The sequence below is a fragment of the Anastrepha ludens genome, chromosome 3 (assembly GCF_028408465.1).
Source record: "Anastrepha ludens isolate Willacy chromosome 3, idAnaLude1.1, whole genome shotgun sequence".
In the NCBI taxonomy this organism is placed as follows: Eukaryota; Metazoa; Arthropoda; class Insecta; order Diptera; family Tephritidae; genus Anastrepha; species Anastrepha ludens.
The window spans coordinates 22,611,621-22,683,331 of record NC_071499.1 but is presented as its reverse complement, the minus strand read 5'-3'; the positions used below and the strand labels follow the sequence as shown (position 1 = coordinate 22,683,331).

The following is a 71,711-nucleotide window of genomic DNA, read 5'->3' as shown; positions in this document are numbered from 1 at the left end:
CAGCCGGTATTAAATGAGTTGTTAAAAAAATTTTTTTTGACACGTTTCGCAGCATCCCACGCACGTACCCACCGCTACTGGACCAGGTGACGGTTGGTTTCGTCATCAATTGGATGGCGTCTGCCTTCAGTATTAAAATCAGGCGGCATGAAATGATGAGGTCAAAATGACCCCTGGCTCCCGGACTATCTGGGAAAAGTGTTCATCGCGCGCTTAGGGCAACTTATGGCGATCAGCAATGAGACCCGTTTTCGGCTTAGTACCTACATCAATAAGCAAAATTGTCGTATTTGGGCTGAAGAGCAACTCGAAGCCATTCAATAATAGTCAATACCACCATTGAAAGCAACCATTTAGTGCGGCCTATGGGCTGGAGGAATCATCGGCCCATATTTCTTCAAAGACGAGGCTAACGCCAATGTAACAGTAAATAGCGCGAACGCAATCGCCCATGATAAACGACTTTTTGATGTCGGAAATTGAAGCTTGTGATCTCCATAACATTTGGTTCCAACAAGACGGCGCTACTCGCCATACACCCCGTGAGACAATAGATTTACTGCATCGGCGTTTCGGTGAGGAATTTATCTCTAGTCTCGGACTAGTGGATTGGGCACCAAGATCGTGTGATATCACACCTGTAGACTTTTATTTGTGGGGGTATGTAAAGTCCAAATGCTTTGTGTGTAAACCAGCTTTGATTGAGGTATTGGAAGCCAACATTGCTGAAGTTACTCTCGAGATAACGGCCGAAGTCCTCCAGCGAGTCATTCAAAATTGGTGTTTGCGGATAGCCGAACTACGGCCAATGACGGGAATATACCATAAAAGCGAGCAGCTTAAAAATGAAAAACAACAACAACAAAAGGGGTTAGTTTCAGGAATTTGAATTTGTCTATACCCTTCAACCAAGGGCTAAGGGAAAGATGAACTTAAAGGGAAAGATGTACCTTCTTCATAAATCTCAAATATTCGATCTTCTGAAGACCAATAAAGGTTGGTTAAAAAATGAACAATATTTAAAAAAACCAAACCAAAAAAAATAAAAAAAATAAAAAAAATTCTAACCCGAAAACCATTGTAAATAGTAAAACAAATCATCACTGAGCTATGATCGCCACTGCATCTACGTGTGTATGTATGTATGTACTATATACATAAGTACATATGCAGGTCGTCTAAATGGGTTTTCAATCTCATATATATTAAAACATTTTAATAAATATCAATATATTCAGTCAGTCCACAATGTGTTGTGTTGCAATACTTGCCTGCAATCGCTGTCGGTTAATTCTTAAAAATTTAGGGTACGTGTACATATCGATGGTTTTCGAGAAAAAAGACATAATTCAAAAATACAAGTTTTGTAGAAAATCAATTTTAAAATTACGCAAATAGATAATTTAAGTTTTTGATTACAATTATGCATATTTTCCAATTCTACTGGTTTTGTGCAATCATAATACAACAGTGCTTTGTGGAAATAACATATTATATTTTACATTCTTAGCTTACTTTAAAAAAAAATATTGTAAGTTTTTCCCAAATGTGTCATTTTTCCTGAAAAGATTTAAAAAATGTATATTATATTTTTTTCAAATTTTGAGATACGTTTCGAAGAGTAGTAGGGTCAAAAGCAAAAAAGCAATTTATTTTTGATTATTTTTTATTACAAAATAGAAATTGTAACACAACATTTACAAACTTCCTCTGAATAAACTAGTAAAACAAAAACAAAAACAATTAAATTCTTTGGTAATAGAATGGTAGAACATAAAAAGTACTTTTTTTAAGGCATAATGGTAAGAAAAATCCTATATGTTATTGTAGAACTGAGAGTAATACTTTGGAATGATATTCTTCTCCATCAGTTTTAATAAACCTTCCTTGTTTTATCCTTAACTTTCTGTTTAGCCTTGTAGGCGCGATTGAGCGCAGGTAGAGTTGTTAATTCGCTATTACTGCTAGTACTAGTGGATTGGGTAGACGATGTTCGGGCTTTTTTTACTTCAAATTTCATAAAATCAGTCTTGGAAAATGATGTTTTATAAAACACTGTAAAAGGGGACACTTTTTCCACTCTGAAAATACTAATATCATTTATTTTTACAAGTTCTCCATCTAAGCTTTTAAGGACTTTAAAGCCGGATTTTTTGAGTTGGGTCAGTTTTCTAAATAAGTGACGCGTCAATTCGATCACCTGACAAAACGATACTAACGCCATCTCTCATAATTGATTCAAGATTCGCTTATGACGTTTTTCCAGATAAAAATATATAAACTCTGTAGTTGATTTTTGCTTTTAACGGCAAAACTCCGAATTTTGAGTTGTGTCGCTTTTCTCGAAAGCCATCGATATGTATGTGTGTGTGTATGCTTAAGAATCTTGTCGCTGAATTTTTACGATTTATTTAGCACACAGTCCCTTGGGATGCGGCATTTGCATTCAGCACGCAATGTCTCTTTGCGTATTTGTTCTAAATATTTTTCTGCAGTTTTATTTTTACTTTCGAAAACTCAAAAATGTCTAAAAGCAAATGAAACTACATGAAATGGGAATTTAAATAATGTTAAAAATAAAAATTAGGTAAAAAATATGTAATAATAGATTATAATAGGCAAAAATGGAAAATAAAATATTTCTATTTCATATAAGTAAACAAAAAAAAAAAAAAATAGATCTAAATAAAACAAAACTAAAATAGTGAAAATATCATAGTAAATATGGAATAGAGTAAACCATAATACATCAAGCCAAAAACAAAAAATTCAGTATTGCTGATATCTAAACAACATTTTTCAGCTTTTTGTTACCATCTCTTCTAACAAAATCATTGAATGGACTATGACACTAAATCAATAGATTCTACCAACAAAAAAATGCAATATCGTCCTAAATACCTTCTGCTCAAATATGAACGAGACGTTATCAATAAAACGGTCCGCGGATGACATATGGCAAAAATAAATTTTTTGTTTTTTGGTAGGACTGTTATAAGCTTACATGGCAAATTTCAGCGTGATATGTCACATAGTTTGTTTTCTGTGCTACTGTAAACAAGTCAAGCTCGAGTGTGTTTTTCGAATTCTCTTTTATGACTTCAATTGTCTCAAAATGTTTTCCACGGAGCGGCAACTTGAGCTTGGGAAACAGGAACAAGTCACATGGATCCATATCAGGCGAATACGGTGCTTGCGGAACGATATTAACATTATTTTTGTTCAAATAATCGCGAACAAGACGTGATGTGTGAGCTGGTGCATTAGCGTGATGCAAGAACCATGACTTGTTGTCCCACAATTCCTTCCTTTTAAGACGAATGTTCTCGCGCAAACGCTTTAAAACGTCTAAATATTTAATATTCAGCGTTAACCGATCGGCCTTGCGGAAGGATTTTCAAGCACAATTTCCTTTACTTTTCCGATGTTTTCGTCGTTTACTGATGTTGCTGGACGACGTTCATGAGGCAAGTTTTCAACCGATGTACGGCCCTCTTTGAACGATTTGTACCACTGGAAAACACGTGCACGCGATAGAGCAGAGTCCCCATAGGTTGTCTGCAACATTTTTTAAGGCGTTTGAAGCCGAAATTTTGTTGGAATAACAAAATTTCAAACAAATTCTTTGTTCAACTTGAATTTCCATCGTTAAATTCGAAGAACACACTCGAGCTTGACTTGTTTACAGTAGCACAGAAAACAAACTATGTGACATTTCACGCTGAAATTTGCCATGTAAGCTTATAACAATCCTACTAAAAAACAAAAAATTAATTTTTGCCATATGTCATCCGCGGACCGTTTTATTGATAACGTGTCGTTCATATTTGAGCAGAAGGTGCATATCAGGCACTCAAATGCCGCACTGCAACACTGAGAAGTACTTAGGAATGACGCTTGATGCCAAATTAGTGCTGGAAAGAGCACATTAAAATAAAAATTGCTTCACACTTTATGTACGGACAAATTGGATAACAGATTGCACCTTAACCGGCCCGATACTGTAATGTTCATACACTTTCTTGTCTTTAATGATATATTTAATATTTTTTCTATTTGAGAATGATATATGTTTGATTGGCTAACCATATACTCAAGTAAATCTTCTCCAATAAACAACTCTAGAACATGTGCTACGCATACTTGCGTTTTTGGCATAACTTTTATTCCGCAGTTTCCCTCAAAAGGTGCCAAATTAATTGGTTTATCAGTCGTTGACCAACTTTTATCACATGTCACATTAACATCATCTTCTGAAGCGCTGTATTGTAGTGGCAATCAAGAATGCTTTTGATAACTTATCATACCGCTATCATCACTGAAATCACTGCTCACAGAACATTCAGACAAAGAATCAACAAATACTTCTTCGTTTTCGCGAGTTAAATCCATTTTAAAGGATTAAAATTTGAAAGTACGTAAATGCACCGTAAAACACAATCTATTTTAAATGAGACACCGATAACGAGTCTCTTCAATAACTACTTTTCTTTTCACGAATTCCTCTAGGACACTATTACACTAACGACAAGCAATTCACCACTGGTTGTTTATACCCTACAGTTTGCCACATATTACTTAACAGGTAATTAGGATGCATTTCGTTATCGGCATTTCATAATCTAACGAAAACATTCCCTTCGGCCACTCATCATCGCGGCACCTTTATCCTATCATACCAATGGTACGGTTTAATTATTTTGTTTGCTCTACCGCACTCAGCTGGTAGGATCTTAAAGACGCCTGATAGTTAAGTTTCCTGTTTATAACAGGCCGAACCAAAGATCGATGTTGAGTTCCGAGATTCTTATTCAAAATTTTAAGTAAAGGGTTTTCCAATAAGAGGTGTTATTTTGATATTCAAAGGAAAATGCAATTTTTTAATACTCGTATAAGATAGCCGGGTGTGACGGGTTCAAAAAATCGATTTTTTATTTTTACATTTTTCGGAAGAAAAACATCTCAAAAATATACTATAAAAATGTCAGACAGAAATTTTAATTATTTTTAAAGTTATAGCTAAAATAAGAGAGCGCGCCGTAGTGGGTATGAAAGCGTGTGACACTTCAGCAGCAGCTGCTCTGACCGTCTTTAAACGCGTTTTTCTCAAAACCATGTTTTAGAAATTTCTGGGAATCACTGATTCAAAACTGTTCAACCCATTTGGCTAAAAATTTAACGCGTTATTCTAGACACACATATCTAGATCCCTTACCTTTAAAACATTTAATTTTTTAATAATAAATTATTTAATTTAAACAATTTATGAAGAAAAAAAATTAGATTTTGAGAACTTTTTCACAAGTCCACCATTTTATTTTTGTTTCTTTTTTTTATGTATATTTTAGGTTCGGGACCAAAAATAAAGCCTACAGAATAAAAATCTCTTTGAATATTTTATTTCAGATGACTTTGGAAGGCTGTGTGTTTCCCCGAACCAACTGATGTTTTTTTAAGTACTCCACTTTGACGTCAAAAATTTTAAACGAATTAATATAAAATTAACTTTAAAAAAAAAATTGTACATACTTCAAAACACCAATAAAAACATGTAAAAACTTTAAAACGATCGCATTTTATTTAAAAAAGATTCATAAAAAAACGTCGAAATTTTGGTCGTTACACCGGACTACTACCATAAATGATCGGATGTTTATTTCATTATAAAGAGGAAGATATGCCGTTGATGTGGAAAATAACAGCAGGCAAATGACCACCACGACCACGCCTACAGGAAAATATCCTTTTCATGAAATTTTCCATAACCGAATTGCAAAGTGGCTGCCCTATGTCCTCGATAGCCTCACGGCATTCATCATCAACCATTTCAGCTACAGAAGATATCTATGTACATTCGGTACAACATCAACAGCCTGCGGGCTCGCCGTCGCATAACTGATCTGGTGTTCTTCTATAAAGTAGTAAATGGTATTATTGAGGCCCCGGAAATACGCAGCTCCTTCGAGCTTGCCCCGGCTGGTCTCAATCTTAGAAATAGTCGTCTACTGAAAACTGTCGCTACCTACAAAAGCTACGTCTATTACGGCCCGAGCAGGAGAATAGCCATCAGCGTCAACTCACTTCATGGTGTTCTCGATTTCTATGGTGGAACCTACGATACTTTTCTGCGAACTGCCAAAAATATCATCCTATAATAATACCCTGATTTTTCTCAAGAACCTTCTGTCCCATAATCTTTATCATTGTATTTCTTACCAACCCTCTATAAATTCTGTACTCCCTTTTTTATTTGTATGTATATTGCCGATTGGCGTTTGTTTAATAATAATAATAAATTCCATCTTTGCGGTCTTTAATCGACCCTGTTGGCGTAGACCTTCTCTTTCACGCGGGCCCAAAGAAAAAAAGTCACAAGATGTTAAATCACAAGATCTCGGCGGCCAATTTTGATCACCTCTTCGAGAGATAGCACGGTCCGGAAACTTTTCCCGTAAAATATCAACGGTTTCGTTGCTTGTGTACCACGTAGCACCGTTTTGTTGAAAATAAACGTTGTTCAGATCAATACCATCTAGTTCCGGCAATAAAAAATCGTTTATCATCTCTCCTATTTAACACCTAACACCTGTTATTGGAAACCCCTATTATTATTTGCTAGCGCGCCGGCTTAGGGCGCAAATTGTCGGTGCAAATAAATTCCATTGCGACTGATTTCTAACTTTTAGCTTTATTTGCGGCCATGTCAGCGAGTCGTCAGTTGTCGTGAATTCATCGTAAATGGTTTCCCTCCAAGATCCTTTGCTGCTGAAGTGACAGTCCTTGACCAGATATAAATCCGGGTCGTTCCGGTTACGTAAAACCGACTGTCATGGGAACGAGATTCTTTGGGTCGACCTCTACGGCGTGAGTCTTGCGGATTGCTATCTATGGACATTCTGTTGATGTTAGCCGCAAATTTTTGCAAATTGATCTCTATTTATGCTCGCGAATCTCAATTTCAACTGACCTTTGCCTACCTCGGGTGAGAAGCTGATCATTTGTCACCCAGTTATCGGCGCACCCTATGACATGCAGGATGACTCTAAGGCGGCGATTTATAAAGGTCTGAAGTTTTTGTAGTTGCAACGGCCACAGGTCATGACCAGATCACCAGACTCTTTATATTATCATTCCCATAGCAGCCAGTTCTACATTACTCGGGGTTTTCTCGACCAAGAGCTGCTACCCTAGTAATCTAGCACTGCCTGGTGTACCGCACCTTACCTTACTCTTGATTGTATGTTATATAATATTTAAATATATACATATTTATTTTCTCACTTTTTTTGCATTACGTACAATTAAAAATGATTTGAAAACCCAAAAATGTGTATTTTTTGTATTTATAAGGTTTTTATAAACCTATAATAAATTCTAAAATATACAAATTTGTGTATATTTCGTAATTGGTACAATTAAATATTTTCCAATTTTTGTTAGTGAAAATACTTAATTAACAGTTTGTATTTATAAATGGTTACAGCCAGTCGTAGAAGTTTATATCATTGATATACAGTCACTCACACCTTATTTGATACAGATGCGATTTTTTAATTGGTTTTATATTTCATAATATTACAATGTACAATTTTTTTTATTTTTTTTTTTTTATTTTTTTTTTAAACATAGAATATAAAAAAGTGCAAACAAAACAAAAAATAAAAAAATTAAAAAAAGAGCAGCAGCCTAAATGATACAGTTAAAAGTACCGCTATTCCCGGCGCAAGTTTCAGCAAACTAAATTGTCACATACATATAAATACTTTAATCTATCTAACTAAGACGTTAATTTTAAGTAAAGTCGTTAATAGACTTTATTTCTATGGGAAATCCCCACAGTCAACGATAACAGCCTTTAGCCCGGTTTACCATCAAGCCGCCAAGGAGTGCATACGTGTCTTCAGAACTACGTGCGTAAAAAACATTTTGGCAGAAGCGGGTCTACCAACACTATAGGAAAAAATACGCGTAATCCACACTCACTTGGTACCTAAAATAACATCTTCATCCTTTTAACCCACCCACCATGGATTATTAAAAAGACATCATTGTGACCACAGTCTTTCAAGACTCAAAAAATTCAATGTTTCTGCTGATGCTTTTCGTCAGTTATTCCTGGAACGTAAAGCTCGCTACAGGGTTTGATTGAAAAGTAATGAGCCTTATTTTTGTTTAAGCAGTTTTATTAAACCTTTTTGCTTATACAACTAATACTCTTCAAAATAGGACCCTTGAGCGTCAATACACCGCTGTTAGCGTTCCTGCCACTGCAGGAAACATTTTTTAAACTCATCCGCCGGAATCGCATTCAATTCGGCTGTCACAGTTTTTTTTATCGCCTCGATGGAGTCGAAACGCCTCCCCTTCAGCTTTCTTTTCAGGCGCGGAAACAAGAAGAAGTCCGGATAGGACAAGTCTGGGCTGTAGGGAGGGTGGGAAACACCGGAACCCCCATCTTGGCCAATGCAGAGGTGCAGAGTAAGGCGGTGTGCGCCGGCGCATTGTCGTGATGAAGGTTCCAATTGTTGACGAGGTCGGCCGAACCCGGCCGACGCGGTTTTTTAGCCGAAGGAGCACTTCTTTGTAAAATGCCGCGTTTACAGTGCTTCCTGGGGGTACAAACTGTTAAGCTTTACGCAAAATTTGATCGAGTAACGTTGCTCCAACGATCGCTGCATTTTCGCCACTACAAAATCCTAACACACTTTTAACACGCAGCTAAACAGCTTTCACGCGCGGAGCGATGTTGACTGCACGGCTGTTGCCAGCGAACTGGGACCGGTTTCTAGTGGAAGGGGAAGGTCCAACGATCATTTTTCCCCACCAGCCGGTTCGGTTGATCGCTTGGCAGACGTTCCACGCGGGAAGGCTCATTACTTTGCAATCAAATCCTGTATGAAGCGGAAAAATGGGTGTTATGGTACACAGATGGCTCCAAATCTAAAGACTCGTCCCGCGGATACGCAGTTGTCGACACAATTGGTCACGCCCTAAAAATGCAAATACTATCAGACATTGCATCTGCGTTCACCGCAGAAGCGACCGCCATCCGCAGCGCAATCATCATAGTGTTAAAGACCGCTTCCAAAGTCCTCATATAGTCCAACAGTTTGTCAGTCCTGAAAGCAGTCCAAAATCCAACTCATGCCTCGATTACAGTCAATTCAATTAGAGATATGCTCATCGAAAACGATCAAAAGATTAAATTGCTATGGATACCTGGACACATTGGTATCATGGACAACGAAGCAGCAGATCGTGTTGCAAAGTCGACTAACTCAACACCTGTAGCAATAAAGAACACAGTCGAAAAAGTAGATGTCAGGCAATTTACATTAAACCACATTCGAAACGTAAGAGTATAGAATTGGCTTAATTTCAACCACCATTACACAGCGATAAATCGAGAACTCACGTCGGCTACTTATCCCACAAATGTTTCAAAAAAGCACTTTCAAACGTTCATAAGACTCCGGCTAGGTCACACTCTTTGCACTCATCAACACCTTGTAACAGGCAATCCACCACCAACTTGACCGCTCTGTCCACATGTTTTGACTCTGAAGCACATTTTTTCCGAATGCACTGCTCTCGAAGAAACTAGAAACCGTCTTCTTAAACACAATTGGATTGAACTCCTAAAGATTCCCGATGAAGTGAACATAATTTCAATCAACAACTTTATGAAAGCAACAATCTAAAATTAGTAGAAAAAAAAATTATAGCAATATATTCGTACAAGAAGAGTTAATAGCAGCTAATTCTCATTAGAACATTTTTAACAAGTTAATTTATTTAATTTTGTTAATAAATTATAATAATAATAAAATATATTTAGTATTGGTTACAGTGGTTAGAGCGCCAAATGAAAAAAAAAAATCCAGCAACGAGCGCTCCAAAGTAAATTGAAATGGCCAAAAAGTATTAAGGTAAGACTTGCGATCCAGAAACCGTTCAAAAAATATTAAGGAAATCAAATTTAGATGATGGAACACATCTTTTCAAGTGCAAGGGATAGAAGTACGAGATTGCAGTTTGCGCATGGCCATCTAAATAAGACCACAGCATTTTGGAGGACAGTACTTTTTGCAGACGCAGCAAAAATAAACTTATGTGGATGGCAGACCTTTTATATGGTGCGAAGGCAATATGGAGCACAAACCTCAAAATTTGCGAGCTACCACGGCGGCGACGTTATGGTTTCGACATGCAAGTCATCAAATAGAGTTGGAAATTTGACCTTTCGGGAAGAAACAATGAACAAATATGTTTATTTAAAACTTCTCCAAGAAAATTTAGTTCAAAACGCAAGAAAATTACAAATTGAAGATGACTTTCGCTTTTATCAAGAGAACTACCCTAAGCATAAGTCACAAATAATACAAACTTTCGAAAATTTCTGGTCGGTTTTAAAGACAAATATGGGAATATATGACATCCATAACAAATCTGATCGTAAAAAGGCGATACTTGAAATGTGGAACCAAATTAGTCCAGAATACACAAAAAAATTGGTTGACTCCATGCCACGTAGATCTCAAGCTGTAGTTGATAATAAAGAATACTCAACAAAGAACTTCTTCTTAATTGGCGCAATAGTAGCGCCAGTTGGGCACACCAATTGAAGCCAAGTCCTTCTCCACCTGATCTTGCCAACGCAGATGACGCCTCCCTCTTCCTCTACTACCACGAGCTGGTACCGCATCGAATACTTTCAGAGCTGGAGCGTCTGTATCCAAGCGGACGACATGACTCAGCCAACATAGCCGCTGTGCTATGTCTCGGACGTCGTAAAGCTCATGCATCTCTTTTTTCCATCGTGTGCGATATTCGCCGTCACCAACGTGCAAAAAATCTTCCGCAGAATCTTTTTCTTGAACACTTCAAGCGACGCTTCATCGGATATTGTCCCAAACAAAGAACTGAATGCATTAAAATTTAAAAGATTCGAAATGAATCATTGCTCATTTTTAAGTTGCACCATTTAAGCAATCAGGCAAATTCTCTGAATGATTTTTTTTTGCATTACACTGAAATGAGTGAACACTTTTTTGTATTTTTTATTGGAAAATGAAATAAAATAAAATAAATAAAATATCTGCATACTCCGTTTTTCCATTTTCGCAAAATATTTTGTAATATTTTGATTTTTTACAAAAAAATCATATCTGTATCAAATAAGGTGTGAGTGACTATATGCACATTCATTTAATTTATGCATTTATATATGTATATATTATTTTTGTTGTTTTTTTGATATCGTAAAACTTAAGTAATTATTATTTGCAAGTGAATGTAAAAAGTTGAATTGCGCTAAGCTATTTGCATTTTTATTTCGTTTTGTAAATAATTGATAACGGTAAAGGTGTGAAAAGTGATTTAACATACAACATTGCAACGTCTCATATAAAACATCAGGGGCCAGCTAACAGCTATTTAAGTGATAAATTTGTATTAAATATTCGAAAATCGCCTTCGTAGCATAAAGTTCGCTTCAAATGTGCTTTTATTCAGTTTTTGTTTTATTTATGATTTCTTGCCGCTTGGCGGACTTCATACTCGTAGTATTTATTATATGTATGTACATATTAATAAGATGTTCAAATGCTTTCGTAAAATTCTGTTAAAATGCTGCTCTACACGCATTTGTGTATTAGCTTCAAAGTGATCTCATTTAATGATTGATCCATTTCAGTAAATAGTTCTATATGTAAGTGGTAAATTGTTTCAATTCATGTAAATTACATTTAGTCGTATTTGTTTGTGTGTATAAATTACATAACAATGAAGTTCGTATATGGTACATATGTATGTGTGTATTTGTCCAGCGCGCATATGCTAAATTTATATTTATGTAACTAATTAGGTATTTTATATACATATGTACATATGCGTGCAATACAAAGGACATCGTAGTCATATCAATAGAAACATACAAACATATTTTTGTATAGTACATAAAGATATTCTACAATTCAAAGCTCTGTGCAAGCCGCGAATCAATAGTTTCTCTGGTCAGTATAAATACATATATTTTAAATAAGTATAATAATCTTATTTCATTTTGCTAATAATTCACATAGCTATTGTTTTAAATAACAAATGAAGAAGTAAAAACAAAAATAAAAAACAATTTACTATTATAATCTGCTCTAAGTTTGGGTACAATAACAAAGGCGTGCTTGTAAATCAACTCTCTATTGTTCATTGTTGTTGTGAGCATAGTAACGTTTTGCGAAATTCTGCATATGCATACACATATACATATGCATACTATATGTGTGTGATAACAATTCTCTTTCACATTAGACAGCCACGCGCTTATATAAAATCTAACTCAGATAGAATTGTAATATGTTTTCTAATGCATTTTAAAGCAATTGTTATCAAATATATATAAAATAATATATATATAAAGAAAAATTCTGTGCGAAAGTGCTTAACAATTCACAGATTTATCAGCATGAAAAAATAAAATTTTTTTCACAATTCAGATTAGGTGCTTTGGTTAAATGTATGTCGCTAATTTTATAAATATTTTTCCAATTAAGCCAAGCAATTTACCGCCTTCACGCATCTCTTGACACCGAATCACTGATAAGTGTCCTGTGTGAATTCAGTTTGATTTCGACGCAGACAAGCGCACTACGCACTTGCATATCGCACACGCAATGCAAGAGGGTAACAACTCGCAGTTTTGAGTTTTTTGTTGCTTTTTATTTGAAACACTCAGTACAATTTGCGCATTCTAGGCGCTATGGCTTTCAGCTTTAAAACGCTTGGCATGAAATTCTAGGTTAGGTTCGGTAGTACTGGCTGATCTGTAGATTCACAGCAAACTCGGCATCCTATCAAAACAACAAATCTAAATTATTTATGTCTGCGAAAATGTGAATGCAATTCAATATAATTGTGAATGCAACCATGCCAACGCAAGTTTCCGAGTTATGTCTCTATTGCATTGAGCGTGCGACAAATTGACATCTTAAGTTAAAAAAAAAAAATAGTGTGCGGAATTGTTTTGCTGTGCAAGGTAATGACACAACATAAATGACTTTTCAACAACTAAATATCCAACAACCAAATAGCTTTGTTTTTCTCTTTTTGACGCTGTAAAATTTTCGCGCAACTGGCAACGTGGCCACTTTGTTACAGGAACTTGCGATAATTCCTTAAATCGGCTTGCTCATCACTTACACCAACACCTGTTAGATCACCCATCACACCCACCGCCGCTGCAGCACTTTCAAAGGAGGGCGGTTCACTATTCAATCCCGGACTGGGTGGATCACAGACATTTAAATTGTTCACTTTTGTACGACGACGCCCACGTGTGCCACCTGTACCGCGCGGTCGCCGCCCAGTACTACTACTCGATGTTGGCGTTGCTGTAATGTCACCAGTTAAGCCACTGCTGTTACCATCATTTGTGTCCAGTGCCGAGAGTGATGCATCAGAAACGTTTGCTGGTGTAGAGGCCGCTGAGCTTCGGCCGCGATGCCCGCCAGTACGACGCCGTCCACCACCGCCGGCGCCGCCGCCGCCTCCCTCGCCCATTCCAGTTGAGTTGCGTTTATTTGGACGCCGCTTTCGACGTTTTTTGGTGCCATAACGTGGGTCATAGTCGAATTCATCATCGGCAGGTGACTTGGGATCTTCCAGTGTATCTAGCTCGTTAATTTCAATATCATCGTAGAACCATTCCTTTGACATGTCATCCTTCAGCGGCTGATGCGCTTGCTGCACTATTAATTGCTGACTATCTTTGCTGTCTGATGTGTCGCCACCAGCTGCGCCCAAAGAGAGCGATTCATCTAGCAATGTGCCATTCAAATCGGCATCAAGTATCGAGCTAACACTGGACCCAACTAAAGGCGACGTAACTAGGCCAGTGGTTACGGCGCTGGTTTCGTTATCTTTGCGCAATGCCTGAAATGGCCGATCGGGAAACCTGTAAGGACAGCAATTATTTTAGCTTAAGAAGTTCACAAGTTAATGACACTAATAGTGATTAAGTCGGCTTACCGGTACATTTTATTCAGATACTGGCGCCGGCTTTTGCGCCAACGCGTTGCCGGGTATGTGTAGATTTGCCCTTGACGAAACCCCGGCATCCGTTGCCGTTTGTCCATGAAGAGATGTGAATGATTTTGTGCCACACGGGTTTGAGGATCGAAAAAAGGTACGCGCAGTCGGCGTTCTAAACATAGACGTGTATTAAAGTTAGCACTGAATTCGATTGTCTCGCGATACGAAACATCTTTGAAGAAATTCTCAATTTTGTCCAGGTTGGGTGCCGAAACTATTTGTATATCCACGGCTGAAGTCATGTTTGCTGTCAGCAGTGTATCACCTAAAATAGCCTCTAATCGCAAATCAAATGTCGAAAAAAATATTCTTGCCTAAAGGGCTTGCGTTGCCCAAAGGCCGTGTAGTTTGCAGCGACAGCGGCAGCAGCAACAGTTGCTGTGTGAGGTGGCTGTTGCTGTGCCGTCACAGTTCAAATTATGTTCTTATCTATTTGTGGATTTCTGCTTTGATTTTCAAATTCTACTAGCAAGCAATTTTTTTTTTATTTTGCGTTCTATTAATTTTGCCGATGCGTCTACGCTTTTGAGCGTAGTGATTTAAACAACATTTTTAATGGATATCTAGAGATTTTATTAATTAAATTTCGTAGAAAACTTAATTCCTTATATTTCTTCTTCGACACTCCTTTCACCACTTCACACATTAATAATCCTGCTGTTCCTTTTTTCACAACTTTCGCCGTTTTCCTTTTGCTATGACATTTTTAGACGACAGGTGATGTACACGTTTGATATCGATAAATATCGATTGTTAATGATAATCTGAACTACAAATTTTGTCGACTTTGGATATTATTTTTAAATGCATACGAATTTCTAAGAAAAGAATTTATAGGAAAAGAAAATATTCATTTAAAAAAAAATATACGGTAAAATTATGCATAAAAAAGAACAAAAATAAAAAGAAACATTTATATTGAAAGTTACTAAATCAAATACAGTCGAACCTCAATAAGTCGAACTTCGATATCTCGAATATTTGATATCTCGAACCAAATTGCTTGGCAATAGCGTTTAGAGTGAGAATTGTGTGTTATTTTTACTTGATAACTCGAACTTCTATTACTCGAATATCTTGATAACTCGAACAGAATATTTGGCGCCAGCTTTGATAAGTCGAATTTCCGGGGGAATCCCCTTATTACGTGTTGCTTATTTTATAGCAAACTGATGTCAGCAGTTGGGTTGCTGCATTGTTTAAGTCCACAGGAATTTCCGGGGGAATCCCCTTATTACGTGTTGCTTATTTTATAGCAAACAGATGTCAGCAGTTGGGTCGCTGCACTGTTTAAGTACACAGGTATTTTATTAGTAGTTCTTACGCGAAAATAAACTCTGTTGACATGTCTTCAAAACGTTGTTTAAAAACTTTATCTATTGATGAAAAATTTAAACTAATAAAGGAAGTAGAAATGGGTGCGCGAAAAAAAGATGTAGCTGTAAAGTATGCTATTCCGGCAAATACAGTGTCAACTATTTTAAAAAATAAACAAACGGTTATTACTGCAATCGAAAGTGGTGGTGCAAGTGGGAGTTCAAAGAGACTAAAAAAGCCAACATACGTAAATGTGGACAAAGCAGTTTTAGAATGGTTTAAATCGGCAAGAACACGGAATTTGCCTATATCCGGAGGATTACTTAAAGAAAAAGCATTGGAATTTAGTCAAAAATTAGAACAACCGAATTTCAAGGCAAGCACTGGTTGGCTCGATAGTTGGAAACGAAGGTATGTACATTCATAAAATAAATGTGCAAGCTGGCACCCAAAGTTACTTTTTTTTTCTAAGATCTGGTATATGTCATAAAAAGGCGTGTGGTGAGAGTAATGATGTAAGCGAAGAAGACTGTATGAAATGGCAACGTGATGTTTTACCTTATTTATTAGAAGGTTATCAAGCACGGGACGTATTCAATGCAGACGAGACGGGCTTATTCTTTAAATGTCTTCCAGATAACACCTTAACTCTTAAAAACCAGAAATGCCATGGAGGAAAGCACAGTAAACAGAGAGTTATGTTGATGATTGCCGCAAACATGGATGGATCAGAAAAATTGAAATTACTCTTGATAGGTAAAAGTAATCAACCCCGCTGTTTTAGAGGTGTTAAATGGTTACCTCTCGACTATAAAGCAAATTCAAAGGCGTGGATGACGGGAGCTTTTTTTGAAGAATGGCTTCTTAACTTAGACAAACAATTTGGAAAAGCCGGAAGAAATATTCTACTTTTTATTGACAACTGCCCAGCCCATCCTAAAGACATCCAACAGAGATTAAAGTTTATCCAACTTGCATTTTTTCCCCCGAATATGACATCAAAATTACAACCACTCGATCAAGGTGTCATACAAAATTTAAAATGTCATTATCGTCGCAGAATTTTAAAAAATACTATAAAATGCTTTGAAGTAAACAAAAATCTTAACATTACGTTAATGGACTGTGTTGATGAAATAACTAATGCATGGAATATCGATGTTAAGCCTGAAACCATCTCTAATTGTTTTAGAAAAGCCGGCTTCGGTCAATATTCTGAATGGCAGGAAGAAGATGATATTCCTTTGGTTTTCATAAGCGAACGCATAAAAGAAAGGAGTAAGGAAGAAATTCAACTGCAGAATGAATATGAAGCTTGGCAAAATATCAAAGGTACAGAAGGTGTCACCTTTAATGATTTTATGCATGTGGATGACGATATTGTTACTTCAGAGTTTCCCACAGATGAAGATATTGTAGAGCTATTGGGATCTAAATCCGAATTTGAGCTTGATAGCGAAAGTGATATAGAAGATGATTTGCAAGATGATATGCTGCAACCAGTTTCAAACGAGCTAGTTGCAAATTCGTTCAAGATTTTGCGGTCATATTTAAAAACCAATGAACATACAACCGATTCTCTGTACAATGGCTTAAATAATATTGAAGCTTTTTTTGAAGATCAGAATAAAAAATCCTCTCGTCAATCCCAAATAACTGACTTTTTTACTTTAAACGAATGAAAGCTATACATCTATTCATACTATGTTCTTAATTATGTATATATAACTTTAAAATATACACATACAATATTATATAGCAACTATACATAATTCGAAGCATGTTCTTGTTTTATCAATAAAATTGTTTGCTAACCCTTGAGTTTTGTGGATTGTTTTATTTTTCCATCACGTTTAATTTTGTTTATGGATTTTTATGTATGTATGTACATATGTATGTTATATTTGATAACTCGAAATCTTGATAACTCGATTTTTTTTTGTGGCATGTCATAGTTCGAGTTATCGAAGTTCGACTGTATGTGTTGTTGTTTTTGTAGGAGCAGCCAAAAAAATTCCCCATACGAATACGTATACGGGGAATGCTCCTGAAGTGATAGTCCTTGGCCGGTTATAAATCCGGGTTGTTCCGGTTACGTAGCACCGATTGTCGCTGAAAAGATCAAATGGCCGTAATTTCAATCGATTATCTATTGACATTTTTCGTTCCGAGCTATTATTTATCCTAATAGTATCGAACTTGTAGATTTTGTGGTCGACAAACGGATTTTCGCGCATTTTAGGAGTCCTCTAATATACTCAACTTTACCCTATTAAGGGTGATACATAAGCAACTTATACTTCGTGGGTATAAAGTCAGGAATACACAGTGATCAAAGATGTATATCTGCCATCTAGGTTAGTCTGGTTGGCAATAAACCACGCACAGACCTTTTGGTCCCTAACGATACCAGATGGTGACCGACCTCTATGAATACTGAAAGTAGACATCATGTAGGATGTCGCTTTTGGACGTCCTCCAGATCCTCATATAATGTTGTGACCTTTTTTTATACGTTTCCATTCACCCGTTGGGTACATTTGACGCCTGAGGCATGTCATACACTTGTTTGCCCTAGAAGCGGACCGCGTGTTTTGCTTTTATTAATTAATTTTTGTTTTGCAATTCTAATTACGTGAAGTCTTTTTAAAATTACATGTCACTAATATTTTAAAAATAAATGAATTCTTATGTAAAATGAACTGCTTTTACCTGCTACTCCAAGCAATCAAAAATTCAAGCCGTTCCATATGCAAATATTTTCGCAAATAAATCCGTGCCCAAATTGTTAAATTGCCCACTTCTTCGTCTTCTTCTTAGCATCACAGTCCTTGGTGAACCATTACTTCATTCATACACTTGTTTGCCCTAGAAGCGGACCGCGTGTTTTGCTTTTATTAATTAATTTTTGTTTTGCAATTCTAATTACCTGAAGTCTTTTTAAAATTACATGTCACTAATATTTTAAAAATAAATGAATTCTTATGTAAAATGAACTGCTTTTACCTGATACTCCAAGCAATCAAAAATTCAAGCCGTTCCATATGCGAATATTTTCGCAAATAAATCCGTGCCCAAGTTGTTAAATTGTCCACTTCTTCGTCTTCTTCTTAGCATCACAGTCCTTGGTGAACCATTACTTCATTCACAAACTTGCGCCATCTGTCTTTATCTAAGGCTACCTTTTGAAGGTCAACTTCCACGCCTTCGAGTCATCTTTTTCTGGTGTGTCCTCTTCTCCGGCCTCCAATATGACGTAATTCAAGTGTTTTTCGAGTTGTTGATGTAGCAGCATAAGCATTTCCCATACATATATGGAAAACGCTGCTGAAGTGACAGTCCTTGGGTCGTTCCGGTTACGCAGAACCGTTTGTCGTGGGAACGGCTTTTCGTGTTGTTCTCTCCTTGGGCATACTAAACACCTGTCCGAGCCATCTTATCCTTGGAGATTTTATACATTTTATCATATTTTATCAATAGTTTCAGCTCATGTTTATGACTAATTCGATAGGTACCGTCTTGCAATCGTACAGGCCCAAATATTTTTCGCCATATTTTTCTTTCAAATACCGAATTCAATCTGAATAATTTTGTATAGTAGAGATTAGAACTCATCGTTTGGGTAGGCAATAGTAGCTCAAATTGCAGTGTTATTTTCTTAAGAGGTTATGTACAGTTAGAAGGCCGAAAACAAGCAAATTTTCCAGAATTTTTTCTGAGAAAACTTTTAAATTTATTGATCTAAAAATTTGTATCTTTTAACTGTATTTTAAGACTTAGTATTAGTAAAAATATTTATTTGGAAAGGAGCTACAGCTGACCGCCAGGAGCTCCGCTCAAAAAAGACATTTTGCGGTGACCACTATATCTATGAACTGAATCCGCTGAAATTAAAAAACCAAACAGATTTCGTTAAAGTAATGTTAAATCTAGTAATAATCTAATATAGAATAAGCAAAATATTTTTTTTTTGACAAAATGGCGGTCTCTAAAAACAAAAAACCGATTATTGACCAAACTTTCGGCTTTAAATTGCATATAAAATAATTTTATCGGTGAGAAAAACTCTTCGATTAATTACTAAAAATTATATTTAAGATGGTCGCGTTGAAATTTGAGAATAATCGGTTTAGCCGTTTTCGAGTAATGTTGGTCATCGACTTTGAAAACACATTTTGAAAAAAATGCGTTTAAAGTTTGAAAAGCACTTTACATAGGATACATTTTTTTTTTAGCTTACATGGAGTTGTCTATTCCAGGACCATATAATAAGCCCTCCGTCACTTTGACAGCTTCTAATAACTTGAGCTGATGCTGTCTGCGGGCCATTCTTCCATCTCGGGTGCTCTCACGCGCTCTGAGATCGGAAATGGGACAGCGCTGCCGCTCCGGCCTTGTACTTTCAAACACTCTGAAACGCCTTTTCCAATTTGTGTGTAACTTCGAAAATATTCACCGGAAAGATATTAAACTTTCTGTGTGTATTCTTAAATATATGTACATATGCACATTAAGCAACAAAAATTGATTTTTTTTTAATTTTAACTGTATATAACCCCTTAAGTTACCAATAAACATACATCGTTGCATCCTTGACATTTCGTATTATACGGCAAAGTTCAGCGGCATCATTATTTTTTATTCCCGTAACAGCATACATTTATAGTGCCACGGAAATTGGTTTAGTAAAAGTATGTGCAATTAAGTGGTGGTGATCTCTTAGATCTCTTCTGCAAATACTCAGCGGCCTGCTCCGCTTTAAGGCTCAAAGCGAGCTCACAATGGAGGATTGTCACACATGGACATTCAACCATCTTAGACTCCTACACGGATATAACCAGTGACTGTGATTATCACTCTCCCATTCTCTGCTTCGAAAAGAATTTCTTATCGGAAATGTCTTCTGGACTGGAATGACTTGAAGAAGATCCATCACCCAACACAACTGTTAAGATCGACACGGGCCTTGTTGCGATTCTGTACTTAAGTTGCAATAGCGGTTGTATGCGCTGAGAAGGAGAGCAAGCTGTCAAAGGTAACTCCCAAAATTTTGGCGTTGTTAACCGTCGGAATTTGTGTATCATCGACTTTCACCTGGAGTTGTAGCTTGACCTCCTTTGTCCAGGTGGTGAAAAGGGTCGCCGTGGATTTAGTGGGGGAAAGTTGTAAGTTCCTCGCAGTGAAGAAGCGAGAAAGGCTGGCGAGGTAGTCGTTTACCTTGGAGCATAGGCCATCAATGTCATTGCCCGACCCATTTCGTGGTCTAAGTAGCATCGTTGTTTCTATGTGCGATGAGGCTGCCAAACCTAACCTAATCTAAGTGGTGGTGATAAATTAAACAATATTTGATGTTTTATTAAAACAAAACTTTTTTATTTTACCTTACATGTGAAATCATAAAACGTTTCGTTTCCTCGTCATAATAATAATAATAATAATAATAGTAATATTAATGTCTGTATAATATTTTTGATGCATATATTAATATTTATGTAGTATTTATTTTATATAACTATATCTGCAAGTAACTAATTTATATATATGTATATATATATATATATATAGATATTACCTAGCTTTCTTCATTATTATTTTTAATTTATGCAATAGTTCACTTGCTCCTTTGTTTTATATCCCACACACTGCACTTAAATGTTACATAATATTTCGCCTTATATATTTTTAAGTACATTAGCGCTTTTATTAATTAGCTGGTCTTTGCTTAAACTAAGTTAAAGAAATTACAATAAAATGTTTAAAATAAGCGCAACGGACAAACAATAATTAAAGGAGGTCAAAAAAAGAACAGAAATTTTAGCAAATATTGTATAAATTAGCTTTAGGAATAGCCGCAAAATAAAGCCGCTAGTTATGGTAAAATCGGCACGTACATTAAAAAAGGGTAAACGCTATGTGCCTTAATATGTAAAACACTATTTCACACATAAGCAAACCGTTTTTTGTTTAACCTTTAGCACATACTAATATACATAACTATAAATACACAAGTAGCATATCAGCCTAATTGCAGGGTGTCTACAAAATTTCAATAATAAAACCAGTTACAGCTTTAAGTGTTTTTTCTTTTCTCTCTCTCTGTTCTGCATAAAAAATCAACCGAGCGCATACATATTCCAATAACTTTGCCAAATAACAGTTAATATTCACTTTATTCACTAACAAAAGCTTGCAAATATAACACAATAGCATGAATTTCTCCATTACCAACATTATTTATTATCTTAATACACCACACAGATATTTTGCCGATCAATACACATTGCAAAAAAATAGTAAAGTGAGTACGAAGCGCTAAGCGTACAACAACATACAATTCGCAGTTTCCCAACAAAAGTGTCTTATGTTTGCGTATACTGCATTTTATTTAGTTTTTTTTTTCATGTGAGAACAAGAATGTAGGTTTGGACTTATAATATTTATTATTATTATCATTTCTATATTTTTTAATCGTTTTTTTCTGTTTTTTTTTTTGTTTGCTTTTTCATACGCTTAATACATAATACAGTTATATGGGGGGTGCCATGTATATTTTACAAATTTCACATGAGCGTGTAATGATTATGGACATGGATTTGATTGACTATCTTGCATCGTATATCCTTTGTAAACATTGAAAATAGAGTGTACGCGTGTTTTTGTTTGAATACACGCAAATTTATCAGTTAAACTGCGTGTGTGTGTGTGTTACCGAATGCTTCGTTAATGTATATTACAAAATATATATTTATAAAGAATATATAGTTTGTGTAGTTTACGAAGAACACATGCATACCATACTTGTATGAAAGGAGAACAAGGAGAGAAAAGGAGGGAACAAAGGGAGGGATATAGTTTTTGTTTTTCTCAGTGTTTTGTTAGTTTCCAGTTTCGATCTTTTTGTGTTTCCTGCTTAAACGCTCTATTAACATTGCATATGCTTATACTGCAAATTTCATTATTTATATTTTGATTCAATCCTATTCGGGTGCAGTGTCGGGGAATCCGCTAACTTCTGTTTGCTCCGCCACGGGTTGCCCATCGACAACATATGATATGCGTAACCTCATACGAAGGGTAGCCTGAAAAAGGTGACAACGCTTATTAATGAGCTGTGTAAGTGATTTAATTTGTTGTGATTTTTACGCACATTGGACGTACTAACAACACGCATCTCTTGCGTTATAACACCACCTGGCGGTAAGACCGACCCAGAAGGCGATATCATTTGTAGCGTGAATACTCTAGGAACTGCGGCCTGTAAAATAAATAGAAAATAGTAAAAGACGATTTCGAAAATGCAATATTGTTTATATAATAATTTCGCTAGAATAGCAAGCCTAAATGTATGCTATACCAGCAGCAATTTATATAGTAGTTTGCGGAAAAAAACAAATCCATTATTTTCTCGGACTTCACTTAATATAATATTTCAACTCAAAAACTTTAATTTTTTTCTTTTAAAATAATTAATCTCATCAGAAAAAGGATATTATAGAAGATATATATAGAAGACCATAAAATATGTTTCAGTAAGTAAAATTTGCTGAGCTTTTTGCAAAAGCGCAGAGAATACAGAAAGCTGGGAATTACAAATACATCCAACTCTTTCTTACACGATTTTGAAATAACGCGGTTCATCAAGAAGAATTAATACATATTTTTGCGCGAGTTTTTGAAGTGAAACTTCTTAGGCGTCGATGGACGAGTGAGAATGGTGAGTAAAATTTCAAGGCCATGCAACGTTTTGGGCATTTTCGTTCCGCGAGAGAGAAAAAAAAAAAATTTACGTAGAGGAAAAGGAGAGAGAGAGCTATACCTTATATATATATCTTAGAAACACCTTAGGCTATTCACGTCTCCCTTTTGTGCGGTCCTTCGTCTTTTCTCCCACTCCTACGCTAAGGCTCTAGTCTAAGTCGTACGACGTTAGAACCACGATACATTATATACAAGGCGTTAGAATATAGCAGAGAGAGAAAGTGAGTGACGCTTAAACGTCCAGCACTAACGCCATATTACTATAATAGAGCGAAAGAGAGCAACATATTGTTAGAATAGGATAGATAGTATTGCGCATGCGCTTGCCTTGTCTATGCACGTTAGAAAATTAGACGCTATATGTTCGCACGGCTCTAACGCCACGCTAATACATCGGAGCGAGAGAGAGCAACATATAGTTAGAATACGACAGATCGTATTTTTGTAAATAAATCCAGAAATTATTGATTGTCGAATGAATTTCTCATTTTTTCTAATTGTTCTTACAGTCGCTTCGCTTAAACCAACAGCTTTGCCAACAGATGTGGGACGTTCGCCTCTCTTCAGACAGTCTAAGATTTTTATTTGATTCCTAACGAAATTGCTTGTCTCTTCGGAATATTTTGTTGTTGTTTAGGCATTTTATCGACAAGGGTACAGTAAAAACGATGTAAAATAATATTGCTTATAGAACTTTTCTAAACCGAAAATTTAACACAATATTACCTTTTTACTAGTAAAAAGTTATCAGCAATATAAATCAAACTAAAAATTTCATCACCTAAGGAAAGAGGTAAAGAAAAAAGCGATAATAAAAATCGGATATTCCCCGTAAAGTAAACAAGCAATGAACCGACCGACAGTTTGTTTACATATCTATACCGGGGGTTACGGTAATCCCCCAATTGTATTTTGTTGTTGTATAGATAAGTTTTTATAAGACACTGTCAAAATTAGAATTAAAATAGTTTTTTGAGGGATTCGTGCTAGAACAAAAAAAAAGGTGCGTGTAGCGTAGTACACATAACAGAAGTGAAATTTTCGAGGCGGACAAAGAAAGAGGGAGGGATCCGAGAGAGAATGGGAGAGAGAGATAGAGAAAGAATATATAACTACATAAATAAATTCACAACATTTGCAGAGAATGCAAATAGATAAAATTTACAAAAAACGGAGAAGGGTCGACCGGTGTAGGTAAATGCCGGACACGAACCGTGGCAACAACGCGCACTACTCCGAGCGTTTATCCCCCGCACAAACGCAGCGATTCCAGGACCGCAGCAACGGCACAAAATATCGCAATACCGATAAATCCGACGTCGGAATGGATAGCACTTTATAGTACGCACAAGCACTAGCCAGGAAACGGAAATAAGCGCCAAAAAGTAGGCACCAAAAAAACAAAAACACCAAAAAATTGGGACCAAAAAACGCCCCAAACAGTAGGCACCAAAAATTTATTTCCTACAAGTTTGCAACCAACAAACAAGTGCCAAAAAGTAGGCAGTGTTATTTCTCACTAGAAATTAGCAACCACAAGGAAAAACTCAGGAAAAATAGCCTAAAGTGTATCTAAGATTTATAAAGGTATAGCTCTCTCTCTCCTTTTCCTCTACGTTATATCTTTTTTCTCTCTCGCGGAACGAAAATGGCCAAAACGTTGCATGGCCTTGAAATTTTACTCTCCATTCTCGCTCGTCCATCGACGCCTAAGAAGTTTCACTTCAAAAACCTTTCCTATCATTTGGCGTTTCATACATGGAGATTCGAACCTGTGCACCTCCGAATGGTAGTCGCGCAACACTACGGTAGTCGCTCATATATTAGATATATAGTCAACGAATATTTGCTATCTAGAACGAAACATACGCTTTACATTGGGATATAGAACGCCTCTGGTGTTACATGCAAAACATTTAAAAGCACAATGAATAACTTATAAATGTTGAAATTATTTTGTAAAACAATTCTTGAATCGGCTTCTACCGATCGTTTACCATTTGCACACGAAGCAATAGCTACCTGAAACTTATCGCAAATTTCGACTCACCTGAAAGACGTATTGCTCCAATGTATTGGCTGAATTATTTGTGGTTGTCATAAATATCTGTAAGCAGTCGTTGCTCCTAACCGGCACCAGCTGCACCAGCAAGCCGTTCTTATCCAGCACAGTCAAAGTGGGACCCTGAGGAGGCTATGCATAAACAAAAACAAAAGCAAATTTTTGTAGTAATTTAAAAATAAATATACATTCGACATATTTACCACAGCAATATTGTTTGGTGGTGCCACATTCGCAATTGGCGCCGCTAACTCGGAAAGTAACGCATTGCCCGAAATAGCGCCAGGCTGCGACAAAATACTGTTCGACCCTAATAGACCACCAACACCGATGCCACTACCAACACCACCACCACCTCCATTGCCGCTTAACGACATAATATTCGCCAGATCGTTGCCATTTGTCGCTGCGGTCGCCGTTGGTATTGTCGGCGCCGACACACCACCACTCAAGTCCAGGCCAAGCACATTATTCATATTTGTTGCCGTATTAGTGGTACCAGCTGATATATCCAAATCGAGCAAGTCAAGTATGGCTTGATTATTTGACGTTTCATTAGCATTCTTCGTATTCTTCTTTTGCACAGCCACAGAATTGGATAAATCTGTCGCTGTGGGTGAGCTTAAATCGGCGCCACCCAGCAAATCGAGCAATATATTCTATAGTAAAGCAAATAAAGGTTATTATAAGTAGGTAGGTAGAAGTGGCAGTCGGTCTCTAGACCCATGAGCAAGTGTAGTCTTTTTATCTGTATGGCAAACAATGACTCACCGTATTATCACCCATCGTATTCATATTACTCTCTTTGCCTATTTGTTCATCGCCAATGCCTATGCCATTCTCAATCAAATCCGGACTATTGTCATCGTATGAACCGCTGCTCTCGCCATTCTGCGACGAGATGCGACTGATTTGCATTGGTGGCATTTTTTCTAGCAACGGTGGACGCAAATTTTTATAGGTGCCAAATAATTGTGTAAACTCGACGCCACGCTGCTGCAAATCTACATTCAGATGGCTGCCGAATGAGGTAATCAATGCCTGAATTTCTCTAAAAAAACCAAAAAGAAATGAAATAATTAGTTGATGATTTCATCTTTAAACCAAAAAGAAAAAAACTATTAATTAGTTTAGGCGATACGTACTCGACACAATTCTGCAGACGCGTGCTTAGTTTAGCGAGTGACACTAAGGCGTATTGCTTGCTGGTTATTGATACTTGAGCAGAGGTTAAAAACTTATGGTACATGCTAATTAAATCGCTTTCCGATGGACGTTCAAATTCTGTGGAATGTTGAAAGAGAAAAATTGCACATTCAATAAAGATTATTAAATTTAAAATCATGTACGCACCATCTTCGTTGGGACCGTACATAAAAAGATCGCCATATTCGCCAATGGCCCACACGGCTACTTGCAACAGCGGCTGCTTGTCTTCGCAGTGATTTGCAACCTGCAGCGATTCCCAGAAACGATTCGTTATGTATGTCTGCTCAGCGACCGGGCTACTCGAGACCAGCTGTATGGTCGAAGAGACCACATCATCGCGCACATAGTTGCCAGCCTGTTGTAGCACATAAACATAAAATAAGACAACGAAATTATTATAGTAGTAAAATTAAATGCTTAGTTGTAAAAGGCCACCACTAACCGCATTCAACACACTCAATTGCGTGTCCAGATGCCATCGCGCATTGGGCGAATAGCGTTCAGCAGCCAAAATCATGCCCGAACTGCATTGCGCTTTGAATTCGGGATCAGCCTTCTCAAGGAACAGCAACAATTCTTTCGTCATTGTACGAATATTTTGTGCATTGATTAGCGCAAACGAGAGTTCCATGGCGCGACGCCTTATCGAGACATCCGGATCTTTCAGGCACTCCAAAATAGTGGTGCGATGACGCTGCACCGCCGACGTATCCGCATGAACTGTACGCAGCAACGTATTCAATGCGACATAACGAATATTCTTGTCGGAATTAAGTAGAAAACGTCCAAGAATGTTAACAGCCAACACACGGAGGCCACCTTCCGAACTGTGTTGCAGATTTAAGCAATTTAAAAAAACTCGATTATTTCATTGATTGATAAAAACTGATTTGTGTACGCACCGTATATCCATGATGGAGAGCACTGTCTCGTACAGGATAGTGTTGCCGACATTTTTACTTGTCTCCGTATTGGTGGCTACCTGCGCCAAGATATCATTCATGGCCTCCGATGCATCCACATCATTGTGGCCGAGTATGCGCAGCAAACGCAGAATTTTCACCTGCAGAAATGGATCGCTCACACCGCTGACGTCATGCTCCGGTGAGTAGCCGCCCAAAATAAGATTCTTCAGAATGCGTACCAAATTTGGCACAATCTAAATGGAATTTACGGATAGTATTTATTAGAAATTAAATTCATTTATATACAGAAAAAATGTGATTCTTTTAGGATATCATTGAAGGGAGAAGAGAGCACGAGTATAAGAAAGTGAGGAAAATATTTGAAAAAAGCGCGCAACATGAAATATTTGCTTAGATTGAGCGGGTGGTGAAAAAAAGTTCGTTAACGTTGATGTCTGTGAGAGTGAGTGTGTGGTGTGATAACTATACGAATTACCATGGTGAAAAGATGTTAAATAGAAGCTCTAAGTGAAAAGTAACTCGGGTGAATTTGATGAAGCAGTAGAAAGATCGGCAAGTGGTAGTGGTGTGCAGACAAAATGGTATGACTAGAAACTTATTTTGAAAAACGAGTTTTATAGATAACTTTTTTTTTTTTTTAAATAGTAAAGAGTAAAAAACTTTCAAAGCATACTACGCGTAACGAAAACAGCAGTGATTAGCTAAACAAAGTGTGGCTAATAAAAGTGAGGTTATCAACATTTGTGAAATTCTTAAAAAATTGTTATTAAATCAAGTACTTCAACAGGTGCAAACTTTTATTCGAAATATAAAGCGGGGAACAGCCTGAAAATTAGTTTTTTTTTTATTGCATTAAAAAAGCAAGTTGAATCGCCCACAAACCAAGGAATAGCACGAGCGAGTTTTTTTTCTTATTTTAATTGGAGAGCCTGTTTTTAGTTTTCGAATGGAAAGCCGAATTTTCGAAATCTTTAGAAATCTTCAAGTTAAGCATTCGCATTGATTTTTGAACTTTTTTTTTTTGCTTGCTTCTTTTTAAGTCAGCGTAATTTTTGTTACGAACAGTCAAATTTATTTTGTTCACCTAAAATTTGTTTTTTCTAACGGAAAGCAAGTGGAAAGAGATGTACGTACATCTGTGTTTAAAATAATTGGAGCGCGACGGGTTAAGAAATTTCAACAATTTTTTTTTATAAAATTTTTTTTTAATAAATATTTTGTTTTATAATTTTTTTTTCTGAATGTTTTTCTTTTATATATATATATTTTTTTTATGAATGTTTTTATTTTATAAATTTTTTGTTTTACAAATTTTTTTATAAATTTTTTTTTCATAAATTGTTTTTATGAATGTTTCTGTTTTATAACTTTTTTTTTTCATAATGTTTTTTTCTGAATGCTTTTATTTTATAATTTTTTTTTAATTTTTATTTTTGTTTTATTATACATTTTTTTATAAACTTTTTTTTTATGAATGTTTTTGTTTTATAAATTTGTTTTGTAATAAATATTTTGTTTTACAAATTTTTTTTTATAGATTTTTTTCATAATTTTTTTTATGAATGTTTCGGTTTTATAAATTTTTTTTTATAATTTTTTTTTTATAATTTTTTTTTTATAAATTTTTTTTTATAAATTTTTTTTTATAATTTTTTTTTTTAATTTTTTTTATGAATTAAAAATTGTTTTTGTTTTTTAATAATTTTTTTTGTTTTAAAATTTTTTTTTTTAATAAATTTTTTTTTTTAATAAATTTTTTTTTTTAATAAATTTTTTTTTTCATAAATTCTGTTTTTATGAATGTTTTTGTTTTATAAATGTTTGTGTTTTTATAAAAGTATAACTCATTCTACAATAAAACCTAATAACTCAAAGCTCCAAATTTTGTACAAAATTCACAGATATTTAACAAATTTAAAAAAAATTGTTCGAATTTTCAAACAAAATCTTTAAAAACCTTCAAGGTATGCATTCGCGCATATTTTTGAATATTTTTTTCCTTGCAAAAGATATTGAGAATATTCTTCCATATAACCGCTTGAACAGAATTGCAGCGGACAGCGGGTAACGGGTTGACGGGAACACATTTAGCATGAAATTGCACAGAATTGCGGCGGGGTCGGATTTCTGGTCGTCGGTTATTTTTACGTTGGCAAAATAAATAGATTGATTTCTATTTTCCCCGAAGGGTTGAAGACTCAGTGTTGCTTTTCTGATTACTTGATAACAATTTATTTGTTTACAAGCAACATTAGGCAAATAACGAACAAATAATATTCGATTTGCACAAGAAAACCTGCAAATTATCAATAATTTGTTTTGTTTTATAACAATGAGTTTCAACGAGTTACTTTACAAATCAAGCAAATGAAAAGATTTTACTATAAAATAAATTTTATTGCAACCACAAAATGTCAGCTGAAAACCGGACCGTCGCAATAGTATTTAACCGACCGAATTTTCCGACGGAAGTGGATCACCTAATCACCATCCGTCAGCTCGTTACCCGCTGCAATTCTGTTCCGGGCCTAAAACACATGTACATGGATACAAATGCGCAACAGGTCAGAGAAAAAAAAGAGTTTTCAAAAATTAACGAGAATTTTGAGCCACTTGAGTGCAGATTACTTGGTTGTTGGAAATTTTGACGATGATTTTGTCTTTTGAAATCTGTTAATTTTTTTTGTCTATAAAACTGCATACCCAGAATTTTACAAAGCATAAAAAAAAATATGTTGGAAATTTAGATGATGATTTTGTTTTTTGAAATTCGTTAAATTTTTTCGTTTTTGTCTATAAATCTGCATACTCAGAATTTTACCACTAATTTTGAATAAAAAGTTGGAAATTTCGATGTATTTTTTTGAAATTTGTTAAATATCTGTGAATTTTGGAAAAAGTTGAAGTTTTGAGATACGTGGATTTTGTTGCACCATACTTTTATAAAAATTAAAGAAAAAAAAAAATTAAATAAAAAAAAATTAAATAAAAAAATTTAAACGAAAAAAGTGTAAAAACTTGTTAATCCGTCGCACACTTATTATTTGGAAAACAGAGGTATGTCGTACACTAATTTATATTTTAAAATATACAGTAGACGTTGAAGCATTTCAAATCTATGTAAAAGTATATCCGAGATATGTATTCGAAAAAGTACAAATACAAGGTGAGTTCTAAAGCAAACACGATTTATTAAAAAATAACAAAAAAAAAGAATTATAAAAAAAAAAAAATAAACAAAATTTAATAAACAAAAAAAATTAAAAAAAAAAACAAAAAATTTTAATAAACAAAAAAATTAAAATAAATAAAAATAAAATAAAACAAAAATAATTTTCTTTTCGGCGAAATTCCTTCATTTTATTCATTACAATTATATTTCGACTCAACTCAGCGATTAGAGCGCCTACAAATTAATATAATGAATGCGTGTTTTACATAATAGGCAGAAAGTCCTTAAGAATATTAATATTAATCTACGCGCTGCAAAACACTTTCCCCTGATTGTCAAATTATATCTCCCCAAACGGAAAAATCAGGATATACATATATCTGACCAAGGGACTTATATCTGATCACTTCAGCAGCACCGACACATTTATGGCGAATGATTTTTGCTGTTCAAGAAGTAACAACAACAACAACACAAACCCAAACCAAGTGCCAAAATCCAATTGCGCATACACGGATTGGCGCTAGGGATGGGGCTATTTGTCTACCTTGGGCCTTGGAGTCGTAGATTAGGTTAAGTTAGCCAGGTTGCTTGTCTAAGATAACACATTCGGTGGCTCTAAGACCCATTTTGATACCTGCATTTGATTTCCATCCCCTAACTAAGTTGCTTAAACTACTTAGACCTTTTAAAGAAGGTAACTAGTCCCTCCAGTGAGTCATTTTGCAAAATGCCCAGGTCTTCAAAGAAATAATCGCCAAGATGTTTGGCATGGGTTCTTTGAAGTGCAGAACATTCACAAAGGAGGTTTTGTGCCTACTCAATTTTTTCTGCATCTTCACAACTCCTGCAGAAATTATTGTGAGGTAAACCCATTCTACGGCTAGGGTGCCAATAGTGCAGTAACCCGTTATAACACCTGTGAGGACGCTGGTCGTTGATCTGTTGAATTCAAGCAGACATTTTGTCCTTTTACGATTCAGTTTTGGCCAGAGTGCTTTAGAGACCCTGCAGTTAGTAGTCCGAGACCACATTTTATTGGTTTCAGCTATTACGCTCAAGGCAATTGCAGTGTACAGTTCGTTTAGACAAGAATATTTGTCGGCGGTGCAACCTCATCTCATCACTATTTTGGGGTGCCTGAAAGATCCTTATGTCCTCTACCACTTACTGAAGGTCAAGCTTGGAGTCGTAAAATCACATCAAATTAGCCTTCCTTCGTTCTCACGGCAGTCAGTTCTGCCGGTAACCGGAACGACCCGGATTTATATCCAGCCAAGGACTGTCACTTCAGCAGCATTCCTCGTATGTATATGTATGGAGAATGTTTATGCTGCTACAACAACAACAACAGTCTTTTTTTTGCCTCTTCTAAGCAATTTTTTAGATTTTAGCTTATCTGGCACCTTCAGCACTCTGGTGATCGTTTTTAAAAATCGTGTCAATTACACAGGTCAACAATGTTTTGTTCTAGGAAAGTGTAGGGTAATTTTCGAAGTAATTTTTTGCGTAGAATCCGAATCCGGGGTTTAAATTGCTCTATCACGTCAGGATTTTGAGATATCCTAACCTAAAAGTGCAAAAACGCTGTTTTTGCCCAATTTTGAGGTTATGTAGCTACGCAGATTTTGCTCTTCATAAAAAAGTAAACATAGTATTTTAAAGTACAAGTCTTCTTCTTTTAAATGCCGTTGAGTTTGCTTAAATATCTTTATTTTTCACTGAGATATCGCATTTTGAAGTTTCCATGTTTGTGAATTTTTCGATATTCGAAAATCCATTGAGATAACATGAGACGCGATACGGTCGATTACATAGTCGCACAAAAAAAAAATAAAAAAAACTACAGCCATGTGCCGAGAAAATAATGATTTTTTTTGCCCCAAACTAATTTTTATACATTTTCGAAATCATCTTGTATTTCATGGTACTTTTTCCACAGCAGATACATTTACAAATGAACGAAATTACTATTTGTTATATTTCTACACATTAAACTGAAAAAACAAAATCGCAAAAAGTGAAATATATTTACGTATAAGGTAATTGCAACACATTACTTTGGTTCAGTTACAAGGCTATGTATGGAAAATAGGTGGGTCTTAATTTAACCATTTAAAAGTCAACTGGAAATTTTTATAAAAAAAATAATAAATTCAAGCTCTGGTGTTCGTATTTTGTTTAAGTGTATACATATATATGTATGTGTGTGTGTGTGTGTGTGTGCGTATATGTGATAATTGTACTATGTGTATTCGTGGTGTAAGTGTTCATAACTTTTGTCAAGGTCATACCTCTCGATTTCCGCTATCCTGGCAAGCAAATTACAAAAAATTCGGTTTTGGATTTGTATTGTATGCGGGTTTTCAAAAGAGTTAGCGATAAAATATTACAAAAAGTTGTAGTAGTTAATGTTGTAGTTTGATTTTGATAAAATTGTTTTTTTTAGTGGAGAAAAGCAAGTTAAATATATGTTTAAATTATATAGCGAAAAATATGTATGTAAAATGTAATGCCTTTAATCAAATGGTATTTAACCAAAGAAAGAAATTTTTATCAAATGAGACATACAAATTTTCAAAAATCATATGAATGGTTAACAATAATTTAAAATAAAAAATGGAGTTTGTTTTGAAATCTCCGTTTAAGTTCATAGTGTTAAAGGCCGCTTGGCCTACGACAAGTATTTGTTTGTTTTTTTTGCGCAAATAGCTTGGCACAGAGCTTACATACATAAATTGTATTTACAAGAGCTTATGTGGGAGACCAAATAAACTGATAAATGGAAGCGAGTCTAGTAGCAAATGCAAATAGGAAAATTTACGTTTTAGGGTTGCAGTTAAAATTTTATTTGTTTTTTTTTTTTACTTTTGAGCCAATAAATAATTTCTTAGTAAGCCAATTTTATTTTGAAGGAAATGGTTAATGTGTCAATGAAGCAGGTGGAGGAGTACATTTGAAGATTTTGATTTTTCTTTTTCGCTGTATATCGTAAATGTGTATTTATTTTACAATTGTGTAAGTAATATTGTGGTCAATTCCAATAGAGATATATATGAATATGCCTATGCAACATAATCTGTCTTGTTTTTTTTTATTTTTTATTTAAGGTACATTTATAATCAGCTACTTCACGCACCCTATTTGAGCCTATTTTATAGTAAAATAAAACTGAGTATTTGTACAATAATACAAAGTGTCTCATAAATACATTTCCTTTGGCATGAAATGAACTTCAATGTAAATTAGAATAGGCAACTGTAACTGCTCTTCTTAGCAGTAGATAACACAAACTTATGCTGTATCCGTTAATTTTAATACAAGGTGAAGTCCAAAATAAACAAGTCTGGTGTCATAAAATTTGTTCTGATGGCGCCATCTTTTTAATGAATTAGTGCGGTGGAAGTTACATCCCTAGCTGTTTACGGCGATGATTTTCTATTCCCTGCCAGAGTTAATGAGTGGTTTACACGTTTCAGGACATGAGGACGTGAGGACATAAATGACAATGAACCTATGGGCCGCTCAAAATCAGTAATCACCGAAAACTCCATCGAAATTGTTCGTAAATTTATCAAAAATGAACCGAAGTGATCGTTGAAATTCATGAAATCGGAGTTGAATATCTGCAAAACATCGATTTATAGCATTTTAACTGATCATTTGGGCTTACGAAAGGTCTGTGCACGATTCATGCCACACAAGTTAACTGAGGTCCAAAAATTGCTCAGAATTCAACATTCGAAAGACCTCATTAAAGAGGCGAGAAAAGACGCTTTATTTTACTTTATTTACTTTACAATATTATAACTGGTGTTTCCAACATGCATCTGAAACTACAATAACTAAGCGTCAAAGTGCCGAATGGAAGGCCCCAGACGAGCCACCATCCAAAAAACCGCGTTTGAAGAAGTCAAAAGTCAAGCCGGCGCTCATTTGTTTTTACGATTCCAAGGGAGTTCCTGCCAATGGGCCAAACCGTCAATGCAATTTTCTTTCTTGGCGTTTTGAAGCGTCTGTTGCGTCGAATCCGTCCTGAGTACCGCGAAGGAGGCAACCGGCGCTTATTGTACGATAATTCACCATCTCATCGATCTACTCTTGTGACTGACCTTATTCGTCTGATATGGCTCCCTGTGACTTCGACTTATTCGGGCATGAAAGGAAAAGTTTTGCGTCCGTAGAGGCCATCCAAAAGGCTTGTACCGACATCCTGAAGGACAATCTGGTAAATGACCTGAAACACTTTTCGCACAAAACAGTGTATCGAGGCCAAAAGGGGCTTATTTTGAATAAATAAACTCGAAGTCATCAGAACAAAGATCCTGAAATTTCTATTTTAGCTCAGTCTTGTTTATTTTGGACTTCACCTTGTAGGGTCAAGCAAGGTGATACTTTATCCACGTCGGTGTTCAACTTGTAACATACATTTTGCTATAAGGAAGGAAGTAAAAACGGGAAACCTTGTTTAGTAGATCAGACCTAACAAACGCGTACGCCGACGACATGCAGATAAATGAAAGTAAAACGAAGTACCTAAGCTTTCGCGATGCGAAAGGAAATGCTAACCGAAAAATATAACTATTGGAAGTTATTGTTTTGCAGGAATTTAGCAATTTAAATACCTCAGTGATTTACTAAAAAACGGCAAAAATATGCATGACCCAGTACAGGACCGATTTGTGGCCTCAAACAAAACCTAATTTGCCAATAGAAATCTTACCAAGTCAAAAGTTCTTACACGGATTTACCAAGCGATAATACGCTCCGTTCTTATCTATGGATGCGAATCATGTACATCTGCTTGGTGCAAATGACATGAGCAATGCCTACAAATTTTTGAACGTAAAATACTTCGAAAGATCTTCGGACAATTTCGGGAAGTGATGGCACATATTGAATATGGTACAACGACGAACTTTTATCTTTATGCAAAGGAGAAAATGTTATTAAACACATGAAATCCCAAAGAATACGTTGGTTGGGTCATACCGAACGCATGAACAATGACCAATTCAAAAGCACGAGTACGCGAAAAACTGTACTGCCTGGAGCAAGTCATCATTGATCTAAAAAAGATGTACGTAAACGACTAGAAATAGCCGCCAAAAAATTGTGACGCCTGGAAGAAAATTGCGAATGAAGCTAAAGATCACCCCGAGCTTTAATGCCGCCTGATAATGATAACTCATACCAGCAGTAAGCAAAGCACATCGCTGACAAAAGCCCTTGCTAAAAGAGTACAGCCACAAAAGGTTTAAGTAGCTAACTAACACCTCGTGCTTAAAGGACGAAAGGAGAAAAGTTATATGCATAACAAAGAATCTAGTGCTGCTGTAAAGACATCGCAGGTGCCTTACTACACAAAAGCAATGTCAAATAAGCTACAACATCTTGTGCTTACCAAGGAATAGAATAGTAATTGTGATAACCACGAAGAGAGGGAAACGTTAGAGCACTTTCTATATTGTTGTCTTGCGTTAGTTAGAACCAGATTGAAATGCTTAGGATCTCTACAATATGAGAATTTAGAATGCCTCTCAGGATGAGAGCTTCAGAGTTTACTTAGATTCGCAGACGTATTACAAAATGTCTACTACAAAAAAACGCAAAGGTCTATCTCCAACTGGTAACTCTAATAGGTCTATGTGGTGACTTTCAGCCAGCCAAGCCAGGTAAACCTTTTTTTCCTTAATCACTCCTCTCGAGAGCATAGAGCCTCGAGAAGACTCAGTCTTGCGTTGGTTTCGTTAATCTATTTTGATTTCTGACAGGATAGGTGATCAACCTGCCGCTATCAGTTCTAAGTGCTGGAAATACCCACCTGTCGTTGCTTACGAACAACGCCTGCTTACTGCTTTGAGCGCCATCTGTATTTCACATTTTTCTGCCAGAAGGATTGCACAGATGGTTGAGGAGTTCGCAAAATTTTGAGTGTGTCTGCGCTATTACCGCGATAGCCCGCTTCCTCTTACTGGCGTCATTGATGCAATGTGTAACTGTGTATTCTCTTTGTTTTTGCTTGTTTTAGCAGCCACAATGCAAATAATGCGCTGACTATTGTGCGGGAGTAAGGATGGAAAGGATAAGTTTTTGGAGTTGAGGAATGAGATTTTTTTTTAGAAACAGGGAAAGTAGGTAAATTTGGAAAAGTGCGAGGACCGTGTTTTACGTTCGAACCCACAGCCTCTAAGATGGCAGGCTGGTGCACTTACGCTAGACTACCGAGGCCAGGTCAAACTAACCTAACCTAATTGTGATGAGCAGTAAATGTCGTTTCTTTGGCAATGACTTTTGAAGATGCAGCTTGGGTTGTCTGATTTCAACAAATGTACATAATTTACTTTTTAAGCTATGGACACATTTTTGAGGGAAAATAGAAATTTACTTTTTTGGCTATGCACCCATTTTTGACGGCTAATCAATTACATTATAGTGAGCAGGAAATGTATTCATGAGACAACTTTTAAAAAAAATTTTCAATTACATTTTTGTTGTGTACCCCATAATTTAATGCCACTCACCTTCTTGAAATGCATTAAAGTGTCGGCGCTGTTCTCACACATCTCGGTGATGAGGGTTACGCCAGTAATTAATATGCCTAAAAAATGAATGTTGTTACTGTAAATACATATTCAAATAGTCGTTTTTAATAAAATTGCATGTTTATTGCGCACTTTAAATTGACGCGGCTTAAAAAGGCATTAATTCAAAGCTAACACAAGCCATGCCATTGTATGACTCAAGGAGAAACTCAATTTCAAATGCGCAATATTTATGCATATTTAACAGCTTTAAGGTATGGTATACCATGATTCTTCTCGCTAAGCAGTGAACGTGTGGCCGGTAAGAAGATTTCCATCAGTTCTGGTACTCGTCGTATAACACGAAAGGCGCACAATGTGGCCTTTTTGCGAATGTAGGTGTTGGGCGACTTCATTAGACGCTCAACCTCGCTAGCCAAATCACGTGCCATTTCGGGCGATGCTATGGCGCCCAGTGTGCACAGCGCCAAACCCACCACAAATTGTGTAGAACTATTTAAATCACTGTAAAAGGCACAAAACGAATGGAATACATGAAATGAAACTAATTAAGTATTTAGAGACCAAAAACAAGAACAAATAAAAAAAAAAAAGCCGAAAGCACATCAAACTACAAAGCTAATGCCAACTAAGGCCGCCAGCCAAGCGTTTTAGGATCAAAAGCAAAAAAGCACTAATAAATAAAAACAAAAGCAAAAACGGCGTTTTGTAGCCAAGCAACTGCGGCCAACAAGCCAGCCAAACAGTAACATTTTTCTGTTTGTTTTTGTTTTTGTTGGTGGCAATGACTTTGCTCAACTATTCGACTGCATTTACGCGCGTGCAAACGAAAGTTCATTTCCGCCAATTTAAATGGCAATAATGGCGGCGACCTAGGTATGATTGTTGTTGTTGTTGTTGTACCTTGGCCAGGTATGGTAGTGCACAATGATGCTTACTTTTTGAGGCAATTCGTTATCAGTAGATGCACATCCTGACGTTCGTCCAACAACAGCATGGCACCCAAATAGCCGATGCGTTTGTCGGTGAATCGTGTGCTGGCGGTGAGTTTCAGACATTCCAGCTGCCCGAAATGCGCTGGATAGCCCAACATGTGAATATAGAGCAGCTTCGCAATGTTGCGGCATCTAAAAATGAAAACGAAATTAAAAGAAAACCAGTAAATTAATGTAATTTAAGGTGGAACTTAAAAAAAAAAAGTGTATTTTAGGTTATTTTAGGTTAGGTTCATATAGGTACATACCCCGATGTAGGCATGCTCTATTAGTTGACTTACCGCCACACCGAATCTTCCTCCCGGAAAGTACTGCGGATGTAGGCACATTCTTTGTTAACTACAGCGCGCTCCTCCGCGGCTGTCCTGGCGGCGCGTATTTGCCGTATGAGATCTCGCAGGCGTGTGGGTGTTGGCATTCTCACTGCAATCGCAAGATTCATTCAAATGCAAATATAAAAGAAACAAAACAAAACACCAAAAAAAAAGCATGAATAATTTGCACAAGAAGCAGAGAAATTTTACAAGTCTCTTGGTTGCTCTACTGTGTGTGTGTGTGTGCGTGTGTGGGCTAAGTAAGTACACATTTTGTGTCAAAGACGCTCCTATCGTTTCTTTTCGTGTACGTTAGCAATCTGTTGTGTCTCATGTGTTTGTGTGTGCGTGTGTGTATGTAGGTTGATGCGCTTAAGTACGCTTTAGTGGGTGGTAATGATTTATGAAATTCGCTTAACGTCCGACAAGTGTTAATTGAATAGATCTTTGAATTCTCTATCCCATGCATGCTGCCTCATTCAATTAGATCGAAATATGCATACACACACACACACACACATACATACATACACAAATGTATGTACGTTCGTTCAGAGCGAAAAGCAGAGCTAGTTTTTGTAGTAGTGCCGCAGTAGCAGACAGGGTTAAGCTATACAAAAGCCCTCGAATATCTAGTGTAACACGTATAGGCATTTCTAACAATCGCTGCACTCTGTCGGATTCTTTGCATTTTCTTATTGCATTTTGTTGTTGTTATTGTTCGCTATCGATGCACCTACCTCGTTCAACGGCCTCTGTGAATGCTTGGCGTATGGTCGCCATATTAAAGGCTGGATTAAATCTGCAAATGTACAAGAAGATGGCGACAAGCGGAGCGGGCAAGCACCACAGAAAGGAAGAAAGTGATTAGTTCAACATGCAATGGATATGTGGCTTATATGTAGGTATAAGTATTTATGTACAAAACAAATAGGTAAGCTGGCTTTGCGATTGAATTGATTTAGTAAATACAGTAAATGATTAAAAGGAATTTTCTCGGCGCCCACGCGATAGAACTCATGTACTCGCAAAACATAAAATAAAATGGAACCAATTTATTCGCAAATTTATTTTTAATCAAATTTAATTAAATTCACGGTACTCTACCGTAATGACTTTCATTCGATCACGAGCGCTGAGCATACAAAAGGACTAGCCTATTTTATATAAATATTTTAGAAAGGATATCTTTTTATAGGATAACACACAATAACTTCAGAAAATATAAAAATTAAAAATAAAGCGATATGTAAACGGGTGTCTCATTCGTATCATTATAGAAGCAACCAAGGCGAATCTTTTAAAGGTGGTTTTGTTAAATCAGCCGGTTCTTTTTTTCTTTCACCGTGTCCATGCGGCTGTCAGCATAGAATAAAAGAAGGCGAATTAATTTTTTATATTCTACTTTTCCAATACTTTGCCGTGACAATCAAACGTACAAAACATTGTTGTTGGTCTAGTGCCACCACCTTTAAAGAATGCGCCTTGGAAGCAACCTGTTTTTTTTTTGTTTTTGTCGGGACAACTAGCAAGTGCAGCACTCAGACATTAATAAAGTCCATTGCACTACACTTGGATTCCCTTTTAATTTTCTTTAAATCTACCCGATCTCCGAAGAAATCTGAGTAGATCTTGTGGTGCCAAGGAGCCAAGATGGTCGCTTCTTAACACATCAGCCTAAAACAAAAAGTAAAATACTGGACCAAAACTCTATTAAATCAGCATTGGAACAACGTAGAGGGTCTTAGACACTCCAAAAAGTTCTTAAGTTTCAATGCTAAAAGAGCTAACACGGCCAACACGTTAAACAAAAAGAGCATTCGCACACTCACAGGCGCCCTCACGGGTCACTCCACCTGCAACAAACACTTACATAAATTAGGCATAACTAACACCAGCACCTGCAGATTTTGCTGCGAAGATGAGGAGTCTATAGAACATCTCATCATCGAATGTCAGGGGTTGACGCATAGAAGGAAAAAAGTTTTTAAACAAGTTCATGCTTACAGACGAAGACCTTCAATCACTCCCTCGGAAGGAGCTGGTACAATTCTTTAGCATACTTAACAGTCAATAGACAGCATAGGGTGCACAATAGATCTATATGGTCGCAGTGCTAAAGGGCCATACCTTAACCCTTTACTATCATTAACATATCAGTGCCAAAGACCTCAAACCTGATTCGAGCGAAGGCGAGGCAGACGCACAGGAAGTGGTCCGCCGTCTCAACCTCGTCTTCACAAGCTGGATAGAGTACTGTACACTGTCTGAGATGCCCAACCTTTCCATATGCTTCGCCCACAGAAAGTGGCCCGTCATCAGTCCAACCAGCCGTCTGTACTCCCCTCTGCTTAATGACAGAAGGGTTTGCGACAGTCGATCGGACATGACAGATAACATCAGTTTAGTCCATCTGCAACCGCTCTCAGCCTGCCAAGCTCGCTTGTGGGTGGTAGTTACCCATTTGCTAACCGTGGCTATGATGGCCGCAGAGGGGAGTGGCAAAATGGGCTCTGGGTAAAAAAGTTGGCCTCATAGCCCATCTTAGCTAAGGAGTCAGAGGTCTCGTTATCCGCGATACCCACGTGTCCCGGGATCCACGTTAGCATCACGCTATTACGTCTACCGACATAGATCAGCCTGGATTTACAGAACTTGACTACCCCTGATGTGGTTGGAGGGCTGTCTAATGCCATAAGCGCAGCTTGGCTCACGCTGCAGACACATATATGTAGATCTGCCTCTCCATCGATTTTTCACAACAAAGTTCATCGCTTATTGAACTGCATACACCTCCGCTTGAAACACAGATGCATTCATTCCAAGAGCGAAGTGCAGTTTTGTCCCGCTGGATTCCACGTAGACCCCAGAGCCGGAGGCGTGTTTGGTTCTGGAGCCATCCATGAAAATGCGAAAACAGTGTTTGCTGGGCTCATTTTCTGAGTCTTCCCACAACTGAGCCTCTGGTAGCACTACACTGTATCTCTTCACTGATGGCATGGAGTCAAGGGGCATGGAGAAAATCGTTAGATCGACGTCCATCCCTTCTCTGTGTTTTAAGGCCGGACAGGGGCCCATTGTGTTTCAGCCTGGGAAGCAACCTTATGCAATTTTGTACTCACATTTTCACTAATTTACACCTATGTAAATATTCCATAATAAAATAACTTAAGTCGACTCAACACTTTTCTTCTGCCAAGCACCGAATTGCTTGACTCCAATGGGGTATTCAAATGTAATAAAAGTTGAATAAAAATAACTATTAAATTTTTCTATGATTTATTAAATATTACATTTCCGGATTTATTGACATAAAAGCAAAAACTGTTCAAGTCAAATAAGTTATTCTTTCAAATGCCTGCCATATTAAATATTTTAAATTTAACTTTTTTGAAAGCCCCGGGAGGGGGTCCGGGGTGTTACTCTAGGATCTGGAGGTAAACTTCGGCGATAGCCTCCTCAATCCACCTCCATTTTTCCTTAGGAATGTTCCCTTCCTCCTCTCCCTTGTCAATGACGGCCAGTATCTCACCGCCGCCTTTTACGACCTCACTGAACGTTGGGTATTTATGGCCACCTATTTTTTGCTTTTCGCCGACCTTTTCTTCTGCTTTCTCTGCAGAACATTGCCTTTTAGGAGTAGCACCAGCCGGTTCTCCCCAGTCGGATATTACTCCCTTTGCCCATACCAGCGATTTAGCCTGTTCTTCTGTTAGCTGTTCTGTTGCTACTTCTCCTAGTTTAAATAAGACCCTACTGGCCGCCTTTTTCTCGTAGTAGCTTTGCTCAGAGAGACGGACATGTTTAGCCTGTCTCCCCTGCCCTACTATAGTGCTTCGCCTAGAGGTACTAGGCCCTTCTATGGCAACTTGCCGGTTAAACCTGGAAGCATGTGCCGACCCCCGTCCCCTGAAAGAGGTTGAGGTGAAATGGGGATTGCTCGTCCTAAGCGGAGTTGATCCCGTAACTCCTGGTGTAGGTCGCTTGGAGACCGGTTGCCCCAAGCCTCCTCGTCCCCCGCTGCCTCCTGCAGTACCCGTACTGGGACCAGCCCTATCGCTCAAGCCCCCTCTGTCTCCTATTAATGGCGGTCTGACCACTACCTAGCTCGCAGCTGTGGCAGCAGTCGGGTTCACCATCGTCGGTTTTTTGGGAGGACCGTCCTGCTTGTTAGAAATATGTTCCCACGAGTGTCGGACAAGGGAGATCCGCCTGCACAGAGGTCCGTGTGCACAGGTAAGGCTAGATAGAACCGGAGGTCGCCAGGTATCCGGAGCACTCCGTTCCCGACTGGGATATTTTTGATCTGGGTCCCCAGCCAGGTTGAACCTCGGCACGGGTCGTATTACACCTTGTTCCAACCCAGAGTTTTTTTTTCAAGAGGTTTACTCCTCCGGTTGGCAGAACTTGGTCATCGTTCAAAAAGGCAGTCCGAACCATAGGAATGGAATGAACTCGTTTATTACTGGAATGTACGTAAACGAACCCACTGCCATCCAATGATAAGGCCTGATTAATGATTCGACTAAGCCCCCGCACCACGGCAAGGTGCCTATCCTCGCGGAGGCGGTGGACCGGGGGGGATATCCCACCCCGGTTACTGGACGACGTTATGCTGTACCATAACGGCCCAGTTTCCACCCCACGGCGCGTGCAATATTGCCGCGTCTCGTGGAGGGAGTCGCTCGCTCTACGTGAAGTATGACGACACGCCAAAGGCGTGCCGGGTCAACGTGGGTTATTAGGCCCACCGAGAATCCGGTAAGTGCGTCGATTCCATGTAGGACGGGGTTCTACCCCCTACGACAACACCGTTCCCCTAGGCATCCCTCCTAGGGCGTTGACCGAGCGGTGCGCATATTGGCTACCATCCTGTAGGGGATGGCGGGTCTCGCTGAACCCGTTAGAGCCGCGCGCGACTGATCCGCACCCCCCTCTCAATTTTGGGGGGACTAGGATCACCAATGGCAGGGACGCGAGTATAATCGGCAAAGCCGACTCGTCGACCTGTTGTTGACAGGGACGCACAGGTGTATCAGACCTGTGAACTTCGACCATTGGTCCACTTCACTTGACGCTATAATATTGCATACTTGAACTTTTTTCAGATATTCTGAGTAAAATATTTGAAATATAGCGAGCCGCTTGATGCAAGATGGACGCCTGCTGCAACCGCCACTAACCTATGGTCAGACCCTACAAGGTAGATTGTTTTTAGTTTCGGTGCTCACCATCGAACTTACTGGCGTCAGAAGCCCTACCAGTAGCTACGCTACGCCGGCACCGCTCTCAGAATCACTACACCTACTAAGCCTCCTCAACAGGGCACAAAAGACCACGAGGTGGAATTGCAAGACTCCTCACCGCAACAAGATAACAATCTCTCGAGGACCCTACGGTCCACTTGGCGTTAAAGAATATTATAAAGGGTGGTTAAATTTCAAGGGCCGATGTTGAATGTGAACCACAACTAAACGTCAATTTTTTTTCTGTATTTTATTTAACATTTTTCAATTTCAGACTAACTCAATATGAACCATGGAAAGATACACAATCGAGCACCGCATTAAGGTTATTCAGGCTTATTATAAAAACGGGCGTTCAAATCAAAATGCATATCGCACACTTCGAGATTTTTTCGGTCAATTTAATCGTCCAAATCTGCGTACAATCGGAAAAATTGTGCAAAAGTTTGAGCAAACCGGGTCTGTAGGAGATGTGAAAACATCAGTGCATGCTCGTACAGCTCGTACTGCAGAAAATATTGCTGCTGTTCGCGATAGTGTGGTTGAAGAGCCGTCCACCTCAACTCGTCGTCGTGCCCAACAATTGCACCTCTCACGCTCGTCGTTGATGAACATTATGCATAAAGACTTGATTTTACACGCTCACAAGGTGCAATTAACTCAAGAACTAAAGCCTCTTGACCATTTCAAGCGTCGTCAATGGTCAGAATGGTGGCAGGAAATGGCAACAGTGAATGACCAATTTCTTCAGTGATGAGGCACATTTTCACCTTAGTGGATTCGTCAATAAGCAGAATTGCCGCATTTAGGCGAATGATAATCCAAGAGTGATTGCCGAAAAACCAATGCACCCACAAAGAGTGACTGTTTGGTGCGGTTTATGGGCCGGCGGCATCATTGGGCCGTATTTTTCCCAAAATAAGGCCGGGCAAGCAGTTACTGTGAATAGTGTTCACTATCGTGAGATGATAACGAACTTTTTATGGCCCGAATTGGAAGATATGGATGTGGACGAATTGTGGTTTCAACAGGATGGTGCCACTTGTCACGCAGCTAACGAAACAATGACTCTTTTGCTCGAAAAATTTGATGGCCGAATAATCTCACGTCGCGGCGATGTCAATTGGCCGCCAAGATCATGTGATTTGACACCGTTGGACTTCTTTCTTTGGGGTTATTTGAAAGAAAAGGTGTACGTCGATAAGCCAACAACAATTCAAGAGCTAAAGGATGAGATAATTCGGCACATTAACGGCATAGAACCTCAATTACGCCTCAGCGTCATCGAAAATTTGAACCATCGGATGGAGGTGTGCCGCCGAGACCGCAGCACCCATTTGGCCGATATTTTGTTACATACGTAATTGAGCCATACCAATATTATCATAATAAAGAGAAATGACAATAATTTCCTAAAAAAATTGCATTTTATTCAAAATCAACACCGGCCATTGAAACTTAACCACCCTTTATATATATATTATATATTTATATATATGCACTTCCAAAGTGCTGTTATTCAAATTGCGGGTTTATTAAAAATAAATATCGTGCCGTGTCGCTTTTAATACTGGCGGTTATACTACCAGATGTTGAAAGTGGAAAACCTGCACGTATTTGTTAGTAAAGATGTCAGTGCATCTACAGAGATTTTCCAACTTAGATGCCGATTTTGGCGTGGCAACATCATTGGCGATGCCAATTAATCGCCTCGGAACTGCGATTTATTTACCTATTTGTAAAATTTTGGCAGAAATTAATTGCAGTTTAAGTTAAAAAAGCGACACTAGCTAAATATTAGGCTGTTAAGCCGGGAATTGTGATTGTACGCGATTATATATTATATAATACAGGGTGAACGAAATGACACACACTGCTTGTATCTGTAAAACAGCTAATGACATCAACGTCAAAATTATTCTAATGACAGTTGAATATATTTTGTTTATAAGCCACCAAAAGCATTTGCGTCTCAGTTTTGTTGACTTTTTTTCTGTGATGGAATTCAAACGTAATAGTGTGATTGCGTTATATTTGGCTGGAAAATCACAACCAGCCCTTGTTCGTGAGCTCAGTCACCTCAAAGTGAATAAAATGTTTGTGTATCGCACTATAAAACGTTACAATCATACTGGTAGCATTGCAAAACGCTATGGAGGTGGATCAAACAAAACCGCAACAACGCCAAAAATGGTTCAGAAAGTGAAGACTCGACTTGAACGAAATCCACGTCGAAGTGGAAGAGAACTGAAAATATCGCAAGACAGCATTCGACGCATATTGAAAAATGAGCTCAAGGTCAAGGCTTACAGGTTCCAAAAAGCACGCGATCTTTCACCCCAGCACAAAAAAGTTCGGTGCGAAAGAGCAAAGGAGTTGTTGCGCTTGCACGAACGTGGCGAATTTCCTAACATTTTGTTTTCTGATGAAAAATATTTCCCAATTGAGCAGTTCATAAACACTCAAAACGATCGTGTTTACTTGACCGAACGCTCATACGAGAATTTCAGCCTGCATATGGCCACTCGAAGTAATTTCCCATCGCAAGTAATGGTTTGGGCCACAGTGACCGCTGATGGACGCTCCCAATCGTTTTTACCAAGCCTGGTGTCAAAGTGAATGCGATTTATTATCGGGGAAACGTTTTAGAAGCTGCTTTAGAGCCGTGGACACGCAAACATTTCGATCGTAGACCATGGACGTTCCAACAGGACTCGGCACCGTCTCATAAAGCTCGAGTGAACCAAGAATGGTTAAAAAATCATGTTCCACACTTCATTTCGTCCACAGAATGGCTTTTGAATTCGCCAGACGCAAATCCGATGGACTATTCCATCTGGTCCATTTTGGAGAGCAAGATGAGGGCTAAAAAATATGCCAGTATGGGTGCGCTGAAAAAAGCGATTATGCGAGAATGCGCCAAAATACCTCAAGATCACATTCGTGCAGCATGCAACTCATTTTTTGACCGTTTGAAGGCTAAAGACAAGGCAAAAGGTGGTCATATTGAGCTAAAGTGAATATATCGCACCCTAAATACAAAAGGGGCACAACTCAAAATTTTCCACACTCGAGCTTGACTTGTTTACAGTAGCACAGAAAACTAACTATGTGACATATCACGCTGAAATTTGCCATGTAAGCTTATAACAGTCCTACCAAAAAACGAAAAATTTATTTTTGCCATATGTCGTCCGCGGACCGTTTTATTGATAACGTCTCGTTCATATTTGAGCAGAAGTACATTTTGAGTAGTGACCCTTTTGTATTTAGGGTGCGATATGTTAAAATTGTAATCATTTTTGAACAATTTTGTCTTTGAAATCAATAAAAACTAATTTCACACAAAAAAGTTATGGTGTTTTGAATAGGTAACCCTTCATATCGTTCACCCTGTATAAGGATAATATCGCAAAAGCCATTCATGAGATATACCGAAACCGTCAACATGGTTTCGGAAAACTGGGTTCACCGCAGTGCGACTACAAATAATATTAATAAGTTATAACTTTATTAATGAAGCTTAAAAAAATATCTAATTTGTTTTTGATGTTGTTTTTGATTTCGAAGGAAAACTATATTACTTAAAATTTAAATAATAAATGTATTTTAAAGGTGATACAATATTTTCTTTAACGTCAACATACATATTTTCAGTATAACAAATAGTTGTCTTATAGCCCTAAACAATATGAATTCCATCCTCAATTAGTCTTATCTGGGCAATTAAGTAAATTAAGCGTGTTTCCTTGTTTAACCAAATACTGTAGCCTTTTTAGTGGTACATTTTAATTCTTAATGGTCTGCCAAACTTCACCGATAAAAACCTTTATACTCTTTCTCCTAACTTTCTCATCGAAACTTGCATTATTTATTTCTATAATTTTAATTTGAACTGAGCTGTATCAACAAGTTTAGACAGTCAATAAACGACATTCATCGGGAGACTCTCACCACCTTCTTAACCCCCCGACCCCCGAATGCCGTTGTCGGAGTCCAACCACCACCAATCGCTGACGAAGAGCTCCAACTTCGCCGAGAGTCCCGCGTAACCTTGGCACAATTACGTTCTGGATATTGTAGCAGGTTAAACTCCTACTTATCCAGAATCGACCCCGACATACCAAACACATGTCCGGCATGTGAAGGTACCCCGCACGACACTAACCACCTCTTCACATGCCCCCTCAATCAGACTCATCTAACCCCCCTCTCCCTCTGGACCCAACCTGCCGAAACAGCATGTTTCCTGGGCCTACCCCTAGATGAGCTAGACGAAGACGACCGATGATATACTTACACTGACAGGGCTAACTATGCTGTTAAAACAACAACAACAAGTTGAGAGTTTGAACTGACAAAATACATTCAAATCCCGTTATTATGATGTTGGTATTGAGCGGACGTCACAATAGCTTTCCTTGGAAATTCAATTCAAACTCAAATCATGAGATGAATCTTATTTATTTAGATATGTAATTTGGTCAAAAACCATAAAAGTTCTTACTGACTATTGACAAATAAAACAATAAAGAGAAATAAAACAAAGAAGAGAATTCATTTTTAATTATTGTAAAATCTAATGATATGGTATTCGAGATCTCATTCAATTCGTGCAGAGTCCGAGCAATAGGACTTGAAATATCTTGAGGATAAAAAGGGTAAAAGCTTCGTAAAGTTCTCGTTGGAATAAGAACAAAACTAACACTCTACAAGTCTCTCATCACGGCCGAAAGATTCTGTGGGAGATTTTTGAACCTTTGCACGTTGTATCGCAGGTGTTGGAACTATGAGCTGTATCAGCTTTACGACATAGACATAGCGCAGCAAAAAAAGATCCTGCGGCTTCGTGAGCTGGGGCATGTCGTCCGAATGGTTGCAAGCGCTCCGGCTCTGAAAGTATTCGATGAGATATCAGCTGGTGGCAACAGCTCTGCCGCTTCTGCGTTGGAAAGATCAAGTGGAGACTTGGTGGACTTGGCTTCACTTGGTGTGCCCAACTGACGCCGGTTAGCACGAGAAAGAAACGACTGGCGCGCGCTATGTTAAACTCGGCCAAAATCGTTTAAGCGGTTTTCGCGCCAATTAAGAAGAAGAAAGTTAATGCGTTGCAAAAGAAACGCACAATCAATACAATCTTAAATTAAATTAAGCACAAAAGAAAGCGACAGAATTGTCTTTCTGAACTCAAGCGAATTTAATCCAACTAATAACAAGCGGGAGCTGTAAGACGGTTATGGGACAGAAAATTTTAGAGATCTTAGAGCATATTTAAGAAATTTCATTATTTATATGACAAAAAAATTGTTGATAAAAGGCCATTTTTTCCTCGAGGAAACCCATGTAACCCCTTAAAGGGCTCAACAAAGTGAATTGCATAAAATTTAAATGCAAAATGAATTATGAATAGATTTACATGCACATTGACAGTTTTGTTTCAATCATGAAGCGTAAATCAATGATAGGAATGAACTTAAATGATTGACATTTTTTACAAAAGTTTGATAAAAATAAATACACCATATCAAGGCGCATTCATGAAAGGTGGTAGCACTAGACCAACAACAATATTTTGTACGTTTGATTGTCAAAGCAAAGTATTGGAAAAGTAGAAAACAAAAAATGAGTTCGCCTTGATTCATTCTGGGCTGACAGCCACATGGACACGGCGAAAGAAAAAAAAAACAAATCAGCTGATTTGCCGATACCACCTTTAATAGATTCGCCTTGCACCATATATATGAAAATGTATGCAGATAAATTCACAATTATAAAAGCATCACATATTGACAAGTTTCGAATATTTATTTATTTTTTAAATAAAAACATTTACAATCGGCATAAATAGCCTTCTATTTTAAATCAGGAAAACAATCAGAAACAATAATAGTGGTCAGGCTCTAAAGTACATATTAACATGCGAACTGAGGAATTATGTTGAACACGAAGTTTTAGTCGATATACTATACATATCTGAAGGACAGATGAACATATAACAATTCACCTGGATTTTATTTTATTGTCAAGTTGTTGTCCTTATTAAGGGGTTACATACGTCCAGAATTTTTAAAAAATCGATTTTTTTACAGATTATTCTTCTTTATAGTTTTAGGCGTATTTCTGTGAAAGTGGATTGTAAAAAGTCCCCATAGATACAAAGTTATGGTAGAAAATTTGACTGCCCGACGAGAGTTTGATGCGCACAGGTAGCTGCCCTTCGTTTGAGGCAGCTGGCCGTTACTATTCGTTTTTCTTGAAACTACTTTTTCCGACACGGTCTGCATGATAACTCATACAGTTTTTAATATTTTTTGATGCCGTTTTTTTAAATATTAGAAAGTGTTTTCTCTAAAGTCTGGCGAGTCTGCCAATTTTTGATACTTTTATTAAACAATTTTAGAAACATAATTAAAGTGTGACATTTATGACGTAAAACGCATACTTTTTTTGTTTAAATGCCGTAAATTACAAAATTTTTCGAAATTCAAAAATTTGGCTCGGCAGACCATAACTACAACTTTATTTTACAAGAATTTTTTTACTTTTTACAGACCCATCAACATTTCAAGGGAAATGATGCAGACCGTGGAGCAACTTTTTTTTTATTATACTTTGAGTCACGTGATTTTTTACATACTAATTTTTGTAAAGAAAAATTAAAATACTTTTTATAAATTTTGAGTACTAATAAACAATGTTTAAATTTGTTTAATATTTATTTCTGATGTTATCCCTTCTAAAAACAGTTTTTCTTTTAGCGCATTTTTTGAACTGATGTAAAAGTAAAAACCGCACAAGTTTATCTATTAATAAAATTAATTTCTCTTGCCCGATTGATTTTAGATGAATCTCCAAGGACTTGTAGTAATCACCGCAAGGGACTTCTGGAGAAACGGGCTTCACACAAACAGCGATAGTTTTTATAAAAATTTCTTTGTTTTGAAATTTTGCTAAAGACAAGTCCAAACATGATATTAATGCTATGTTTTTATTATTGAAAAATAAAGTCAAAAAATTATTGATAATCATCATTTTTTCGGGCCTCTAACTACCCCTAACATCTTAAAACATAACTTGGTTACACAATTTATAATTTTGGCTTAACAGTGAACTAAAAAATTAAAACTTATTGTATAGAAGTTATTTAACTTTACAAAAAATTAAGAAATTATGCATTAATTTCCCCAACTAATATTAACATAAAAAATCTACATACATATGTAAGTGTAATAAAAATATAAATTAACTTAAAAATGTTTCTAAAGGAGAGCATATGATATCTAAGTAGAAGCGCAATTACAAAACAGCATTTACCCGTGTTCGGAATTCATTTTGAGCTGTGATTCACTGATTCAGTTGACTTTAATGGTTATTGTTGCTGTTGCTGTTGCTTTCACAGTTGTTGTTTTTGCATATATTATACTCCAATAGCTGTTGCTATTGCGGGCGTGTTTGTTGTTTGTTATTGTTTTTGGTACTTGGTCGTAGGCACAGACACGCGCTAAAATCTTTCACTGCTACACCATCAGTTTTTCACCCGCCTTTAACTCCACTACTCACCTCTATGCTCTGCTCAGTGCAGAGATCGTTTGTAGTTGAACACAGGAAAACACAACTTTTTTTATGGATTTTATATTACTATTATTTGATTATCACTGTTTTTCGCTTTGTTACTGTTGAATAGATTAATCCAAGTGTTATTGTTAGTGTGGGGGGTAACAACTGAACTTCAATAGCAATGACGACGAGCAATACAAACGCGCTGCGTCGCTAGTGCCGCTGCCACAATACTACAATGAAAACGTATGGGAGGCTTGGTTAGCTAGCCGCAAAAATGAGACTGTTGGCCTGACTGTATGAGAGTGAGCAACTCAATTCCGATACTCAGCTACAGCCGAAGCGAATATATCATATATTAGTTACGTTGACAAATAAAGCAAAATAATGGAAAGGCTGGACCTAAGTGACTTAGTGATTGAGACACGCTTTATAAGCTGATTGCTAAATGTTATGCAGCAAAAACAACAGCAAACGGTTAACAAATTTTCCGATGTCTATCAGATGAGATACTCAATTTTCGGGAAGCCATGCAGTTATTCAACCAGATAATTAAACTATCTATCATAAATGAAGTGCGAAAATGGTGTCTGTGCATGCGAATTTACAGGTATTTGCTGTTGCTAAGTGTATTTTGTAAAAAAAGTATAATAATTCTATGTAACCAATGTGCTGTTTTCAGGCTTATTTCACAACTCTAACAAATAATTACGGTATTCATGGTTAATTCAGATCTTGTTGATATTAATTAGTAAACAAAGAGGTATAGAGACAAACATCTTTGACTTTGACTAAAGGAGCGAGCGACGCAGTGTCCTAATAGTCATCAATTATTTGTGTGATGTGGCTTAAGAAGCTGAACGCATCTGGCATTCGCACGTAAATTTAATAAATAAAGACAAACTGAATGCCGATGACAGATGGTGCAAATTGAAAGACACGTAGGTATGTACCTACAACTACTCGTATTTATTGCCCTCAAGCATGACAATTGAGTGGACTAGTACTATATATTCAGTTCCACTGCAGCACACACCACCCTTTTGTTTTCATTCAAAGCCTCATACTGACAAATTACAACGTTGCGGCTATTGATGCTAATTGAGCTAGAAGGCACAATTTTACCAGAAAATGCACTCAAGTACTGAAAATGGAAAATATAAAGCTACTTGTTGTGTAAATTTTCGCCGTATAACCTCCTTTCGCCATTCTTTAGGCCTTATTTGCGCACTGCACACCTCTCATTTACTCCTTGCATTCAATTGTGCATATTTTAAATACATCTTTTCACTTTTTTATATGCATTCGTAAGCATTTATATGCGGTGGCGAAGCCCACAACTAATGCCAACTACCAACTTGCAGTTGCAATTGTTACTCGTGCACTAAGCGCAAGTTGAGTGGGTGGGCTGCTTGGCATTTGGCCACACAGGAACGGAAACAGGAATGGTGGCATACAAATGCTCACCAAACAGAAACGTACAGCGAAAAAAAAGGTAAATCGGTGTTCCTTCCTGAGTTGATATTCCTCCGCTTTGTTTGCGTTTTTCCCGTGCCTCTTGGCCAACACTAATGAACACAAACATGGCCAAAACTAAGCAAAAACCCAACAGCAGACAAATGACAACTTAGTAAGTTGTGGTGAATGGAAATCATATGCGTGGTGAATATCAAACTAATATTAGTTGGCATTTAACCCATTTATTTTTGACTGTTCAAAGGAATATGTGGCCTATAATTATTTTCAAGTAGCATTAATAAAAGTTGCTTAATGGATTAGCACTTCTATGCGGTGTTTTTAGTTGTGAATTATTCAAAAACAATTTTAATTTTATGCATAAGGGTACTATTTTTTGTGCATAATACATTCAGCTTTTGACTTTTAAAATCTTAATTTGAAAACAATTATTCGGGTACATACAACTCGCGTGTAAAAGTTAAGAAACTGAAACAGTAGCCAGTTATCAGTTGATTTAATGTAGACGTTCATTTGATTTATAAACTGTTTTCGTCCACGTTGATAAGAATTTCTAGGAAAATGATAAAAGTGGTAAACTGATAAAAATGGAAAAAATTTTAGTTCATAATATCTGTCTAATTTAAATAGACACAATTAGATCTTTGGAATCCGCTTACGCGCTTAGCGTGTAAGGAAGGGAGGCATGCATTCCTCTGATATTCGAAGTTAACACTTTTTTATATACATCTTGTCAATTTAACAAAACGGTTACGGTAAAGTAAGAGCATGGTTGTGAACAAAAATGCTTAAAGACATAAGCAGGGCATGTACTTATGCATATATGGGTAAAAGTAGTCATAGAGTAGAAGACTAGAACCGTTGACCACAGGTGCTAAAGCTAGGCTAGAGGCTGCAGTGGCGGCAAAAAAATTCCTTGCACTCTTTAAAGGCAAAATCTTTGTACGTTGCACCAGCACAGTGCATGCCTTCAGTGCTCCAATTGCGATCAAATGTCGAAAATGGATTTCCATTTCTTGAATGCGTCAACTTTCGTAAAACACTTTTTTGGTTTTATGCAATATGCTTACATGATATTTCAATTAATTTGCACTTTTTTTTATCCAAATTCACGTATTTAACCTTTTCAGTTGCGAATCTCTTGACGTTTACGTTTTCCTTTGCTTGCACATACAATTGTTCACGTTCACTGCTGCTCCTTTACCTACTCTTTTTAACTTGTTTCGTCTTTTCTACGCTTATTTTTTCACAACGCATCAATTTACATTTTCTTCCTTGTGATGTGTTCGCCCGATTTTTATTCACTTATTTTCTACTGGAATGTAGCGTTTATTTCGTAGTTTGCCGCTTACAATTAACTTTTTACGGGTTTTCAACGAATTTACACACAAACAGGTGTGGGGAAAACTAAAAATTAAACAAATAAATTGGATTTTCACAAAATAAAACCACTTTTTTGCTAACCGATGACAAACGACCAACACGACTGACGGAACTTGTCAAGTGGCAACGAACGGGGCTAAAAAAGACGAAACAACGTTGACAGCAAAAAGCGAAATCGATAAAAACGGTGCATTTCGGGATGGTGTATTTAGTAGGGTTACTAATTTGTGAAATTTATACACAGTGGTGCAGAAATTATAGAAAGAAAATATTTTAAAATTATAAAATAAGTTAATATCGTAACTCTGATAATAAAATAAAATTTCTTATTGAAATAATTTTTTAAATTTGATTCTGGACAATAAGTTTGGTCTTTTATACTTTTTTTAATAAATAATAATAATAATAAAAATTTAACGAGTTTTACTCATATAAAATGTACATATTTGAAGGAGTTAAGAAATTTAAGGAGGAAGTTAATAGTATATATATATGTACAAATATTTTATTAGTGACCCTATTAATTCAACAAACATTTCACAAAAGCGTCTATGAATTTTTTTCGCAGAGCAGTAGAGTGCCTCAAATTAGAGTAGATTAGGCGGTTAGGGGTAGTCAGAGGCCCGAAAAAATTATAATTTTCCATAATTTTGCTAGTCAATTGCTTTCTTTAAAAAAAAAATAAAACAATAGCACTAATACATCATGTTTCGACCCGTTCAATGGGACAAGAGAAATTAGTTTTATTAATAGATAATCTTGTGATTGATCGATGCTTTTTTCTTTTAAAATTAACAATATGTAGGACTGAGGAAATATTTTTCAGATTTTCGGAAAAAAACCGAAAATAAATTTTTTTTAAATCGAAATTAAAAAAAATTCAATCAGGCACGAGATGTTTATTTTTTTCAAAAGCAGTATAAATTTGATTGAAATCTACCAAGCGGTTTTTACGGTTACAGTGATCACCAGTTCAAAAAACATAATTTTGAGAAAAACACCTTTAAAGTTTTGCTATCGAGCTCCGGAGCGCCTGAGCGCCCTTTGTTAATTGTTGAATAACTCGAAAAGTATTTGTCAGATTCACTTCAAATTTTCACACAATATTTTTAAGGCGTTATGCTTTAAAAAAATGCCAAAAAAAAAACAATTTTTTGAAAATTCTGACTACTCCTAACCTCTTAGGTTGGGTTCGAAATAGGAAGAAGGACTTCGGCCAAACATCTAACTGAAGTCCTCGCGCCAATTATTTATTATTATTTTTTGTTTTTGGGTGGGGTTCGAATCAGGGAGGCACTTTAGCTCACGGCACGTAGGCAAATCTGCCATTACAATAACCATGTATATAATCACGCCCAAAAGCAATTTGAACAAAGCAGGGAATTATACCGAATATCGTAAATAGTAACCGTATTTCTACCAGAAATTCACTTGCTACGTTCCGCAATATCTGAGAAGTTCCAATGTTACAAGCGATTATTCCAAACTTTTTTTAATACTTTGAATAAGCTGTAAAAAATTTTAATCTAAAACAGATCCTATGAAAAATGGTAAGAAACAGAAGTAACGGTTTAAAACGATACATGTAAACGCATTGCTTTTTTTATTATGCTAAAATACTTCCAGACTGAATTATAAATATTAACTTTCTAAAATTAAGGATTATGGTGTTTTATCCTTGATAGGTGCTTTAACTGGAGATCCAAATATGCTATTTTGCAAATGAAGGGCGCTACAGTTTCAAGCAAGGCCTTTACCACCCAACTTGACACCTTGACACACACAGGCGAACTTTCAATCCAATTTCTTTGACGATTTTATTTCGCTCACTATTTTTATAGAGAAGTGTTAAAAATCGTGGTAATAAAAATAGACACAGTTGCGTCACTTATTATTGATGTAAAAATATAAGAAAAAAAGAAAAATCCACTAATAAAAAGCGAAAATTGTCAAAAGAATGGTTTAAGGGGTCATATACAGTTAGAATTTTCAAAAAATTAATTTTTTTGTATTTTTATTTTTTTTTGTTCTTAATGTACATATATTTAAGAATACACACAGAAAATTTAATATCGTTCCGGTGAATATTTTCGAAGTTTAGTGCAAATTTGCAAAGGCATTTCAGAGTGCTTGAAAGTACAAGGCTCCGGCAGCTCTCAAAATGGTGTTTTCAAAGTCGGTGACCAACATGACTCGAAAACGTCTAAACCGATGTGTCTCAAATTTTAACGCGAGCTTTTTAAATATATTTTTAAGTAATTAATCGAAGATTTTTTCCCACCGATAAACCTTTTTTTTATAGACAATTTAAGGCCGAAATTTTGGTCAAAAATCGATTCTTTTTTGTTAGTTTGTTTTGAGGAACCGCCATTTTGTCAAAAAAATTTATTTTTCTCATTCCTTCGATTAATTACTTGATTTAACATTACTTTAACGAAATCTGTTTGGTTTTCTTATTTCAGAGACATAGTGGTCACCGCAAAACGTCTTTTTTGAGAGGAGCTCCCGGAGATCAACTGTAGCTCCTTTCCAAATAAATATTTTTACTAATACTAAGTCCTTAAATACAGTTAAGTCTTAAAATACAGTAAATACAACATAATATACATATGTACAAATTCTTAGAGCAATAAATTTAAAAGTTTTCTCAGAAAAAATTCACTTTTTTCGGCGTTTACAGTTACGTATACAGTTACTTAATATTATGGAGGCATTTCCTAATGCGCAACCTTTAAAAACTTTAAAAGTACCTGAGCACTCACTCTTGAAATAGGATTGGAAACGGAAAATGTATGAAGGTAGTGAAAGTTAAAAGCCCTTAGACGTTGCAATCTCTGCAAATTTTTAGCAGTTGTTTCAATTAGCTGAAAGGTTCCGGCTTCACATTAGGACCCCTTTGAACTGCAAGTGGTTTTTATGAGAAGCATTTCCATGTCATGAATGCTCTCCGAAAATCGTTATTGCTTGAGGCCCGTTATTAGAAAAAACCTTAGCGTTCCCACGACAGTCGGTTCTACGTAACCGGAACGCCCCGGATGCATATCCGGCGAGGGACTGTCACTTCAGCAGCATTTCCACTATATATATGGGGATTGTTTAGACAACTACAACAACAACAGCCACAGCAGAAAAACATTTTGTATGATTATGATTTTTTTGATTTTTATAACTTTTCACTGATTTTAGCAGCAGTGGGGATCGTGCCCAGATTTTACTGCCTCTATGTGACCCACACAGCTGCCTCGGTACTCTAGCGCAAGTGCACTATCCTGCCATCCCAGAAGTTGTGGGTTTGAATCCCACGTAAAGCACGGTCCTCGTACTTTTTCGAATTAACTTACTTTCCCTGTTTCTAAAAAAACAAAACAAATATCATTCCTCAACCCGAAAAACGTATCCTTTCCATCCTTACTCCCGCACAATAGTCTGCGCATTATTTGCATTGTGGCTGCTAAAACAAGCAAAAACGAAGAAAAACACACAGTTATACATTGCATGAGCGGCGCCAGTAAGAGGAAGCGGACAATCGCAGTAATAGCGCAGACACACTCAAAATTTAGCGATCTCCTCAACCATTTGTGTGATACTTCTGCCAGAAAAATGTGAAGCACAGATGGCGCTCAAAGCAGTAAGAAGGCATTGTTCATAAGCAACGACAGGTGAGCATTTCCAGCACTTAGAACTGATAGCGGCAGGTTGATCACCTATCCTGTCAGAAATCAAAATAGATTAACGAAACCAACGCAAGACTGAGTCTTGTCGAGGCCCTATGCTCCCGAGAGGAATGAACAAAGAAAAAAGTGCGACAAAGACAAACAAAGAAAGAGGGAGAGACCCGAGAGAGAATGGGAGAGAGAGAGAGAGAAAGAATATATATCTATATGAAGTCGCAACATTTGCAGAGAATACAAATAGAAAAAATTTACAAAAAAAGGAGAAGGATCGACCGGTGTAGGTAAACGCCGTACACAAACCGTGGCAACAACGCGCACTACTCCGAGCGTTTTTCATCCGCACAAACGCAGCGATTCCAGGATCGCAGCAACGGCACAAATTACCGCAAGGCAATACCAATAAATCCCAGGCCGGAATGGATAGCACTTTATAGTACGCACAAGCACTAGCCAAAAAAAAAGGCCAAAACAGTAGGCCCCCAGGAAATATAGCGCCACAAAGTAGGCACAAAAAATATATTTCCTATAAGCTTGCACCAAAAGAAAATCGCTAAAAAATAGGCAGTGTTATTTCTCACTAGAAATTAGCAACCACGAGGAAAAGCTCTGCCGAAAGTGTATCTAAGATTTATATAAGGTATAGCTCTCTCTCTACTTTTCCTCTACGTTATATCTTTTTTCTCTTTCGCGGAACGAAAATGCCCAAAACGTTGCATGGCCTTGAAATTTTACTCTCCATTCTCGCTCGTCCATCGACGCCTAAGAAATTTCACTTAAAAAAAAAAAACAATTTCACCAACAAGTAGAATTGTTGTTGTTGTAGCAGCATAAATATTCCCCATTCTTACACATAGGGAATGCGGCTGGAGTGGTAATTTGGCCGGATATAAATCCGGGTCGTTTCGGTAATGTAGAACCGACTGCCGTGGAAATGAACAAGTAGAATTAGTTGCGCTGGCTGGTGGCGTACATATAAGGAGATTATAATCTGTGGCTACTTACTTATACATAGGTACTTATATATATTGAGGTTATAAAAGTCGAAGTTAAAATTTGTTGTTATTTGAATATTATATTTAATCTAATTGACTATCCGAATAATGCCTACAATCACGATATATTTTGATTTTTTTTTGCTTGCGAATTAGACGACTCTTTTTGCGCCTAGTGTACTATAGTTTTTTTTTTTTCGAAAATATGAACAATTGATTGATTGTAATATTCTTTAGCTTATAGCAAAATATCTATTTATTTAGACATACATATGTACATATGTATAAGCAGCATATCGTATGAAAAATTGCATAGATTTGGTGGGCGTTCACATTCCCATTTCCCTTTGCTTTAACAGCCAATAAGACAAACTACTTGTAAATATTTTCTAAAACAGATAAAAAAAATGCATTAACAATGTTAAGTACCTGCGATTATTTTCAGGCGGCAAAACACTCCAATCTGGTTCGTAATATGGGTACATCGTGGCTCAACTGCAGGAAATTATGAAATTTAGTGTCACGCACAAAACTATTTTAATTTTAATTCTACTTAATTTTAATATTTACTTATACTCTTATTTGTTTAACACATATACATATGAACGTAACTAGTTTTTGCAATTCACACCATTCACCAAAAATGTACAAGAAACCACGAAAAATTCGATATCACTCACTGACTGTTGCTGATAAGCGGGTAAAACGATGTCGCGATAGTAGCTATTTGTTATCTTAAATGAGACTTTTTATATATGTTTGTCTTTTTTTATGTAGGTAATACCGTTTTGATTCCTTCGACGACTTGTTATATTTATTATTATATCCACTGAAATGAATGGTTGGTTCTCGCCCTTAGAGAGTAATATTACAATAATATTTGCACAATAATTTTTAAATGCACTTCGAAAAATGAATCATTTATAGAATATTCAGCATGTTAATCTATTTCATATATAGAGACATATACCGAAAAACCACTTGTTAACACGTTTGTATTGATGTAACGCTAGCACACCTGTCGATTCCTACCGCATACAATAGCGTCTAAGTTATACTGAATAACATTTCAAACCCTAGTGAAATCGACCTCAAGAGTGCACGAGCGCCTATTTAAAGAACGCTCTGCTCTATTAAATGCAAGTTGTGCAGACCGATGAGCTAATTCGCGTTAGCAAGCACCAAAAATTCTGACACATCTCCTACTACCTGCTGCTCTACATTGATATCAAAAGTTTTATGTTATCTGGAAAGCATGTGTGTACATGTAGGTAAATAATGTTAAAATGGCTTGAGAGAGCAAGCAGTGGGGAACACTTGAAAAAATAAAACGTACGAATTTAACAAAAGTCAGAACATTTTATCAGCTACTCGGTAAAGTATTAATTGGAGTACCAACTGATAAGCAGCAAAGGTAGAGTGGTTGCGCTTGAAGAGGGGTTGACAGTTTGGTTGTATGGAAATATTCTCTTAATCTTTTTAAAGTCCCATCTGCATTCTCTACTTATGGTAATTGTGATTTTGCATTTATTACAAAATGTTTGATTTTATTAAAATTTAAAATTGTTTGCATTTTTCAATATACTTATTATGACGCCTAAAACTAAAATTTAGTAAAAGTTATTTTCCATAAGCGAATAACTAAACGTAATATGTATATGGTATACTTGTAAATACTTATTATAAAAATTTACACATACAAATTTGCACAAATATGCACAATTTACAGTTTCATATTTTCCATTGTAAAAGAGCTGCATACAAAATACTAAGCGCTCGATCAATCATTCTCGCGTGGCGGCCTCACTATGGAATGTCGCTTGATTGCTTCAACCAACCATTTAATGCCTTCATCAACGCCTTCGCTGTAGTGTAATAAGTTGACAAATTCAAAATATTGTCATGGTACTATAAAACGCTATTATTTTTATTGCCTACCCTGTGAGCGCTGACACTGGCATTGTCAAACAATCGCGACGTCCGATTAACGCGCCAGATTGTTGGAAAACAGGTTTGATATCGCGCACGCCCATTACATCAGGCAGATCCTGCTTATTGGCTAGAATTAGTAGTGGCACCCCTGAGAGCAATTCGTTTTTGATCATTTTATCTGCAAGTAATCAAGCACTCATTTTCACTTCACTTTGCTTAGAAGACAATTTGCTATTTCATATTAACCAAAAATCGCCTTCGACTCATCCATGCGTTCGCGATCATTCGAGTCTATCACATAAATTACACCATGCGATTCCTGGTAGTACTTATCCCATAGTGATTGCAACTCTTGCTGACCTCCTAAATCCCAGAAATTCAATCGCACACCTGCTACGTCTATTGTGCCAATGTTCAAGCCTACCGTTGTTGTGATCTTCGTCGGATTCATACCCTTGTAGTTCTTTGTAAATTTTGTTTTCGCTGCCTCCAGATAAGTCTGCATATAAATGAAATATGTTGGTAATTAAACAACGATAAGCGGAGCAACCGAACCGTTTTGCCAGCATTGTCCAGTCCCAAAATTACTACACAGTATTCCTCCTTTTGTGTGAGGTACTTGTAGAAGCCATGCAGTAGAGTATACATTGTATTTGTTAATTATGTTAAAAATTCTCCGCTCAACACTAACAAATCGCAGGATTATTTAATTTTAGGCTGTAATATTAGCTTTAATTCTAATTGAGGCGAAATAAATAATTCTGCCAACCAATAGCAAACACAGCTGATGCTTGTTTTGGGGTATGTTCAGTTAATGCTTTGTTTGGCTTAATTACTCTACTGTCGGCAATAGTAGGCGTTGATTGACTGAGTAGGAATGGATTGGTTAGAATTAGACGCTCCGTATTATATTCTTACCAGATAACACATCTTCTGATTAGCCTTATTTACAAAATATTAGCGCTATCTTCAAAATACTTTCCTGTATGGAGAAAAGAATATTTCCACATATCTTATTTAAATTTATAAAAACTAAAACTTCTTACTATTGAAATTGCAATCTCAGTAGCTAATTAGTATACAGTTATTTTTTTTATTTGCACAATTCAAATTTTTACTACTTGTTTTGCTATTATTTAAATATTTCACTCAAAAACCTACGTTAATTTAATGATATAACGAATTTTCGCACAACCACATCAGTTAAGCATAAAAAAATCTAATATCAAAATTTTAATCCAAGTGAAACATGAATTCAAGGGAAGATAATATTGCGCGAGAGTATTTTTGCAGCTCCTCTCAAACTGCAGTTAGAAATATCGATAAAAATCGATGCACAAAAAATATCAATGTTTTGCTTCGAGGCATCGAAAATTTTCCACTCGATGCATAAATATGCGATTGAGTGTTTTTGAAAACTAGCATCTATAGTATCATACATTGGCAGCTATTTAAGTTTTCAATTGTACAAAATAAAAAAAAACAAAAAATGATCATTTCGATTTTCAAAACTGTGGAAAAGAAAATAACAAAAAAATGATCATTTGAATTTTTAAGCGCTAAGCGGTTATAGCGCCAATTAAGAAGAAGAAGAAGTTTTTTTTTTTGAAAACTTTTGATTACAGGTTTGGTATCCACCCTACTCAAACAAATTAAGTTTCTTAAATGAAGCAATTTCAATTTTTAGGTTATATTTTGTGGTCGTCCCCCATATAATATTAAATAATAAAATAATATCAACCCTAACCTAACCCAAACATTAAGGAAGAATTAAAATTGTTATCATTTCTATGGTTTTAAGAAAAAGTTTTTGGCCCGATTCAACACAATTAGCTCTTCTTCTTCTTATTCTGTTTTTCTTCACACAATTACATAGTAATAAATTACAAAGTATTATTAAAAATCAAAATGACGAAATGTTATTGTCCTTCCGCTGATGTCAAAATCCAGCTTTCGCGCCTCTTTGGTGGTCTTCCAGGTCCGCGCTTTCCATATGGTATATAGTCCCTTGCTATTCGGATAATTTTGTTGTCACTAGCTCTAGAAACGTGATCATTCCAAGCTCGTCTTCCTGTTCTTATAAACTTCACTACGTCATTAACACCAGTTTCGTCGCGAATGACCTCGTTTCTAATGCAGTCAAGACGTCTTTTTCTTGCGATGAATCGTAGAACTTGCATTTCAGCTGTACGCAGGAGCTGTTTTGTTTTTGCATTTTCAGCTCGTTCTTCGGCTCCATAGGTCAGGATTGGTCTTTTTACAGTCTTGTATATACGCGTCTTGCTTTCAGTGGTCATATATTTGTTCCACCATACAACATCCCCAATGCAACCTGCAATACGTGCGCCCTGCATACATCTCGCTTCCTTAATAATGTCGCGGTTACTGGATATTTCTATCCCCAGGTATTTAAATTTCATAACTTGCTCTATCATCGTCCTTTCTATTTCAAGTTTGTATCTGATCGCATTCTTGGCAACTACTAAACTTTTTTTTCTCTCTGGAGACCTCCATATTAAACTGTTTGGCTGTAACTACAAACTTATGTAGTAATCTTTGCAAATTGTCTTCAGAGTCCGCAATTAATATGGCATCATCTGCATAACATAAATTTGGTATGCTCATGTTATTAAGACGATACCCATCTAATGACTTGACTTCTTTTATTATTTAGCTCAATTACAGTAATTAAATTTAAATTTTGTTAATTTTGCTAATACCTTTTTTATTGTGAAATAATACCTGCAAAATCCTACGCAAATGGATGTATGCCCTCTGATGTATTAAAAAATATCGATGCATCGAGTCAAAAAATACATCGACGATGAAACACACTGCATTTTTACCATTGAAATCTTTGGCGCCAGTTTTCCACGAAGTGACGTTTGGAGCCTCTAGAAACACCAGACTGTAAATGTGTTTACATTATTACTGTATTAGCCCCTTGTGACGCTCAAGCATGCATGTCCAGCAGGCTTATATGTGTGCGTGTCGGGTGACACTCGTACTTGCTTCGTGTCACACATACTTGTTGTCGGCTTTTGCATGATGAAAATCAAAAATTTTAGATATTAGCGACACGCACACATACATATAAGCTGCAGAACATTCATGCTTGAGCGTCACCAGGAGCTATATGTGATTCATTTTCCATCGTGAGCAGTAGTCCTCTTTGAAGATTTCATCCCAATGATTGGTCGACCACAGCGAAATTTTCAAAAGTGAGATAAAGAACAAATTTCGCTGCAGTTGTCATTGCTATGAAAAAAGATTTTCATGAAAATATCATAAATTTTCAATCATATTCAAAATAAATGTTTTTTGCGAAATAAGTTTTTTTCCTCGTTCACTCCTCTTGGGAGCATAAGGCCTCAGGAAGACATTTTGGTTACTTGCATCGGTTACTTTAATCGATCAGATTTCTGACAGGGTAGGCGATTAGCCTGCCGCTACCAATCCTAAACTGAGGAAATAAATAAATAATACATATATCCATTTTTTTACTTTAATCTGATCATCTGACATCTTTCAAATACAGAACGTAAACGGAATGATTTTGTTATTAATGCAGATATATGGAAATATTTTCCAAACAAAATATTTAGCTTTTGCTAAAGAAAACAAAAAATGAAAAAAATTTGCTTTTGCCAAAGAAAACACAAAAAAATTTTTTTAGTCTTTGCCAAACAAAACAAAAAAAAAACAAAAATTTTACCTTTTGCCAAAGGAAAGGCAAAGACAATTTTTAGCTTTTGCCAAAGACAAAAAAAAAATTTTTAGCTTTTGCCAAAAAAAAAAACAAATTAGCTTTTGCCAAAGAAAACAAAAAAAAATTTCAGCGTTTGTCAAAGAAAAAAAGTTTTGTCAAAGATAACAAAAAAAAAAAAATTTAGCTTTTGCCAAAGAAACCAAAAAAAAATTTTGCTTTTGCGAAAGAAAAGAAAAAAAAATTTAGCTTTTGCCAAAGAAAAAACAATTTTTATATTTTGCCAATGAAAACACAAAGAACAAAAAAAAAATTTAGCTTTTGCCAAAGAAAACCAAAAAAAAAAAAAAAGAATTTAGCTTTTGCGAAAGAAAACAAAAAAAGTTTAGCTTTTGCCAAAGAAAAACAACATTTTCAGCTTTTGTCAAAGATAACAAAAAAAAAAATTTTAGCTTTTGCCAAAGAAAACAAAAAAAATTGTTTAGCTTTTGTCAAAGAAAATAAAATTTGTTCAGCTTTTGTCACAGAAAACAAAAAAAAAATTTTAGCTTGGCCAAAGTAAACAAAAATAAAAACAAATTTTTAACTTTTGTCAAAGATAACAAACAAAAAAACAAATTGTTCAGCTTCTGTCAAAGATAACAAAAAAAAAAAAAATTATAGCTTTTGCCAAATAAAACAAAAAAAAACAAAAATTTTAGCTTTTGCCAAAGAAAACAAAAAAAATGTTAGCTTTTACCAAAGAAAAAAATACAGCATTTGCCCACCCAGGTTACCCCTTTGAAGTCATTAATTTCAAATTTATGCCAAATAAACCAAACAGGTTAACCCTTTGAAGTTATTAATTTCAAATTTACGCCAAATAACCCTAACAGGTTAACCCTTTGTAGGCATTAATTCCAAATTTATGCGAAATAATCCTAGATTAACTAATGCACACCTAATCTTACTGCCAAAAATGCCATTGAAATCAATCGATGTGTGTTTGGAATGCCTTTCTTTAGCATTCCTTCTTTTCAAGTTAAGTTTATTTATTTTGTAAATAAAAATAATAGTTTTTACTTAGTTTCGGCATCGATATTCACCAATTTGCAGTTTTAAATACATACATAACTTAGTTTTAAAATTTACTTTACATACTCATAACCTCAAAATCAAACCAGCGCACACATAAATATGTAATAAAATAAAAATATATTTTTTCACATTTATTTGCTAGATTTTGAGGCTTTAAACTTGTTACTTTGAAATTAGTAATTGATGAGTTTATAGAAACAATTATTGCCATTTGCAAACAGTTTTCAATCGATTATTGGGGTCTCAAAGAGCTTCTTTTCAATATGCAACAAAATACTAAATTCAATAAATTCACGCACTACGTAATTGCAAAAGCGCTGAACAATCTAAATACGCGCGCTTCATATAAATACATTTTAGGCTATGCTGCGACATTCTATAATGAACTTTTTTACATTTAATACAATTTTCAGTTGATTACAGTCATAATGGTGGATGGCGTGCAATTCATCACGTAAATTATTTAAGCACGTAAATATGTATCGCTCAATACAAACGCAATTTATTTCCGAACAAAAGATCACATAGTTTTTGAAAATACTAGAATAATAAGCTATATGTTTTTTTTGAAACATAATTCGTGCTAAAAGACAATCGTCAAACCAACAATAATACAAAATGGAATGTGTATGCAAATGTGAATTAAAAAAGAAAAAAAAAATTGTATTGTATAAGGCGAATATAATCGACGCAAATGATGTAAGTACATTTCATAATGTTAGTACTTTTGACTTACCAAACGAATTTAACTAATTTTTGAAATCGCACACATTTTTGAAATACTTCACAAAAAGTAAGTTAATATTTTTAACACAAATTTACAATTAATGCCATGTTAATGCTACATCAGAGAAGTTTGTTAATTGAATTTCTTAATCAGCTTAATATTATAATTCTTCGTGTATATGTATGTATATATGTATGGTTTTCCAAAAATTTTATTGTATAATTAAGATATAATTTTACTAATAAACTGAACTCTAATATTTTACTTTATATTACATTAACAAGTTTTACATACACATTTGCCACGCTTTTTCTTTTCTTTTACATTTTCGCTATACCATAAACTGGTTTGATTACCGTTTAAACTTTTTGCTAATTTCATAAATTTCGTTAAATTGTCGATATCGTATGTTTACTGTTACATATATTTATATATATACCCGCGCAAAATATTACTAACATGAATGCAATAAATTATATGCAGTACGATTCTGGCCAAAAGCTTTATTATTTTTTTTTTTTTAATTTTAATTTTTCGCTTGTCGTTATATCCTGCTAGCTTTAGTATGTTATTAACGTACATACAAATGCGCATACATGCATGTATGTATTACACATTTGCAGTTATGTAGGTGTATCTGAATGAGTTATGTTTGTATGCATGTAAATATTTGTTTAAACCTAATTAGAATTGCACCCAATTTGCATTTGTAGTATTCTGTTGCTGTTGTGCCTGGCCTTGGCCACTGTAATCAGGTACAATAGTAAGTTATTAATATTTTTTTTGATTGATTCAACGGCAAAACTTACCCTGCTGAGGCGTAATCCGTCCATTCGGTGCCTGCACTGCCAGGTGCTTTGTGTGCAGGCGATGTACCCGGACTTTGTCGCACTGAACCGCCGGCTCCCGAAGGTGGTGGTGCAATCTTGCCGATGCCACCTGGCGGTGGAGGCAAAATACCAGAAGAAGGTTTAGCTTTGCCAGTGCGTGCAGTGCCCTCCGAACCATCTTTTTTCTATTGCATAAAATAGAAAATAACAGAAGCCACATTAATTTTTATGGTACCAAAGTTGTTTTTATACTGCGTTAGTTCTCACTGTTATTCGCATGTTAATTTTGATAGTTTCGCCTTCTTTGAAACCCAAATCGAGCTGTTGTTTGGGCTCCGTTTTCTCTTTTTCAATTTGTTCCTGGTTTTTCACCCACTTGAAATGATCCTGCAATGCTACATTTAAGTCGAATGAATCTGAACGATCACCAAAACCTAGACCCAAAAAGGCGGAGCGACCTACGAGTACACAAATATATAATATCTTCTAAAATATATAATATTTTTACATCTGCTTATGTTAACTACCGTTATCGTCCTGCACACGTATTACGAAGTAACGGGAACTGTCTGAAACCGCCTCTATAGCAACACCAGGATATGTATCAATTGGGCAATTGGCGAAAAGCGCACCCGTCGTCTTGTCTTCCAGCTTAAGATTGCATGCTGTGCCTTTGGCCACCAAACGCATGCGGCCAGTCCATGTGGGTTCACCAAGATTCCAATCTGCAGCTCTGTGTATAAGTAGTAGAAAAAAAACAACAACATACAACCATTATTTGTAAAGTATTTTAAATATCTAAGCAAAATGTTTGACTAATTCGAAAAGCACATAAAAGCGGCAAAAGTTTATTTAAAGGCCTTGACGCATCCATATTTCCCATAAAAATTGTTAAGATCCCATTCAAACAAGAGATTTGATGCGCCGAAAAATCAATTGCTTTTGAACTTGAAACGTAACCTTGCCGAAAAGAAGCTGCGGTTAAGGACAATCAATAAAGCGCTCTCTCTTATTGACCATCTCATCGAATTCTTTTAGATATTCGTCACAATTTAATGTAAACTTTGCTATGCTCTCGTTGACGTGGTCCATTGCTAGCAGTAGCAATTTAAATTTTTTTCAACTTAGATTCTTTGTCGTCGTTGCTTGGCAGTGGCAATGAAAAACAAAAAACCATGGCAAGCAAGAAATGGGGAAAACGAACAAATTTTCCACGAACACACTTTTCCCACTGGAGCACCGCCACCGCGAATCGCTTACCTGTAACCTCTGTTGCTGGCGCGTGGTGGGATTTTGTAAATAAATACCTCCGGCTTCACAATCAAAACGCTTTCGTATTCCATTTTTACAAAAAATTACGCTCAAATTTTGTCCAGATAAGTTTCCAACTAATTTTTCTGATTTTCGCTTTCTTAGTTGACTCCCCCTTTTTTCTTCGGTTCTCGTTTGTTGGTATTTTGCACAGCACCAGTGTTGCATTGACACGATGACGTTGTTCTAATTTTTGCACTATTTGACTTACCCAAATAAATTTTATTTTAATTAATCGAAAATAAAACAATGTCATAATTATAGGGCTATTCATATCTATATATATATATATATACAGAGCATGTTTATTGCAGCTTAGGGCATTAAATGCTATAATTTATATTTATTTATGTAGATTGTTTTTCAAACTCAATAAAGAATATAGAAATTTATGAAAACATAAAAATATAAAAAAATAAATAAATTTAAATCCTCCAAACGAGGATTATTGCGTTTACTAATTCAACTATTTAGGGTCGAAACATAATTGAACTGTCAGCGAAAATTCTTAACATTAGTGTAGTTAGGCACAACATAAATATATAACGGTATCTATGAAAATGTGTCCAATGTGGAAGTTGTAAGTAGGCGCCCAGCCTGAAATTGAATTTTTTTTATGAAATCGTGTTAGCTTATATATCTTTAAATTAACAAAAAAAAAGTGCGAAAGTGCCAAAAGTGTATCTAAACGATACTTGGTAGTTGTATTTGTTGTATCAGCAAAAACATTCCCCATATATGGACGGGGTGTGCTGCTGGAGTGACACTCCTTGGCCTGATATATAATAAATCCGGGTCGTTTCGGTAGTACTTGGTAGTGCTACTAAGTGGTTGAAGTCCTCAAGTAGGTTGAAGTATCAATTCTGTAAACCGTTTGTGTAACTATTCTCGATGGAAAAGTAGATTTCACGTCATAATAACGCCTCTCGTACTTCTGTTTTTTTTAAAAAATGAGTCAAAACGGTGTTGTTGTTGTTATTGTAGCAGAAACATGTATGAGGAATGCTGCTGTATTGACAGTGCTTGACCGTATATAAATCCGGATCATTCTGGTAACGTAGAACAGACTGTCATGGGATTGCCGAATAGATCGACAACCGTGATAGTTAGCCGACGTGTCCCATTGAATTTCAGTACGAATTCTCAATTGAGAGAGTTTCTATAACCAAATGAATTGAAATATATCGGTCTTGAGGTGGGACAACACACATTTCGTTCATTATATACGAGTATGTATGAATACTTTATAACAAAAACTAGCAAAGTTTTTTGTAATCTATAACATTTTACCTTTAGCCTTTTTTTTTAAGAGGTTAGCGGTAGTCAGTGGCCCAAGGAAATGATGATTTCCAATAATTTTTTATTTTACAAAAGTAAAAAAATAGCATTAATATATGTATTATCTTTCAACTTGACTTAAGCAAAACTTCAAAACAAAAAAAAAAAAAAGTACTATTGTAAACATACAAATACATATACAAAATTTTTTCCTCACGAAATCTGAGATTATAAAATAATCCTAGATAATAGCCATACTTTTTCACATACAACCCTGTGTTTACTGTGTAATTGATCATTATTTTTACGAGTTTAAAGAAAAACGTCAAAGTAAAAACTAATTAAAATGGATGCCAGCAAAGAAAAAAGGTTTGTAGACATAATTCTAATAAAAAGTTTGTTAGGTATTATTAATTATGCATTCATATTTCAGAAGAAGCGTGTGTCCATAAACGCTTTGCCCTGTTATTACTTATTATAAGATGTAATATCGAATCTCGTATGTGTATTGCTGCTGTAACTTTTTGAAACCTCAGTAAACGTCGTTTACGGATTTCCTCCAACTGTTTATTTGTTTATTACTAGTAGGCAATTGCGCAATGAAATTAGCTATTATCTTTTTTTCCTTGTCTTTTCTTCATGTCGTTAATAATAATTAAGCAAACCAACAACTCAAAAATATTCCACCAAAGCAATTTATATGGAGAAAAATCTTTCACAACAGTATTGACAGCCTGCCAACTTTGTAGGTAATCTGCCACATGTGAACGGGTAGATTAGTTTTGTGGATTTATAGCTAATTACTGCATATGTGAACGTACTTTTACTTTTCTCTATGCTGCCACAGGCAATTGTTGATTTATTGTAATTTCACATATTCCTGTTCAATTGATGTAATCTTTCTCTCGCTGTTCCACATTTTGTCGATTAATACTTATAGAAACACTTTCTCGACCGATCGAGCAAATTGGATCGACGTCATTATGTTCGACAGCTTTGCCGATTTCTTACAGAAACGATTTAATGGATTGGAAAATAATTACACTACATTTTTGTTCTGTGTCACACTTTACTGTTAACGCCTTTATCAAGATGTTATAATAAATCAAATATAGGTATGATGAAATCATGACGGAAATAATAATAAGATGGCGCCTATCGTGTTACCGTTACTTTGCTCTCAGCGAATTTGACAATGAGTTACGTGGTTTTAGCACCAGTATGGCCAGATTACCATTTTCAAGTTGATTAAGCATTTTTTTTTTTGTTATTTAGTCTCGGAGTTTTAGTTCTTTCTTTATGACAATTTTTTAGCCTGTTCTAATTAAAAGTAATGTTTGTAATTTTGTAAAATATACATTTTTTTAAAATTAGTTCAGTAATTCACTCAGCTCTTTTTAGCTTTACTTTTTTTAGCATCTGGTAGCATTGCCCGCGATTGCAGTTGTTGTTGGTGTTTTTCTGCTTTCAGCAATCAAATCTCTCTATCGTTACTGCAGTGTTGCCTAGCCGTGGATATAAAAACGCACTAAAATGCCCATTTAAAGAAAATAAAATACCAAATTTTTATGGAATTACTTAGAGAACTTTGTATGCATGATAAATTGTCTTTAAAATAAGCGTTTTTTTTAATAAATGCGTTATGGATATGTACAATTTTATTTATAAGTTTTTTTTTGTTAAAAGAAACTCTTTTGTTAAGGGAACGACTTATTTGCTATATTTCAGGTTATGTAACAAAATAAGGTACTCTTTTTGTAAAAATGTCGTTATGGTTTTTTCAGTATTTCCTGAAATTTTTTTGCTTATTTTTACTTTGAATACACCTCTTGATGCCCTATGTCCCACTAAGGATTGAGAACCGGACGAAGCGATAACACCTCTATGGTTTTAATTCACATTCAGTAAATTCAAACGCTTTTTAAAATGTGTAAAAATGTTTTCAATGTTAAGAAGAATTGAGAGAGGGACATTTAATATTCTTGCATAACCTTAAAAGGAGCAAAAAATTAAATTCACACTTTCAAAATATCAAATTTTATAAGAACCAACTAATTTTCATTAGCACTTAAATCTTCTCAGAGTGGCCTTTTTTAACCTTCTTTTGTATAATAATGGTTTGTTTTTAACTTAAAT

The 71,711-nt window shown here is 36.1% G+C and overlaps 5 protein-coding genes across 13 annotated transcripts; 1 reads left to right on the top strand and 4 right to left on the bottom strand.

The window, feature by feature from the left end:
- Positions 1-12,633: 12,633 nt before the first annotated feature.
- LOC128857153 (zinc finger protein DPF3) lies at positions 12,634-14,916 on the bottom strand. The gene is made up of 2 exons (XM_054092761.1): positions 14,026-14,916; positions 12,634-13,951 (listed from the first exon to the last, which is right to left on the bottom strand). The coding sequence occupies exons 1-2, from the start codon at positions 14,328-14,330 to the stop codon at positions 13,150-13,152; spliced, it is 1,107 nt and encodes a 368-aa protein (XP_053948736.1). The 5' UTR covers positions 14,331-14,916; the 3' UTR covers positions 12,634-13,149.
- A 371-nt stretch (positions 14,917-15,287) lies between these two features.
- On the top strand, positions 15,288-17,087 carry LOC128856605 (tigger transposable element-derived protein 4-like). The gene is made up of 3 exons (XM_054091915.1): positions 15,288-15,816; positions 15,878-16,737; positions 16,798-17,087. Exons 1-3 carry the CDS (start codon positions 15,434-15,436, stop codon positions 17,085-17,087), a joined length of 1,533 nt encoding a protein of 510 aa, XP_053947890.1. The 5' UTR covers positions 15,288-15,433.
- A 4,621-nt stretch (positions 17,088-21,708) lies between these two features.
- LOC128857151 (AP-1 complex subunit gamma-1) lies at positions 21,709-59,209 on the bottom strand. Of its 8 annotated transcripts, none has more exons than XM_054092759.1 (15): positions 59,144-59,209; positions 39,127-39,188; positions 38,354-38,495; positions 38,016-38,204; positions 37,343-37,581; positions 37,057-37,133; positions 27,337-27,593; positions 26,877-27,261; positions 26,579-26,789; positions 26,371-26,509; positions 25,997-26,276; positions 25,429-25,884; positions 25,214-25,357; positions 22,553-22,660; positions 21,709-22,484 (listed from the first exon to the last, which is right to left on the bottom strand). In XM_054092759.1, exons 1-15 carry the CDS (start codon positions 59,197-59,199, stop codon positions 22,383-22,385), a joined length of 2,847 nt encoding a protein of 948 aa, XP_053948734.1. In that variant the 5' UTR covers positions 59,200-59,209; the 3' UTR covers positions 21,709-22,382. The 8 variants fall into 8 exon arrangements, with proteins under 8 accessions (XP_053948734.1, XP_053948729.1, XP_053948730.1 ...); XM_054092754.1 differs by lacking the exon at positions 59,144-59,209 and adding exons at positions 50,947-51,305; positions 53,736-54,186 and having other exon boundaries at positions 26,371-26,789; XM_054092755.1 differs by lacking the exon at positions 59,144-59,209 and adding exons at positions 50,947-51,305; positions 53,788-54,186 and having other exon boundaries at positions 26,371-26,789.
- Positions 59,210-60,264: 1,055 nt separating this feature from the next.
- Positions 60,265-61,465, bottom strand: LOC128857150 (ADP-ribosylation factor-related protein 1). The gene is made up of 4 exons (XM_054092752.1): positions 61,202-61,465; positions 60,893-61,145; positions 60,653-60,824; positions 60,265-60,579 (listed from the first exon to the last, which is right to left on the bottom strand). The coding sequence occupies exons 1-4, from the start codon at positions 61,292-61,294 to the stop codon at positions 60,495-60,497; spliced, it is 603 nt and encodes a 200-aa protein (XP_053948727.1). The 5' UTR covers positions 61,295-61,465; the 3' UTR covers positions 60,265-60,494.
- A 4,080-nt stretch (positions 61,466-65,545) lies between these two features.
- LOC128857149 (NECAP-like protein CG9132) lies at positions 65,546-68,469 on the bottom strand. Of its 2 annotated transcripts, none has more exons than XM_054092750.1 (5): positions 68,247-68,469; positions 67,514-67,719; positions 67,254-67,444; positions 66,966-67,171; positions 65,546-66,901 (listed from the first exon to the last, which is right to left on the bottom strand). In XM_054092750.1, exons 1-5 carry the CDS (start codon positions 68,327-68,329, stop codon positions 66,841-66,843), a joined length of 747 nt encoding a protein of 248 aa, XP_053948725.1. In that variant the 5' UTR covers positions 68,330-68,469; the 3' UTR covers positions 65,546-66,840. The 2 variants fall into 2 exon arrangements, with proteins under 2 accessions (XP_053948725.1, XP_053948726.1); XM_054092751.1 differs by lacking the exon at positions 68,247-68,469 and adding an exon at positions 67,947-68,092.
- Between the last annotated feature and the right edge of the window lie 3,242 nt (positions 68,470-71,711).

Bases quoted from the DNA above. Each gene is read 5' to 3' on its own strand.
- LOC128856605 (XM_054091915.1), top strand. From the start codon at position 15,434: ATGTCTTCAAAACGTTGTTTAAAAACTTTATCTATTGATGAAAAATTT. The intron at 15,817-15,877 runs GTATGTACATTC...TTTTTTTCTAAG, and splicing joins CTCGATAGTTGGAAACGAAG to ATCTGGTATATGTCATAAAA. The intron at 16,738-16,797 runs GTACAGAAGGTG...TTGTTACTTCAG, and splicing joins AGCTTGGCAAAATATCAAAG to AGTTTCCCACAGATGAAGAT.
- LOC128857151 (XM_054092753.1), bottom strand. From the start codon at position 59,199: ATGTACCCATATTACGAACCAGATTGGAGTGTTTTGCCGCCTGAAAAT. The intron at 39,189-59,143 runs GTACTTAACATT...GTACATTTGCAG, and splicing joins CCGCCTGAAAATAATCGCAG to ATTTAATCCAGCCTTTAATA. The intron at 27,262-27,336 runs GTGCGTACACAA...TCTGCAACACAG, and splicing joins CTCTCCATCATGGATATACG to TTCGGAAGGTGGCCTCCGTG.
- LOC128857153 (XM_054092761.1), bottom strand. From the start codon at position 14,330: ATGACTTCAGCCGTGGATATACAAATAGTTTCGGCACCCAACCTGGAC. The intron at 13,952-14,025 runs GTAAGCCGACTT...CTGTCCTTACAG, and splicing joins TATCTGAATAAAATGTACCG to GTTTCCCGATCGGCCATTTC.
- LOC128857149 (XM_054092750.1), bottom strand. From the start codon at position 68,329: ATGGAATACGAAAGCGTTTTGATTGTGAAGCCGGAGGTATTTATTTAC. The intron at 67,445-67,513 runs GTAGTTAACATA...GTGTACTCGTAG, and splicing joins ACGTGTGCAGGACGATAACG to GTCGCTCCGCCTTTTTGGGT. The intron at 66,902-66,965 runs GTAAGTTTTGCC...ACCTGATTACAG, and splicing joins ACGGATTACGCCTCAGCAGG to TGGCCAAGGCCAGGCACAAC.
- LOC128857150 (XM_054092752.1), bottom strand. From the start codon at position 61,294: ATGTATACTCTACTGCATGGCTTCTACAAGTACCTCACACAAAAGGAG. The intron at 61,146-61,201 runs GTTCGGTTGCTC...ATTTATATGCAG, and splicing joins TGGACAATGCTGGCAAAACG to ACTTATCTGGAGGCAGCGAA. The intron at 60,825-60,892 runs GTTAATATGAAA...GATTACTTGCAG, and splicing joins TGAGTCGAAGGCGATTTTTG to ATAAAATGATCAAAAACGAA.